This window comes from Sphaerodactylus townsendi, linkage group LG17, assembly GCF_021028975.2.
Source record: "Sphaerodactylus townsendi isolate TG3544 linkage group LG17, MPM_Stown_v2.3, whole genome shotgun sequence".
Taxonomy (NCBI): Eukaryota; Metazoa; Chordata; class Lepidosauria; order Squamata; family Sphaerodactylidae; genus Sphaerodactylus; species Sphaerodactylus townsendi.
Window position 1 is genome coordinate 1,384,581 of NC_059441.1, and position 61,067 is coordinate 1,445,647.

The window sequence follows — 61,067 nt, forward strand, 5'->3', positions numbered from 1 at the left end:
CCACCCCCCCCCCCCCCCACCCCCCCCCCCCCCCACCCCCCCCCCCCCCCACCCCCCCCCCCCCCCACCCCCCCCCCCCCCCACCCCCCCCCCCCCCCACCCCCCCCCCCCCCCACCCCCCCCCCCCCCCACCCCCCCCCCCCCCCACCCCCCCCCCCCCCCACCCCCCCCCCCCCCCACCCCCCCCCCCCCCCACCCCCCCCCCCCCCCACCCCCCCCCCCCCCCACCCCCCCCCCCCCCCACCCCCCCCCCCCCCCACCCCCCCCCCCCCCCACCCCCCCCCCCCCCCACCCCCCCCCCCCCCCACCCCCCCCCCCCCCCACCCCCCCCCCCCCCCACCCCCCCCCCCCCCCACCCCCCCCCCCCCCCACCCCCCCCCCCCCCCACCCCCCCCCCCCCCCACCCCCCCCCCCCCCCACCCCCCCCCCCCCCCACCCCCCCCCCCCCCCACCCCCCCCCCCCCCCACCCCCCCCCCCCCCCACCCCCCCCCCCCCCCACCCCCCCCCCCCCCCACCCCCCCCCCCCCCCACCCCCCCCCCCCCCCACCCCCCCCCCCCCCCACCCCCCCCCCCCCCCACCCCCCCCCCCCCCCACCCCCCCCCCCCCCCACCCCCCCCCCCCCCCACCCCCCCCCCCCCCCACCCCCCCCCCCCCCCACCCCCCCCCCCCCCCACCCCCCCCCCCCCCCACCCCCCCCCCCCCCCACCCCCCCCCCCCCCCACCCCCCCCCCCCCCCACCCCCCCCCCCCCCCACCCCCCCCCCCCCCCACCCCCCCCCCCCCCCACCCCCCCCCCCCCCCACCCCCCCCCCCCCCCACCCCCCCCCCCCCCCACCCCCCCCCCCCCCCACCCCCCCCCCCCCCCACCCCCCCCCCCCCCCACCCCCCCCCCCCCCCACCCCCCCCCCCCCCCACCCCCCCCCCCCCCCACCCCCCCCCCCCCCCACCCCCCCCCCCCCCCACCCCCCCCCCCCCCCACCCCCCCCCCCCCCCACCCCCCCCCCCCCCCACCCCCCCCCCCCCCCACCCCCCCCCCCCCCCACCCCCCCCCCCCCCCACCCCCCCCCCCCCCCACCCCCCCCCCCCCCCACCCCCCCCCCCCCCCACCCCCCCCCCCCCCCACCCCCCCCCCCCCCCACCCCCCCCCCCCCCCACCCCCCCCCCCCCCCACCCCCCCCCCCCCCCACCCCCCCCCCCCCCCACCCCCCCCCCCCCCCACCCCCCCCCCCCCCCACCCCCCCCCCCCCCCACCCCCCCCCCCCCCCACCCCCCCCCCCCCCCACCCCCCCCCCCCCCCACCCCCCCCCCCCCCCACCCCCCCCCCCCCCCACCCCCCCCCCCCCCCACCCCCCCCCCCCCCCACCCCCCCCCCCCCCCACCCCCCCCCCCCCCCACCCCCCCCCCCCCCCACCCCCCCCCCCCCCCACCCCCCCCCCCCCCCACCCCCCCCCCCCCCCACCCCCCCCCCCCCCCACCCCCCCCCCCCCCCACCCCCCCCCCCCCCCACCCCCCCCCCCCCCCACCCCCCCCCCCCCCCACCCCCCCCCCCCCCCACCCCCCCCCCCCCCCACCCCCCCCCCCCCCCACCCCCCCCCCCCCCCACCCCCCCCCCCCCCCACCCCCCCCCCCCCCCACCCCCCCCCCCCCCCACCCCCCCCCCCCCCCACCCCCCCCCCCCCCCACCCCCCCCCCCCCCCACCCCCCCCCCCCCCCACCCCCCCCCCCCCCCACCCCCCCCCCCCCCCACCCCCCCCCCCCCCCACCCCCCCCCCCCCCCACCCCCCCCCCCCCCCACCCCCCCCCCCCCCCACCCCCCCCCCCCCCCACCCCCCCCCCCCCCCACCCCCCCCCCCCCCCACCCCCCCCCCCCCCCACCCCCCCCCCCCCCCACCCCCCCCCCCCCCCACCCCCCCCCCCCCCCACCCCCCCCCCCCCCCACCCCCCCCCCCCCCCACCCCCCCCCCCCCCCACCCCCCCCCCCCCCCACCCCCCCCCCCCCCCACCCCCCCCCCCCCCCACCCCCCCCCCCCCCCACCCCCCCCCCCCCCCACCCCCCCCCCCCCCCACCCCCCCCCCCCCCCACCCCCCCCCCCCCCCACCCCCCCCCCCCCCCACCCCCCCCCCCCCCCACCCCCCCCCCCCCCCACCCCCCCCCCCCCCCACCCCCCCCCCCCCCCACCCCCCCCCCCCCCCACCCCCCCCCCCCCCCACCCCCCCCCCCCCCCACCCCCCCCCCCCCCCACCCCCCCCCCCCCCCACCCCCCCCCCCCCCCACCCCCCCCCCCCCCCACCCCCCCCCCCCCCCACCCCCCCCCCCCCCCACCCCCCCCCCCCCCCACCCCCCCCCCCCCCCACCCCCCCCCCCCCCCACCCCCCCCCCCCCCCACCCCCCCCCCCCCCCACCCCCCCCCCCCCCCACCCCCCCCCCCCCCCACCCCCCCCCCCCCCCACCCCCCCCCCCCCCCACCCCCCCCCCCCCCCACCCCCCCCCCCCCCCACCCCCCCCCCCCCCCACCCCCCCCCCCCCCCACCCCCCCCCCCCCCCACCCCCCCCCCCCCCCACCCCCCCCCCCCCCCACCCCCCCCCCCCCCCACCCCCCCCCCCCCCCACCCCCCCCCCCCCCCACCCCCCCCCCCCCCCACCCCCCCCCCCCCCCACCCCCCCCCCCCCCCACCCCCCCCCCCCCCCACCCCCCCCCCCCCCCACCCCCCCCCCCCCCCACCCCCCCCCCCCCCCACCCCCCCCCCCCCCCACCCCCCCCCCCCCCCACCCCCCCCCCCCCCCACCCCCCCCCCCCCCCACCCCCCCCCCCCCCCACCCCCCCCCCCCCCCACCCCCCCCCCCCCCCACCCCCCCCCCCCCCCACCCCCCCCCCCCCCCACCCCCCCCCCCCCCCACCCCCCCCCCCCCCCACCCCCCCCCCCCCCCACCCCCCCCCCCCCCCACCCCCCCCCCCCCCCACCCCCCCCCCCCCCCACCCCCCCCCCCCCCCACCCCCCCCCCCCCCCACCCCCCCCCCCCCCCACCCCCCCCCCCCCCCACCCCCCCCCCCCCCCACCCCCCCCCCCCCCCACCCCCCCCCCCCCCCACCCCCCCCCCCCCCCACCCCCCCCCCCCCCCACCCCCCCCCCCCCCCACCCCCCCCCCCCCCCACCCCCCCCCCCCCCCACCCCCCCCCCCCCCCACCCCCCCCCCCCCCCACCCCCCCCCCCCCCCACCCCCCCCCCCCCCCACCCCCCCCCCCCCCCACCCCCCCCCCCCCCCACCCCCCCCCCCCCCCACCCCCCCCCCCCCCCACCCCCCCCCCCCCCCACCCCCCCCCCCCCCCACCCCCCCCCCCCCCCACCCCCCCCCCCCCCCACCCCCCCCCCCCCCCACCCCCCCCCCCCCCCACCCCCCCCCCCCCCCACCCCCCCCCCCCCCCACCCCCCCCCCCCCCCACCCCCCCCCCCCCCCACCCCCCCCCCCCCCCACCCCCCCCCCCCCCCACCCCCCCCCCCCCCCACCCCCCCCCCCCCCCACCCCCCCCCCCCCCCACCCCCCCCCCCCCCCACCCCCCCCCCCCCCCACCCCCCCCCCCCCCCACCCCCCCCCCCCCCCACCCCCCCCCCCCCCCACCCCCCCCCCCCCCCACCCCCCCCCCCCCCCACCCCCCCCCCCCCCCACCCCCCCCCCCCCCCACCCCCCCCCCCCCCCACCCCCCCCCCCCCCCACCCCCCCCCCCCCCCACCCCCCCCCCCCCCCACCCCCCCCCCCCCCCACCCCCCCCCCCCCCCACCCCCCCCCCCCCCCACCCCCCCCCCCCCCCACCCCCCCCCCCCCCCACCCCCCCCCCCCCCCACCCCCCCCCCCCCCCACCCCCCCCCCCCCCCACCCCCCCCCCCCCCCACCCCCCCCCCCCCCCACCCCCCCCCCCCCCCACCCCCCCCCCCCCCCACCCCCCCCCCCCCCCACCCCCCCCCCCCCCCACCCCCCCCCCCCCCCACCCCCCCCCCCCCCCACCCCCCCCCCCCCCCACCCCCCCCCCCCCCCACCCCCCCCCCCCCCCACCCCCCCCCCCCCCCACCCCCCCCCCCCCCCACCCCCCCCCCCCCCCACCCCCCCCCCCCCCCACCCCCCCCCCCCCCCACCCCCCCCCCCCCCCACCCCCCCCCCCCCCCACCCCCCCCCCCCCCCACCCCCCCCCCCCCCCACCCCCCCCCCCCCCCACCCCCCCCCCCCCCCACCCCCCCCCCCCCCCACCCCCCCCCCCCCCCACCCCCCCCCCCCCCCACCCCCCCCCCCCCCCACCCCCCCCCCCCCCCACCCCCCCCCCCCCCCACCCCCCCCCCCCCCCACCCCCCCCCCCCCCCACCCCCCCCCCCCCCCACCCCCCCCCCCCCCCACCCCCCCCCCCCCCCACCCCCCCCCCCCCCCACCCCCCCCCCCCCCCACCCCCCCCCCCCCCCACCCCCCCCCCCCCCCACCCCCCCCCCCCCCCACCCCCCCCCCCCCCCACCCCCCCCCCCCCCCACCCCCCCCCCCCCCCACCCCCCCCCCCCCCCACCCCCCCCCCCCCCCACCCCCCCCCCCCCCCACCCCCCCCCCCCCCCACCCCCCCCCCCCCCCACCCCCCCCCCCCCCCACCCCCCCCCCCCCCCACCCCCCCCCCCCCCCACCCCCCCCCCCCCCCACCCCCCCCCCCCCCCACCCCCCCCCCCCCCCACCCCCCCCCCCCCCCACCCCCCCCCCCCCCCACCCCCCCCCCCCCCCACCCCCCCCCCCCCCCACCCCCCCCCCCCCCCACCCCCCCCCCCCCCCACCCCCCCCCCCCCCCACCCCCCCCCCCCCCCACCCCCCCCCCCCCCCACCCCCCCCCCCCCCCACCCCCCCCCCCCCCCACCCCCCCCCCCCCCCACCCCCCCCCCCCCCCACCCCCCCCCCCCCCCACCCCCCCCCCCCCCCACCCCCCCCCCCCCCCACCCCCCCCCCCCCCCACCCCCCCCCCCCCCCACCCCCCCCCCCCCCCACCCCCCCCCCCCCCCACCCCCCCCCCCCCCCACCCCCCCCCCCCCCCACCCCCCCCCCCCCCCACCCCCCCCCCCCCCCACCCCCCCCCCCCCCCACCCCCCCCCCCCCCCACCCCCCCCCCCCCCCACCCCCCCCCCCCCCCACCCCCCCCCCCCCCCACCCCCCCCCCCCCCCACCCCCCCCCCCCCCCACCCCCCCCCCCCCCCACCCCCCCCCCCCCCCACCCCCCCCCCCCCCCACCCCCCCCCCCCCCCACCCCCCCCCCCCCCCACCCCCCCCCCCCCCCACCCCCCCCCCCCCCCACCCCCCCCCCCCCCCACCCCCCCCCCCCCCCACCCCCCCCCCCCCCCACCCCCCCCCCCCCCCACCCCCCCCCCCCCCCACCCCCCCCCCCCCCCACCCCCCCCCCCCCCCACCCCCCCCCCCCCCCACCCCCCCCCCCCCCCACCCCCCCCCCCCCCCACCCCCCCCCCCCCCCACCCCCCCCCCCCCCCACCCCCCCCCCCCCCCACCCCCCCCCCCCCCCACCCCCCCCCCCCCCCACCCCCCCCCCCCCCCACCCCCCCCCCCCCCCACCCCCCCCCCCCCCCACCCCCCCCCCCCCCCACCCCCCCCCCCCCCCACCCCCCCCCCCCCCCACCCCCCCCCCCCCCCACCCCCCCCCCCCCCCACCCCCCCCCCCCCCCACCCCCCCCCCCCCCCACCCCCCCCCCCCCCCACCCCCCCCCCCCCCCACCCCCCCCCCCCCCCACCCCCCCCCCCCCCCACCCCCCCCCCCCCCCACCCCCCCCCCCCCCCACCCCCCCCCCCCCCCACCCCCCCCCCCCCCCACCCCCCCCCCCCCCCACCCCCCCCCCCCCCCACCCCCCCCCCCCCCCACCCCCCCCCCCCCCCACCCCCCCCCCCCCCCACCCCCCCCCCCCCCCACCCCCCCCCCCCCCCACCCCCCCCCCCCCCCACCCCCCCCCCCCCCCACCCCCCCCCCCCCCCACCCCCCCCCCCCCCCACCCCCCCCCCCCCCCACCCCCCCCCCCCCCCACCCCCCCCCCCCCCCACCCCCCCCCCCCCCCACCCCCCCCCCCCCCCACCCCCCCCCCCCCCCACCCCCCCCCCCCCCCACCCCCCCCCCCCCCCACCCCCCCCCCCCCCCACCCCCCCCCCCCCCCACCCCCCCCCCCCCCCACCCCCCCCCCCCCCCACCCCCCCCCCCCCCCACCCCCCCCCCCCCCCACCCCCCCCCCCCCCCACCCCCCCCCCCCCCCACCCCCCCCCCCCCCCACCCCCCCCCCCCCCCACCCCCCCCCCCCCCCACCCCCCCCCCCCCCCACCCCCCCCCCCCCCCACCCCCCCCCCCCCCCACCCCCCCCCCCCCCCACCCCCCCCCCCCCCCACCCCCCCCCCCCCCCACCCCCCCCCCCCCCCACCCCCCCCCCCCCCCACCCCCCCCCCCCCCCACCCCCCCCCCCCCCCACCCCCCCCCCCCCCCACCCCCCCCCCCCCCCACCCCCCCCCCCCCCCACCCCCCCCCCCCCCCACCCCCCCCCCCCCCCACCCCCCCCCCCCCCCACCCCCCCCCCCCCCCACCCCCCCCCCCCCCCACCCCCCCCCCCCCCCACCCCCCCCCCCCCCCACCCCCCCCCCCCCCCACCCCCCCCCCCCCCCACCCCCCCCCCCCCCCACCCCCCCCCCCCCCCACCCCCCCCCCCCCCCACCCCCCCCCCCCCCCACCCCCCCCCCCCCCCACCCCCCCCCCCCCCCACCCCCCCCCCCCCCCACCCCCCCCCCCCCCCACCCCCCCCCCCCCCCACCCCCCCCCCCCCCCACCCCCCCCCCCCCCCACCCCCCCCCCCCCCCACCCCCCCCCCCCCCCACCCCCCCCCCCCCCCACCCCCCCCCCCCCCCACCCCCCCCCCCCCCCACCCCCCCCCCCCCCCACCCCCCCCCCCCCCCACCCCCCCCCCCCCCCACCCCCCCCCCCCCCCACCCCCCCCCCCCCCCACCCCCCCCCCCCCCCACCCCCCCCCCCCCCCACCCCCCCCCCCCCCCACCCCCCCCCCCCCCCACCCCCCCCCCCCCCCACCCCCCCCCCCCCCCACCCCCCCCCCCCCCCACCCCCCCCCCCCCCCACCCCCCCCCCCCCCCACCCCCCCCCCCCCCCACCCCCCCCCCCCCCCACCCCCCCCCCCCCCCACCCCCCCCCCCCCCCACCCCCCCCCCCCCCCACCCCCCCCCCCCCCCACCCCCCCCCCCCCCCACCCCCCCCCCCCCCCACCCCCCCCCCCCCCCACCCCCCCCCCCCCCCACCCCCCCCCCCCCCCACCCCCCCCCCCCCCCACCCCCCCCCCCCCCCACCCCCCCCCCCCCCCACCCCCCCCCCCCCCCACCCCCCCCCCCCCCCACCCCCCCCCCCCCCCACCCCCCCCCCCCCCCACCCCCCCCCCCCCCCACCCCCCCCCCCCCCCACCCCCCCCCCCCCCCACCCCCCCCCCCCCCCACCCCCCCCCCCCCCCACCCCCCCCCCCCCCCACCCCCCCCCCCCCCCACCCCCCCCCCCCCCCACCCCCCCCCCCCCCCACCCCCCCCCCCCCCCACCCCCCCCCCCCCCCACCCCCCCCCCCCCCCACCCCCCCCCCCCCCCACCCCCCCCCCCCCCCACCCCCCCCCCCCCCCACCCCCCCCCCCCCCCACCCCCCCCCCCCCCCACCCCCCCCCCCCCCCACCCCCCCCCCCCCCCACCCCCCCCCCCCCCCACCCCCCCCCCCCCCCACCCCCCCCCCCCCCCACCCCCCCCCCCCCCCACCCCCCCCCCCCCCCACCCCCCCCCCCCCCCACCCCCCCCCCCCCCCACCCCCCCCCCCCCCCACCCCCCCCCCCCCCCACCCCCCCCCCCCCCCACCCCCCCCCCCCCCCACCCCCCCCCCCCCCCACCCCCCCCCCCCCCCACCCCCCCCCCCCCCCACCCCCCCCCCCCCCCACCCCCCCCCCCCCCCACCCCCCCCCCCCCCCACCCCCCCCCCCCCCCACCCCCCCCCCCCCCCACCCCCCCCCCCCCCCACCCCCCCCCCCCCCCACCCCCCCCCCCCCCCACCCCCCCCCCCCCCCACCCCCCCCCCCCCCCACCCCCCCCCCCCCCCACCCCCCCCCCCCCCCACCCCCCCCCCCCCCCACCCCCCCCCCCCCCCACCCCCCCCCCCCCCCACCCCCCCCCCCCCCCACCCCCCCCCCCCCCCACCCCCCCCCCCCCCCACCCCCCCCCCCCCCCACCCCCCCCCCCCCCCACCCCCCCCCCCCCCCACCCCCCCCCCCCCCCACCCCCCCCCCCCCCCACCCCCCCCCCCCCCCACCCCCCCCCCCCCCCACCCCCCCCCCCCCCCACCCCCCCCCCCCCCCACCCCCCCCCCCCCCCACCCCCCCCCCCCCCCACCCCCCCCCCCCCCCACCCCCCCCCCCCCCCACCCCCCCCCCCCCCCACCCCCCCCCCCCCCCACCCCCCCCCCCCCCCACCCCCCCCCCCCCCCACCCCCCCCCCCCCCCACCCCCCCCCCCCCCCACCCCCCCCCCCCCCCACCCCCCCCCCCCCCCACCCCCCCCCCCCCCCACCCCCCCCCCCCCCCACCCCCCCCCCCCCCCACCCCCCCCCCCCCCCACCCCCCCCCCCCCCCACCCCCCCCCCCCCCCACCCCCCCCCCCCCCCACCCCCCCCCCCCCCCACCCCCCCCCCCCCCCACCCCCCCCCCCCCCCACCCCCCCCCCCCCCCACCCCCCCCCCCCCCCACCCCCCCCCCCCCCCACCCCCCCCCCCCCCCACCCCCCCCCCCCCCCACCCCCCCCCCCCCCCACCCCCCCCCCCCCCCACCCCCCCCCCCCCCCACCCCCCCCCCCCCCCACCCCCCCCCCCCCCCACCCCCCCCCCCCCCCACCCCCCCCCCCCCCCACCCCCCCCCCCCCCCACCCCCCCCCCCCCCCACCCCCCCCCCCCCCCACCCCCCCCCCCCCCCACCCCCCCCCCCCCCCACCCCCCCCCCCCCCCACCCCCCCCCCCCCCCACCCCCCCCCCCCCCCACCCCCCCCCCCCCCCACCCCCCCCCCCCCCCACCCCCCCCCCCCCCCACCCCCCCCCCCCCCCACCCCCCCCCCCCCCCACCCCCCCCCCCCCCCACCCCCCCCCCCCCCCACCCCCCCCCCCCCCCACCCCCCCCCCCCCCCACCCCCCCCCCCCCCCACCCCCCCCCCCCCCCACCCCCCCCCCCCCCCACCCCCCCCCCCCCCCACCCCCCCCCCCCCCCACCCCCCCCCCCCCCCACCCCCCCCCCCCCCCACCCCCCCCCCCCCCCACCCCCCCCCCCCCCCACCCCCCCCCCCCCCCACCCCCCCCCCCCCCCACCCCCCCCCCCCCCCACCCCCCCCCCCCCCCACCCCCCCCCCCCCCCACCCCCCCCCCCCCCCACCCCCCCCCCCCCCCACCCCCCCCCCCCCCCACCCCCCCCCCCCCCCACCCCCCCCCCCCCCCACCCCCCCCCCCCCCCACCCCCCCCCCCCCCCACCCCCCCCCCCCCCCACCCCCCCCCCCCCCCACCCCCCCCCCCCCCCACCCCCCCCCCCCCCCACCCCCCCCCCCCCCCACCCCCCCCCCCCCCCACCCCCCCCCCCCCCCACCCCCCCCCCCCCCCACCCCCCCCCCCCCCCACCCCCCCCCCCCCCCACCCCCCCCCCCCCCCACCCCCCCCCCCCCCCACCCCCCCCCCCCCCCACCCCCCCCCCCCCCCACCCCCCCCCCCCCCCACCCCCCCCCCCCCCCACCCCCCCCCCCCCCCACCCCCCCCCCCCCCCACCCCCCCCCCCCCCCACCCCCCCCCCCCCCCACCCCCCCCCCCCCCCACCCCCCCCCCCCCCCACCCCCCCCCCCCCCCACCCCCCCCCCCCCCCACCCCCCCCCCCCCCCACCCCCCCCCCCCCCCACCCCCCCCCCCCCCCACCCCCCCCCCCCCCCACCCCCCCCCCCCCCCACCCCCCCCCCCCCCCACCCCCCCCCCCCCCCACCCCCCCCCCCCCCCACCCCCCCCCCCCCCCACCCCCCCCCCCCCCCACCCCCCCCCCCCCCCACCCCCCCCCCCCCCCACCCCCCCCCCCCCCCACCCCCCCCCCCCCCCACCCCCCCCCCCCCCCACCCCCCCCCCCCCCCACCCCCCCCCCCCCCCACCCCCCCCCCCCCCCACCCCCCCCCCCCCCCACCCCCCCCCCCCCCCACCCCCCCCCCCCCCCACCCCCCCCCCCCCCCACCCCCCCCCCCCCCCACCCCCCCCCCCCCCCACCCCCCCCCCCCCCCACCCCCCCCCCCCCCCACCCCCCCCCCCCCCCACCCCCCCCCCCCCCCACCCCCCCCCCCCCCCACCCCCCCCCCCCCCCACCCCCCCCCCCCCCCACCCCCCCCCCCCCCCACCCCCCCCCCCCCCCACCCCCCCCCCCCCCCACCCCCCCCCCCCCCCACCCCCCCCCCCCCCCACCCCCCCCCCCCCCCACCCCCCCCCCCCCCCACCCCCCCCCCCCCCCACCCCCCCCCCCCCCCACCCCCCCCCCCCCCCACCCCCCCCCCCCCCCACCCCCCCCCCCCCCCACCCCCCCCCCCCCCCACCCCCCCCCCCCCCCACCCCCCCCCCCCCCCACCCCCCCCCCCCCCCACCCCCCCCCCCCCCCACCCCCCCCCCCCCCCACCCCCCCCCCCCCCCACCCCCCCCCCCCCCCACCCCCCCCCCCCCCCACCCCCCCCCCCCCCCACCCCCCCCCCCCCCCACCCCCCCCCCCCCCCACCCCCCCCCCCCCCCACCCCCCCCCCCCCCCACCCCCCCCCCCCCCCACCCCCCCCCCCCCCCACCCCCCCCCCCCCCCACCCCCCCCCCCCCCCACCCCCCCCCCCCCCCACCCCCCCCCCCCCCCACCCCCCCCCCCCCCCACCCCCCCCCCCCCCCACCCCCCCCCCCCCCCACCCCCCCCCCCCCCCACCCCCCCCCCCCCCCACCCCCCCCCCCCCCCACCCCCCCCCCCCCCCACCCCCCCCCCCCCCCACCCCCCCCCCCCCCCACCCCCCCCCCCCCCCACCCCCCCCCCCCCCCACCCCCCCCCCCCCCCACCCCCCCCCCCCCCCACCCCCCCCCCCCCCCACCCCCCCCCCCCCCCACCCCCCCCCCCCCCCACCCCCCCCCCCCCCCACCCCCCCCCCCCCCCACCCCCCCCCCCCCCCACCCCCCCCCCCCCCCACCCCCCCCCCCCCCCACCCCCCCCCCCCCCCACCCCCCCCCCCCCCCACCCCCCCCCCCCCCCACCCCCCCCCCCCCCCACCCCCCCCCCCCCCCACCCCCCCCCCCCCCCACCCCCCCCCCCCCCCACCCCCCCCCCCCCCCACCCCCCCCCCCCCCCACCCCCCCCCCCCCCCACCCCCCCCCCCCCCCACCCCCCCCCCCCCCCACCCCCCCCCCCCCCCACCCCCCCCCCCCCCCACCCCCCCCCCCCCCCACCCCCCCCCCCCCCCACCCCCCCCCCCCCCCACCCCCCCCCCCCCCCACCCCCCCCCCCCCCCACCCCCCCCCCCCCCCACCCCCCCCCCCCCCCACCCCCCCCCCCCCCCACCCCCCCCCCCCCCCACCCCCCCCCCCCCCCACCCCCCCCCCCCCCCACCCCCCCCCCCCCCCACCCCCCCCCCCCCCCACCCCCCCCCCCCCCCACCCCCCCCCCCCCCCACCCCCCCCCCCCCCCACCCCCCCCCCCCCCCACCCCCCCCCCCCCCCACCCCCCCCCCCCCCCACCCCCCCCCCCCCCCACCCCCCCCCCCCCCCACCCCCCCCCCCCCCCACCCCCCCCCCCCCCCACCCCCCCCCCCCCCCACCCCCCCCCCCCCCCACCCCCCCCCCCCCCCACCCCCCCCCCCCCCCACCCCCCCCCCCCCCCACCCCCCCCCCCCCCCACCCCCCCCCCCCCCCACCCCCCCCCCCCCCCACCCCCCCCCCCCCCCACCCCCCCCCCCCCCCACCCCCCCCCCCCCCCACCCCCCCCCCCCCCCACCCCCCCCCCCCCCCACCCCCCCCCCCCCCCACCCCCCCCCCCCCCCACCCCCCCCCCCCCCCACCCCCCCCCCCCCCCACCCCCCCCCCCCCCCACCCCCCCCCCCCCCCACCCCCCCCCCCCCCCACCCCCCCCCCCCCCCACCCCCCCCCCCCCCCACCCCCCCCCCCCCCCACCCCCCCCCCCCCCCACCCCCCCCCCCCCCCACCCCCCCCCCCCCCCACCCCCCCCCCCCCCCACCCCCCCCCCCCCCCACCCCCCCCCCCCCCCACCCCCCCCCCCCCCCACCCCCCCCCCCCCCCACCCCCCCCCCCCCCCACCCCCCCCCCCCCCCACCCCCCCCCCCCCCCACCCCCCCCCCCCCCCACCCCCCCCCCCCCCCACCCCCCCCCCCCCCCACCCCCCCCCCCCCCCACCCCCCCCCCCCCCCACCCCCCCCCCCCCCCACCCCCCCCCCCCCCCACCCCCCCCCCCCCCCACCCCCCCCCCCCCCCACCCCCCCCCCCCCCCACCCCCCCCCCCCCCCACCCCCCCCCCCCCCCACCCCCCCCCCCCCCCACCCCCCCCCCCCCCCACCCCCCCCCCCCCCCACCCCCCCCCCCCCCCACCCCCCCCCCCCCCCACCCCCCCCCCCCCCCACCCCCCCCCCCCCCCACCCCCCCCCCCCCCCACCCCCCCCCCCCCCCACCCCCCCCCCCCCCCACCCCCCCCCCCCCCCACCCCCCCCCCCCCCCACCCCCCCCCCCCCCCACCCCCCCCCCCCCCCACCCCCCCCCCCCCCCACCCCCCCCCCCCCCCACCCCCCCCCCCCCCCACCCCCCCCCCCCCCCACCCCCCCCCCCCCCCACCCCCCCCCCCCCCCACCCCCCCCCCCCCCCACCCCCCCCCCCCCCCACCCCCCCCCCCCCCCACCCCCCCCCCCCCCCACCCCCCCCCCCCCCCACCCCCCCCCCCCCCCACCCCCCCCCCCCCCCACCCCCCCCCCCCCCCACCCCCCCCCCCCCCCACCCCCCCCCCCCCCCACCCCCCCCCCCCCCCACCCCCCCCCCCCCCCACCCCCCCCCCCCCCCACCCCCCCCCCCCCCCACCCCCCCCCCCCCCCACCCCCCCCCCCCCCCACCCCCCCCCCCCCCCACCCCCCCCCCCCCCCACCCCCCCCCCCCCCCACCCCCCCCCCCCCCCACCCCCCCCCCCCCCCACCCCCCCCCCCCCCCACCCCCCCCCCCCCCCACCCCCCCCCCCCCCCACCCCCCCCCCCCCCCACCCCCCCCCCCCCCCACCCCCCCCCCCCCCCACCCCCCCCCCCCCCCACCCCCCCCCCCCCCCACCCCCCCCCCCCCCCACCCCCCCCCCCCCCCACCCCCCCCCCCCCCCACCCCCCCCCCCCCCCACCCCCCCCCCCCCCCACCCCCCCCCCCCCCCACCCCCCCCCCCCCCCACCCCCCCCCCCCCCCACCCCCCCCCCCCCCCACCCCCCCCCCCCCCCACCCCCCCCCCCCCCCACCCCCCCCCCCCCCCACCCCCCCCCCCCCCCACCCCCCCCCCCCCCCACCCCCCCCCCCCCCCACCCCCCCCCCCCCCCACCCCCCCCCCCCCCCACCCCCCCCCCCCCCCACCCCCCCCCCCCCCCACCCCCCCCCCCCCCCACCCCCCCCCCCCCCCACCCCCCCCCCCCCCCACCCCCCCCCCCCCCCACCCCCCCCCCCCCCCACCCCCCCCCCCCCCCACCCCCCCCCCCCCCCACCCCCCCCCCCCCCCACCCCCCCCCCCCCCCACCCCCCCCCCCCCCCACCCCCCCCCCCCCCCACCCCCCCCCCCCCCCACCCCCCCCCCCCCCCACCCCCCCCCCCCCCCACCCCCCCCCCCCCCCACCCCCCCCCCCCCCCACCCCCCCCCCCCCCCACCCCCCCCCCCCCCCACCCCCCCCCCCCCCCACCCCCCCCCCCCCCCACCCCCCCCCCCCCCCACCCCCCCCCCCCCCCACCCCCCCCCCCCCCCACCCCCCCCCCCCCCCACCCCCCCCCCCCCCCACCCCCCCCCCCCCCCACCCCCCCCCCCCCCCACCCCCCCCCCCCCCCACCCCCCCCCCCCCCCACCCCCCCCCCCCCCCACCCCCCCCCCCCCCCACCCCCCCCCCCCCCCACCCCCCCCCCCCCCCACCCCCCCCCCCCCCCACCCCCCCCCCCCCCCACCCCCCCCCCCCCCCACCCCCCCCCCCCCCCACCCCCCCCCCCCCCCACCCCCCCCCCCCCCCACCCCCCCCCCCCCCCACCCCCCCCCCCCCCCACCCCCCCCCCCCCCCACCCCCCCCCCCCCCCACCCCCCCCCCCCCCCACCCCCCCCCCCCCCCACCCCCCCCCCCCCCCACCCCCCCCCCCCCCCACCCCCCCCCCCCCCCACCCCCCCCCCCCCCCACCCCCCCCCCCCCCCACCCCCCCCCCCCCCCACCCCCCCCCCCCCCCACCCCCCCCCCCCCCCACCCCCCCCCCCCCCCACCCCCCCCCCCCCCCACCCCCCCCCCCCCCCACCCCCCCCCCCCCCCACCCCCCCCCCCCCCCACCCCCCCCCCCCCCCACCCCCCCCCCCCCCCACCCCCCCCCCCCCCCACCCCCCCCCCCCCCCACCCCCCCCCCCCCCCACCCCCCCCCCCCCCCACCCCCCCCCCCCCCCACCCCCCCCCCCCCCCACCCCCCCCCCCCCCCACCCCCCCCCCCCCCCACCCCCCCCCCCCCCCACCCCCCCCCCCCCCCACCCCCCCCCCCCCCCACCCCCCCCCCCCCCCACCCCCCCCCCCCCCCACCCCCCCCCCCCCCCACCCCCCCCCCCCCCCACCCCCCCCCCCCCCCACCCCCCCCCCCCCCCACCCCCCCCCCCCCCCACCCCCCCCCCCCCCCACCCCCCCCCCCCCCCACCCCCCCCCCCCCCCACCCCCCCCCCCCCCCACCCCCCCCCCCCCCCACCCCCCCCCCCCCCCACCCCCCCCCCCCCCCACCCCCCCCCCCCCCCACCCCCCCCCCCCCCCACCCCCCCCCCCCCCCACCCCCCCCCCCCCCCACCCCCCCCCCCCCCCACCCCCCCCCCCCCCCACCCCCCCCCCCCCCCACCCCCCCCCCCCCCCACCCCCCCCCCCCCCCACCCCCCCCCCCCCCCACCCCCCCCCCCCCCCACCCCCCCCCCCCCCCACCCCCCCCCCCCCCCACCCCCCCCCCCCCCCACCCCCCCCCCCCCCCACCCCCCCCCCCCCCCACCCCCCCCCCCCCCCACCCCCCCCCCCCCCCACCCCCCCCCCCCCCCACCCCCCCCCCCCCCCACCCCCCCCCCCCCCCACCCCCCCCCCCCCCCACCCCCCCCCCCCCCCACCCCCCCCCCCCCCCACCCCCCCCCCCCCCCACCCCCCCCCCCCCCCACCCCCCCCCCCCCCCACCCCCCCCCCCCCCCACCCCCCCCCCCCCCCACCCCCCCCCCCCCCCACCCCCCCCCCCCCCCACCCCCCCCCCCCCCCACCCCCCCCCCCCCCCACCCCCCCCCCCCCCCACCCCCCCCCCCCCCCACCCCCCCCCCCCCCCACCCCCCCCCCCCCCCACCCCCCCCCCCCCCCACCCCCCCCCCCCCCCACCCCCCCCCCCCCCCACCCCCCCCCCCCCCCACCCCCCCCCCCCCCCACCCCCCCCCCCCCCCACCCCCCCCCCCCCCCACCCCCCCCCCCCCCCACCCCCCCCCCCCCCCACCCCCCCCCCCCCCCACCCCCCCCCCCCCCCACCCCCCCCCCCCCCCACCCCCCCCCCCCCCCACCCCCCCCCCCCCCCACCCCCCCCCCCCCCCACCCCCCCCCCCCCCCACCCCCCCCCCCCCCCACCCCCCCCCCCCCCCACCCCCCCCCCCCCCCACCCCCCCCCCCCCCCACCCCCCCCCCCCCCCACCCCCCCCCCCCCCCACCCCCCCCCCCCCCCACCCCCCCCCCCCCCCACCCCCCCCCCCCCCCACCCCCCCCCCCCCCCACCCCCCCCCCCCCCCACCCCCCCCCCCCCCCACCCCCCCCCCCCCCCACCCCCCCCCCCCCCCACCCCCCCCCCCCCCCACCCCCCCCCCCCCCCACCCCCCCCCCCCCCCACCCCCCCCCCCCCCCACCCCCCCCCCCCCCCACCCCCCCCCCCCCCCACCCCCCCCCCCCCCCACCCCCCCCCCCCCCCACCCCCCCCCCCCCCCACCCCCCCCCCCCCCCACCCCCCCCCCCCCCCACCCCCCCCCCCCCCCACCCCCCCCCCCCCCCACCCCCCCCCCCCCCCACCCCCCCCCCCCCCCACCCCCCCCCCCCCCCACCCCCCCCCCCCCCCACCCCCCCCCCCCCCCACCCCCCCCCCCCCCCACCCCCCCCCCCCCCCACCCCCCCCCCCCCCCACCCCCCCCCCCCCCCACCCCCCCCCCCCCCCACCCCCCCCCCCCCCCACCCCCCCCCCCCCCCACCCCCCCCCCCCCCCACCCCCCCCCCCCCCCACCCCCCCCCCCCCCCACCCCCCCCCCCCCCCACCCCCCCCCCCCCCCACCCCCCCCCCCCCCCACCCCCCCCCCCCCCCACCCCCCCCCCCCCCCACCCCCCCCCCCCCCCACCCCCCCCCCCCCCCACCCCCCCCCCCCCCCACCCCCCCCCCCCCCCACCCCCCCCCCCCCCCACCCCCCCCCCCCCCCACCCCCCCCCCCCCCCACCCCCCCCCCCCCCCACCCCCCCCCCCCCCCACCCCCCCCCCCCCCCACCCCCCCCCCCCCCCACCCCCCCCCCCCCCCACCCCCCCCCCCCCCCACCCCCCCCCCCCCCCACCCCCCCCCCCCCCCACCCCCCCCCCCCCCCACCCCCCCCCCCCCCCACCCCCCCCCCCCCCCACCCCCCCCCCCCCCCACCCCCCCCCCCCCCCACCCCCCCCCCCCCCCACCCCCCCCCCCCCCCACCCCCCCCCCCCCCCACCCCCCCCCCCCCCCACCCCCCCCCCCCCCCACCCCCCCCCCCCCCCACCCCCCCCCCCCCCCACCCCCCCCCCCCCCCACCCCCCCCCCCCCCCACCCCCCCCCCCCCCCACCCCCCCCCCCCCCCACCCCCCCCCCCCCCCACCCCCCCCCCCCCCCACCCCCCCCCCCCCCCACCCCCCCCCCCCCCCACCCCCCCCCCCCCCCACCCCCCCCCCCCCCCACCCCCCCCCCCCCCCACCCCCCCCCCCCCCCACCCCCCCCCCCCCCCACCCCCCCCCCCCCCCACCCCCCCCCCCCCCCACCCCCCCCCCCCCCCACCCCCCCCCCCCCCCACCCCCCCCCCCCCCCACCCCCCCCCCCCCCCACCCCCCCCCCCCCCCACCCCCCCCCCCCCCCACCCCCCCCCCCCCCCACCCCCCCCCCCCCCCACCCCCCCCCCCCCCCACCCCCCCCCCCCCCCACCCCCCCCCCCCCCCACCCCCCCCCCCCCCCACCCCCCCCCCCCCCCACCCCCCCCCCCCCCCACCCCCCCCCCCCCCCACCCCCCCCCCCCCCCACCCCCCCCCCCCCCCACCCCCCCCCCCCCCCACCCCCCCCCCCCCCCACCCCCCCCCCCCCCCACCCCCCCCCCCCCCCACCCCCCCCCCCCCCCACCCCCCCCCCCCCCCACCCCCCCCCCCCCCCACCCCCCCCCCCCCCCACCCCCCCCCCCCCCCACCCCCCCCCCCCCCCACCCCCCCCCCCCCCCACCCCCCCCCCCCCCCACCCCCCCCCCCCCCCACCCCCCCCCCCCCCCACCCCCCCCCCCCCCCACCCCCCCCCCCCCCCACCCCCCCCCCCCCCCACCCCCCCCCCCCCCCACCCCCCCCCCCCCCCACCCCCCCCCCCCCCCACCCCCCCCCCCCCCCACCCCCCCCCCCCCCCACCCCCCCCCCCCCCCACCCCCCCCCCCCCCCACCCCCCCCCCCCCCCACCCCCCCCCCCCCCCACCCCCCCCCCCCCCCACCCCCCCCCCCCCCCACCCCCCCCCCCCCCCACCCCCCCCCCCCCCCACCCCCCCCCCCCCCCACCCCCCCCCCCCCCCACCCCCCCCCCCCCCCACCCCCCCCCCCCCCCACCCCCCCCCCCCCCCACCCCCCCCCCCCCCCACCCCCCCCCCCCCCCACCCCCCCCCCCCCCCACCCCCCCCCCCCCCCACCCCCCCCCCCCCCCACCCCCCCCCCCCCCCACCCCCCCCCCCCCCCACCCCCCCCCCCCCCCACCCCCCCCCCCCCCCACCCCCCCCCCCCCCCACCCCCCCCCCCCCCCACCCCCCCCCCCCCCCACCCCCCCCCCCCCCCACCCCCCCCCCCCCCCACCCCCCCCCCCCCCCACCCCCCCCCCCCCCCACCCCCCCCCCCCCCCACCCCCCCCCCCCCCCACCCCCCCCCCCCCCCACCCCCCCCCCCCCCCACCCCCCCCCCCCCCCACCCCCCCCCCCCCCCACCCCCCCCCCCCCCCACCCCCCCCCCCCCCCACCCCCCCCCCCCCCCACCCCCCCCCCCCCCCACCCCCCCCCCCCCCCACCCCCCCCCCCCCCCACCCCCCCCCCCCCCCACCCCCCCCCCCCCCCACCCCCCCCCCCCCCCACCCCCCCCCCCCCCCACCCCCCCCCCCCCCCACCCCCCCCCCCCCCCACCCCCCCCCCCCCCCACCCCCCCCCCCCCCCACCCCCCCCCCCCCCCACCCCCCCCCCCCCCCACCCCCCCCCCCCCCCACCCCCCCCCCCCCCCACCCCCCCCCCCCCCCACCCCCCCCCCCCCCCACCCCCCCCCCCCCCCACCCCCCCCCCCCCCCACCCCCCCCCCCCCCCACCCCCCCCCCCCCCCACCCCCCCCCCCCCCCACCCCCCCCCCCCCCCACCCCCCCCCCCCCCCACCCCCCCCCCCCCCCACCCCCCCCCCCCCCCACCCCCCCCCCCCCCCACCCCCCCCCCCCCCCACCCCCCCCCCCCCCCACCCCCCCCCCCCCCCACCCCCCCCCCCCCCCACCCCCCCCCCCCCCCACCCCCCCCCCCCCCCACCCCCCCCCCCCCCCACCCCCCCCCCCCCCCACCCCCCCCCCCCCCCACCCCCCCCCCCCCCCACCCCCCCCCCCCCCCACCCCCCCCCCCCCCCACCCCCCCCCCCCCCCACCCCCCCCCCCCCCCACCCCCCCCCCCCCCCACCCCCCCCCCCCCCCACCCCCCCCCCCCCCCACCCCCCCCCCCCCCCACCCCCCCCCCCCCCCACCCCCCCCCCCCCCCACCCCCCCCCCCCCCCACCCCCCCCCCCCCCCACCCCCCCCCCCCCCCACCCCCCCCCCCCCCCACCCCCCCCCCCCCCCACCCCCCCCCCCCCCCACCCCCCCCCCCCCCCACCCCCCCCCCCCCCCACCCCCCCCCCCCCCCACCCCCCCCCCCCCCCACCCCCCCCCCCCCCCACCCCCCCCCCCCCCCACCCCCCCCCCCCCCCACCCCCCCCCCCCCCCACCCCCCCCCCCCCCCACCCCCCCCCCCCCCCACCCCCCCCCCCCCCCACCCCCCCCCCCCCCCACCCCCCCCCCCCCCCACCCCCCCCCCCCCCCACCCCCCCCCCCCCCCACCCCCCCCCCCCCCCACCCCCCCCCCCCCCCACCCCCCCCCCCCCCCACCCCCCCCCCCCCCCACCCCCCCCCCCCCCCACCCCCCCCCCCCCCCACCCCCCCCCCCCCCCACCCCCCCCCCCCCCCACCCCCCCCCCCCCCCACCCCCCCCCCCCCCCACCCCCCCCCCCCCCCACCCCCCCCCCCCCCCACCCCCCCCCCCCCCCACCCCCCCCCCCCCCCACCCCCCCCCCCCCCCACCCCCCCCCCCCCCCACCCCCCCCCCCCCCCACCCCCCCCCCCCCCCACCCCCCCCCCCCCCCACCCCCCCCCCCCCCCACCCCCCCCCCCCCCCACCCCCCCCCCCCCCCACCCCCCCCCCCCCCCACCCCCCCCCCCCCCCACCCCCCCCCCCCCCCACCCCCCCCCCCCCCCACCCCCCCCCCCCCCCACCCCCCCCCCCCCCCACCCCCCCCCCCCCCCACCCCCCCCCCCCCCCACCCCCCCCCCCCCCCACCCCCCCCCCCCCCCACCCCCCCCCCCCCCCACCCCCCCCCCCCCCCACCCCCCCCCCCCCCCACCCCCCCCCCCCCCCACCCCCCCCCCCCCCCACCCCCCCCCCCCCCCACCCCCCCCCCCCCCCACCCCCCCCCCCCCCCACCCCCCCCCCCCCCCACCCCCCCCCCCCCCCACCCCCCCCCCCCCCCACCCCCCCCCCCCCCCACCCCCCCCCCCCCCCACCCCCCCCCCCCCCCACCCCCCCCCCCCCCCACCCCCCCCCCCCCCCACCCCCCCCCCCCCCCACCCCCCCCCCCCCCCACCCCCCCCCCCCCCCACCCCCCCCCCCCCCCACCCCCCCCCCCCCCCACCCCCCCCCCCCCCCACCCCCCCCCCCCCCCACCCCCCCCCCCCCCCACCCCCCCCCCCCCCCACCCCCCCCCCCCCCCACCCCCCCCCCCCCCCACCCCCCCCCCCCCCCACCCCCCCCCCCCCCCACCCCCCCCCCCCCCCACCCCCCCCCCCCCCCACCCCCCCCCCCCCCCACCCCCCCCCCCCCCCACCCCCCCCCCCCCCCACCCCCCCCCCCCCCCACCCCCCCCCCCCCCCACCCCCCCCCCCCCCCACCCCCCCCCCCCCCCACCCCCCCCCCCCCCCACCCCCCCCCCCCCCCACCCCCCCCCCCCCCCACCCCCCCCCCCCCCCACCCCCCCCCCCCCCCACCCCCCCCCCCCCCCACCCCCCCCCCCCCCCACCCCCCCCCCCCCCCACCCCCCCCCCCCCCCACCCCCCCCCCCCCCCACCCCCCCCCCCCCCCACCCCCCCCCCCCCCCACCCCCCCCCCCCCCCACCCCCCCCCCCCCCCACCCCCCCCCCCCCCCACCCCCCCCCCCCCCCACCCCCCCCCCCCCCCACCCCCCCCCCCCCCCACCCCCCCCCCCCCCCACCCCCCCCCCCCCCCACCCCCCCCCCCCCCCACCCCCCCCCCCCCCCACCCCCCCCCCCCCCCACCCCCCCCCCCCCCCACCCCCCCCCCCCCCCACCCCCCCCCCCCCCCACCCCCCCCCCCCCCCACCCCCCCCCCCCCCCACCCCCCCCCCCCCCCACCCCCCCCCCCCCCCACCCCCCCCCCCCCCCACCCCCCCCCCCCCCCACCCCCCCCCCCCCCCACCCCCCCCCCCCCCCACCCCCCCCCCCCCCCACCCCCCCCCCCCCCCACCCCCCCCCCCCCCCACCCCCCCCCCCCCCCACCCCCCCCCCCCCCCACCCCCCCCCCCCCCCACCCCCCCCCCCCCCCACCCCCCCCCCCCCCCACCCCCCCCCCCCCCCACCCCCCCCCCCCCCCACCCCCCCCCCCCCCCACCCCCCCCCCCCCCCACCCCCCCCCCCCCCCACCCCCCCCCCCCCCCACCCCCCCCCCCCCCCACCCCCCCCCCCCCCCACCCCCCCCCCCCCCCACCCCCCCCCCCCCCCACCCCCCCCCCCCCCCACCCCCCCCCCCCCCCACCCCCCCCCCCCCCCACCCCCCCCCCCCCCCACCCCCCCCCCCCCCCACCCCCCCCCCCCCCCACCCCCCCCCCCCCCCACCCCCCCCCCCCCCCACCCCCCCCCCCCCCCACCCCCCCCCCCCCCCACCCCCCCCCCCCCCCACCCCCCCCCCCCCCCACCCCCCCCCCCCCCCACCCCCCCCCCCCCCCACCCCCCCCCCCCCCCACCCCCCCCCCCCCCCACCCCCCCCCCCCCCCACCCCCCCCCCCCCCCACCCCCCCCCCCCCCCACCCCCCCCCCCCCCCACCCCCCCCCCCCCCCACCCCCCCCCCCCCCCACCCCCCCCCCCCCCCACCCCCCCCCCCCCCCACCCCCCCCCCCCCCCACCCCCCCCCCCCCCCACCCCCCCCCCCCCCCACCCCCCCCCCCCCCCACCCCCCCCCCCCCCCACCCCCCCCCCCCCCCACCCCCCCCCCCCCCCACCCCCCCCCCCCCCCACCCCCCCCCCCCCCCACCCCCCCCCCCCCCCACCCCCCCCCCCCCCCACCCCCCCCCCCCCCCACCCCCCCCCCCCCCCACCCCCCCCCCCCCCCACCCCCCCCCCCCCCCACCCCCCCCCCCCCCCACCCCCCCCCCCCCCCACCCCCCCCCCCCCCCACCCCCCCCCCCCCCCACCCCCCCCCCCCCCCACCCCCCCCCCCCCCCACCCCCCCCCCCCCCCACCCCCCCCCCCCCCCACCCCCCCCCCCCCCCACCCCCCCCCCCCCCCACCCCCCCCCCCCCCCACCCCCCCCCCCCCCCACCCCCCCCCCCCCCCACCCCCCCCCCCCCCCACCCCCCCCCCCCCCCACCCCCCCCCCCCCCCACCCCCCCCCCCCCCCACCCCCCCCCCCCCCCACCCCCCCCCCCCCCCACCCCCCCCCCCCCCCACCCCCCCCCCCCCCCACCCCCCCCCCCCCCCACCCCCCCCCCCCCCCACCCCCCCCCCCCCCCACCCCCCCCCCCCCCCACCCCCCCCCCCCCCCACCCCCCCCCCCCCCCACCCCCCCCCCCCCCCACCCCCCCCCCCCCCCACCCCCCCCCCCCCCCACCCCCCCCCCCCCCCACCCCCCCCCCCCCCCACCCCCCCCCCCCCCCACCCCCCCCCCCCCCCACCCCCCCCCCCCCCCACCCCCCCCCCCCCCCACCCCCCCCCCCCCCCACCCCCCCCCCCCCCCACCCCCCCCCCCCCCCACCCCCCCCCCCCCCCACCCCCCCCCCCCCCCACCCCCCCCCCCCCCCACCCCCCCCCCCCCCCACCCCCCCCCCCCCCCACCCCCCCCCCCCCCCACCCCCCCCCCCCCCCACCCCCCCCCCCCCCCACCCCCCCCCCCCCCCACCCCCCCCCCCCCCCACCCCCCCCCCCCCCCACCCCCCCCCCCCCCCACCCCCCCCCCCCCCCACCCCCCCCCCCCCCCACCCCCCCCCCCCCCCACCCCCCCCCCCCCCCACCCCCCCCCCCCCCCACCCCCCCCCCCCCCCACCCCCCCCCCCCCCCACCCCCCCCCCCCCCCACCCCCCCCCCCCCCCACCCCCCCCCCCCCCCACCCCCCCCCCCCCCCACCCCCCCCCCCCCCCACCCCCCCCCCCCCCCACCCCCCCCCCCCCCCACCCCCCCCCCCCCCCACCCCCCCCCCCCCCCACCCCCCCCCCCCCCCACCCCCCCCCCCCCCCACCCCCCCCCCCCCCCACCCCCCCCCCCCCCCACCCCCCCCCCCCCCCACCCCCCCCCCCCCCCACCCCCCCCCCCCCCCACCCCCCCCCCCCCCCACCCCCCCCCCCCCCCACCCCCCCCCCCCCCCACCCCCCCCCCCCCCCACCCCCCCCCCCCCCCACCCCCCCCCCCCCCCACCCCCCCCCCCCCCCACCCCCCCCCCCCCCCACCCCCCCCCCCCCCCACCCCCCCCCCCCCCCACCCCCCCCCCCCCCCACCCCCCCCCCCCCCCACCCCCCCCCCCCCCCACCCCCCCCCCCCCCCACCCCCCCCCCCCCCCACCCCCCCCCCCCCCCACCCCCCCCCCCCCCCACCCCCCCCCCCCCCCACCCCCCCCCCCCCCCACCCCCCCCCCCCCCCACCCCCCCCCCCCCCCACCCCCCCCCCCCCCCACCCCCCCCCCCCCCCACCCCCCCCCCCCCCCACCCCCCCCCCCCCCCACCCCCCCCCCCCCCCACCCCCCCCCCCCCCCACCCCCCCCCCCCCCCACCCCCCCCCCCCCCCACCCCCCCCCCCCCCCACCCCCCCCCCCCCCCACCCCCCCCCCCCCCCACCCCCCCCCCCCCCCACCCCCCCCCCCCCCCACCCCCCCCCCCCCCCACCCCCCCCCCCCCCCACCCCCCCCCCCCCCCACCCCCCCCCCCCCCCACCCCCCCCCCCCCCCACCCCCCCCCCCCCCCACCCCCCCCCCCCCCCACCCCCCCCCCCCCCCACCCCCCCCCCCCCCCACCCCCCCCCCCCCCCACCCCCCCCCCCCCCCACCCCCCCCCCCCCCCACCCCCCCCCCCCCCCACCCCCCCCCCCCCCCACCCCCCCCCCCCCCCACCCCCCCCCCCCTCCACCCCCCCCCCCCAGCTCTCCAGATGTTCAGGAACTACAATTCCCATCAGCCTCTGTCAGCATGGCCAATTGGCCATGCTGGTAGGGGCTGATGGGAATTGTAGTTCCTGAACATCTGGAGAGCCGCAGGTTCCCTACCCCTGAGCTAGATTCAAGTCCATCAGCACCTTCAAGAGCAAGATTTCCAGGGGATAAGTTTTCAAGAATCAAAACTCCTTTCATCAGATTCAAGACTTGAGTCTTGAAAGCTCAAACCACAAAAATCTTGCTGCAACTGGACTCAAATCTAGCGCACCTACTAGGTACTAGTTTTACACATGGCTGGTAGGCACAGCAAATGGATTAATCCTCGTTCCTCATGCTCCGCCAGTCTGGTGTAGTGGTTAAGAGCTGGTGGATTCTAATCTGGAGAACCGGGTTTGATTCCCCACTCCTCCACCTGAGTGGCGGAGGCTTATCTGGTGAACCAGAGGTGTTTCCGCACTCCTACGTCCCTGCCGGGTGACCTTGGGCCGGTCACAGTTCTCGGAGAACTCTCTCAGCCCCACCTACCTCCCAAGGTGCCTGTTGTGGGGAGAGGAAGGGAAAGGAGCTTGTCAGCCACCTTGAGTCTCCTTACAGGAGAGAAAGGTGCGGTATGAATCGAAACTCTTCTTCTTGTTCTTCTCTTTGGCCAGTTGTAGAGCATCTTTGCCTGGAGAAACTACAGGCATGGGAGCTTCTGAGACTGTGCAATAGAAAGACTAGGTGACATTTTGCGTGGAGATGCTCCACCTGAGAAAAAGGAGCTCGCAAGCCAAATTGGTACCTACGCAACTGAGGAAAGGGCTCTGCCTCCCTCTGTTGCATCTCTCCCTAGTGGAGGCACACGGCCTAGATCAGTGGTGGCGAACCTATGGCACGGGTGCCAGAGATGGCACTCAGAGCCCTCTCTGTGGGCATGAGCAGAGTCGACCCCCCCCCCCCACACACACACACACATCTTTATTGACCAGCCACTGGGCTACTCAACTATTAGCATTAAACCTAAGTTCTAGTTTTGGGGAAGCAGTGTAGGTAACCCTGTTAAGCGCTGTTAAACCCCATTGATTTTCATGCAAAGAACTAAAGCATGATCCTTTGCCTGGGATTAAGCTCCGTTGCTGGCAATGGGGCTTGCTTCTGAGTAAACCCTCCTAGGGTCGTGATTCACCCTTTGGAAGAGTTGCACGGTTGCATCACAGCAAAGCCACCGACTACCACCAAGCTTACTCCCGAGTAATGCACGCCTCGGAGCCAACCGTTTTTTCTAAACTAAAACCTCAGTATTCAGGTTAAATTGCCATGTTGGCACTTTGTGATAAATAAGTGGGTATTGGGTTGCCATTTCGGCACTCGGCCTCGAAAAGGTTCGCCATCACTGGCCTAGATCACCCTCTCTCTATCTCTTTTTCTCTGTCCATCCAGTGCTGTCAGGATTTATCTCCAAAGAAGAAATAGAAGGTAAAGTGTACCCGGGAGACAGCGTGGTGAGTCTGTGCCCTGCCAGGTAACGTGCCCCCTCATCCCTCTCGTGAACCCCACTTCTCCTCCTCCTGCCTGGCTGAGGTCTGATGTAAGATTTAGCAACAAAAGGGCCAGGGGAGGCTGCAAAGACAAACTTCCTTTTCACGCCGATGCCAGAGATTACGGAGGAAATGCTTTGCTACCTTCTCCTTGCGGACACCTTTTCTGCACTCTGTCCATTTCCTGCCGCCAGGTGGCCTCCTTTCGCCACTCCTTCCTGCTCTGAATAGGATCCCCTTGTCCCAGACATCTTAGAATCATAGAGTTGGAAGACACCCCAAGGGCCATCAAGTCCAACCCCCTGCAATGCAGGAAGACACAATCCAAGCAATCCAAGCATTACATATGTTCATCCAGCCTCTGTTTGAAAACCTCCAAAGAAGGAGACTCCACAACTCTCCCGAGGCAGTGAATTCCACTGTTGAACAGCCCTAACGGTCAGGAAGTTCTTCCTCATGTTGGGGCCACCATGCCTAGGCCTACCTTACCGGGGTGTCGGTATCCTCTCTTTCCATCACTCTCCATCCTTTCCCTCCTGAGTTTTGATTGTGTGAGCGCAGACATCTTTGTTGGCTTCCCAATGCCCACTACGAGTTCATTTGCCTTTCTCTTGGGAAAGGAGAATTGTGTTGCTTTTCTAAACCACTCTGAAGCTGAGTGTGATGGCCACAAGCCCTGCTCCCGTTTACCAGGCTCTGAGCTGTACAAGAGGCAAGGCACTGTGCTTCCTCGACAAGCAGCAGTGGCGTAGCGGTTAAGAGCAGGTGCGCTCTAATCTGGAGAACCGGGTTTGATTCCCTGCTTTGCCACTTGAGCTGTGGAGGCTTATCTGGGGAACTAGATTACTCTGTGCACTCCAACACTTGGCAGCTGGGTAACCTCGGCCTAGTCACTGCTCCTCGGAGCTCTTTCAGCCCTACCCACCTCACAGGGTGTTTGTTGTGGGGGGCAGGGAGAGATTGTAAGCCCTTTTGAGTCTCCTTACAGGAGAGAAAGGGGGGATATAAATAAAAACTCTTCCTTGGGAAGGAGGAAGGCTAGAACTCTGTGGCCAGCCTGAATTTTGACTAGTGGCTGAAGGTTTGTCATCAGTCCACCTCTCTTGTCTGGGACCCCATGAGCCTTCTGCCGCCATCTTTGTTTGCTTCCCCATATAATCGGGCCTCTGTCCTTTCTATTAGTTTGCCGGGAAAGTGCTTTATCCGATCTGTTATCATGGAAAACCATGGACCCCTGAGTGGGCCTGCCAGGTTGGTGGCCTTCCCCCCTTCTGCGTTTTCTCAGCCCCACCCACCGTGTGTTTTTCCCTCTCGTGCAGCTGGTGAGGAGATTGAGATGACGCCCATGGTGTTTGCCAAAGGCCTGGCCGACTCCGGCTTCTGGGGGGACAAGCTCTTCGGTCGGATCATGGTGGAGGACCTGGAGGTGGGCCAAGGCTTCCAGAGGAAGGCATGCCGGGCCCGGGCCATTTACGGCCTCGAGCCAGTCTTTGAGTCCGGGCGCACCGGCGTCATCAAAATCCGTAACCTCATTGCCTTCGGGGGGCGCAGCGAGAACACGCTGATGGAGAGGAACTACGACATCACCATCCAGGTAGGGACAGAGACGCGTGTGGCGTTTGGCCAATTGGCTTTGGGTTGGTTTGTAGGAGGCTGTGGCAGTTAAGAGCAGGTGGACTCTAATCTGGAGAACTGGGTTCAATTTTCCCCACTAGGGTGGTGGACTCTTACCTGGTGACAGTGGTGGGATCCAAAAATTTTAGTAACAGGTTCCCATGGTGGTGGGATTCAAACTGTGGCGTAATGCCAATGTAGCTGGGCGGGGCACGATGGGGCGTGGCCGGGCATTCCGGGGGCGGGGCATTCCTGGGCGGGGCTGTGGCAAGGATGCAGCCACTGTGCCCGGTCCTTGGGCGGGAAATGAATGCACGCAGGCGCAGGCTGCCACGCACGCCGGTGCACCTCCTGCTAGACTGCTTCAAGTTCTGCGTGCTACTGCTGAGAGGAGGGGCATAACTAAGGCAAAAATCACATGGCAAAATCACCAATGAGTGACCCCCTCTTGGCACACACAAATAATTAGTAACCTACTCTCGGGAACCTGTGAGAACCTGCTGGATCCCACCTCTGCCTGGTGAACTGGATTTGTTTCCCTGCTCCTCCACATGATGCCTGCTGGGCAGTGGCGTAGCGCCAACAGGCTGGGGGGCGCAGCACCCTGGGCGGCACTGTGGCAGGGGTATGGCCGGGCCGGGGGGCGTTCCAGGGCAGGGGTAGGTGCGCTGCAGCAGGGCACGCGTATTTCCTGGGCACAGTTCCCCCTCACTCCGCCCCTGCTGCTGGGTGACCTCTCTCAGCCCCACATACCTCAGAAGGCATCTGATGTGGGAAGGGAAGGAGTTTGTAAACTGGTTTGAGTCTCCTTCCAGGAGGGAAAAGCAGAGTATAAATCCAAAATTCTTCTTCTTTTCCTCCTCCTCTCAGAACCTTCTCAGCCTCACCCACCTCACAAAGTGTCTTGTTGTGGGGAGGGGAACTAGAAGGAGTTTGTAAGCCACCTTGAGTCTCCTTACAGGAGAGAAAGGGGGAGTACAACTCCAAACTCCCCCTCTTCTTCTCATTTGAGTGGCATCTCCTGCCTGTATAGCTGTTCACGAGTCGCAAGGGGGCGAGGGGTGTCAGTCTGTGCTTCCTGAATAATAACTTCCCAACCTTTCGTCTTGCGTACCGGAGCTCCACCCTTCCTCCCTTGGCTTTTATGGAGCCTTGTGTAAAATGACCTTGCTTGCACAGGAGCCCCGCTCATCAGGCTTTGTGCCTGCCCGGTTGGCCCCGCCCCTTGTGCTCCTGCGCACGATGTCCTGTATAGCTGTTCACGAGTCGCAAGGGGGCGAGGGGTGTCAGTCTGTGCTTCCTGAATAATAACTTCCCAACCTTTCGTCTTGCGTACCGGAGCTCCACCCTTCCTCCCTTGGCTTTTATGGAGCCTTGTGTAAAATGACCTTGCTTGCACAGGAGCCCCGCTCATCAGGCTTTGTGCCTGCCCGGTTGGCCCCGCCCCTTGTGCTCCTGCGCACGATGTCCGCCCTCTCCTTCTCCCCAAGGACGACAGCCCTTCTGTCTTGTCTTCTTCTGCAGGAATGCAAGATCCAGAATTCGAGCCGGGAGTACTGCAAAATCTTTGCGGCAGAGGCCCGAGCCATCCCTGCCTTTGGGCCTGTGCCCGAGTAAGTGGTACCCCTGAGATCCATGAAGTTTGGGCAGTAAATATAGTGGGGGGCACATTTATTTATTTTATATGGAAAATTTTAATGCCACCTTTTCACTTGCAGAAAGCCAGTTCTGCCAGACCCCAGAAACACAGTTGCCTTTATTCCCACAAAGTTCCCGCCGTAAATACCCCCTCCCTGATTCCCATGGAATGTGAGAAGAACACAAGGGAAAGAGAGATACTTGGGAGTTGAGCATCTCAAGGCCAGCGCAGCGCTCGTACTCTGCCACGTGCCGCCACCTCCCTCTGGGAAGATGCCAGGGCCGCCCCTAGTTAGCTACAGTTACAGGCCCATTAACATATCAGAAGATGAAGACCGGCTACCCCCTTCTGACAGCTAGGTGTGAGTCCTAACACCCAAGCCCATCCCTTTGATGGCGGGAGATCACGCATCCTGACACTGCCAGCTGTAGCATTCCAACATGTAAACCCGTATAGGTGCATGACTGTTGCTCAAGTTTGCCTTACGCATAAGAACATAAGAACATACGAATAATCCAGCTGGATCAGACCAGAGTCCATCTAGTCCAGCACTCTGCTACTCGCAGTGGCCCACCAGGTGCCTTTGGGAGCTCACCTACAGGATGTGAAAGCAATGGCCTTCTGCGGCTGTTGCTCCCGAGCACCTGGTCTGCTAAGGCATTTGCAATCTCAGATCAAGGAGGATCAAGATTGGGAGCCAGAGATCGACTTCTCCTCCATCAATCTGTCCAAGCCCCTTTTAAAGCTATCCAGGTTAGTGGCCATCACCACCTCCTATGGCAGCATATTCCAAACACCAATCACACGTTGCGTGAAGAAGTGTTTCCTTTTATTAGTCCTTGGTAATTCTTCCCCCCCAGCATTTTCAAATGGCTGCCCCTGGTTCTAAGTATTGACAGGAGAAAGAGAGAAAAATTTCTCTCTGTCAACATTTTCTACCCCATGCATAATTTTATAGACTTCAATCATATCCCCCCTCAGACGTCTCCTCTCCAAACTAAAGAGTCCCAAACGCTGCAGCCTCTCCTCATAAGGAAGGTGCTCCAGTCCCTCAATCATCCTCGTTGCCCTTCTCTGCACTTTTTCTATCTCTTCAATATCCTTTTTGAGATGTGGCGACCAGAACTGGACACAGTACTCCCGGCGCGGTCAGCATCTTCACTCTAAGCGCTTTATATAAGGGCGTGACAATCCTTGCAGTTTTATTCTCAATTCCTTTCCTAATGATCCCCAGCATAGAGTTTGCCTTTTTTCACAGCTGCCATGCATTGAGTTGACATTCCCATGGAACTATCAACTAAGACGCCCAAATCCCTTTCTTGGTCTGTGACTGATAGCACTGACCCACTGACGCATGTATTGGGAAAAAGTCACGTTCGAAATATGTAGAGGCTCTGCCGTAACTGAGGTGGGACTCTGTTCTCTCGCGCAGAATAATCCCTGTTTACCTGATCTACCGCCCGGCGAACAATGTCCCCTACGCAACCATGGAGGAGGACCTGCCCGGCCAGTTTGAGCGCTTCTGTGGGCGAGAGCGAGACGGCAGCCTGGCTCCAGCCAGCGCCTCCGAGGTCGGGCACAAGTGCACCGCCTTCCAGCACTGGCTATACCAGTGGACGAACGGCAACCTGCTGGTGACGGACTTGGAAGGTGAGGGTTGTTGCTTTAGCTCTGTAGCTTGTAGGGAACGATCTCAAGGAGGGAGTGGCTGAGATAGAAAAGTCAAGGAACTATGACATTTTGCCCTCTTGGAAAACTCAGATGCCACAGTTCAGGCCTGGAATTGGGGACTCTGTGCATATCTCTGCAAACCTTTGTGCCAGCGTGGTGTAGTGGTGCATTCTAATCTGGAGAACCGGATTTGAGTCCCTGCTCTGCCACTTGAGATGTGGAGGCTTATCTGGGGAACTAGATTAGCTTGTGCATCCCAACACAGGCCAGCTGGGTGACCTTGAGCTAGTCCCAGTTCTTCGGAACTCTCTGAGCCCCACCTGCCTCACAAGGTGTCTGTTGTGGGGAGAGGAGTTTGTAAACCCCTTTGAGTCTCCTTACAGGAGAGAAAGGGGGGATATAAATCCAAACTCTTCTTCTTTTTCTTCTTCATATCTCTTCTTTCTTTAGTCAACATCAATGCCTAGAGTACATCTGTATGATGTAGTGGTTAGAGGGTTGTATTAGGATCTGGGAGGGCCGGAGTTTGAATTCCCAATCTTCCATGGAAGCTTGCTGGGTGTCCTCAAACCACTGTCACATTCTCAGCCTAAACTACCTCTGATGGAGTAAAATAAAATAAATAGAAGAGAGCCAAGGTTGGAACTGGACCTTGGTTTGACTTTAATATTTTGGCTCCCCAAAGTGCCCCAAAACACAAGTCTTAACACAAGCAGCAGTGGCGTAGGAGGTTAAGAGCTCGTGTATCTAATCTGGAGGAACCGGGTTTGATTCCCAGCTCTGCCGCCTGAGCTGTGGAGGCTTATCTGGGGAATTCAGATTAGCCTGTGCACTCCCACACACATGCCAGCTGGGGTGACCTTTTGGGCTAGTCACAGCTTCTCGAGAGCTCTCAGCCCCACCACCACCTTCACAGGGGAGTTTGTTGTGAGGGGGGAAGGGGCAAAGGAGATTGTAAGCCCTTTGAGTCTCCCTGCAGGAGAGAAAGGGGGGATATAAATCCAAACTCCTCCTCCTCCCTCCCTCCCTCCTCCTCCCTCCCCTTCTTCTTCCTTCTTCTCTTCTCTCTTCTTCTTCTCTCTTCTTCTTCTTCTTCTTCTTCTTCTTCTTCTTCTTCTTCTTCTTCTTCTTCTTCTTCTTCTTCTTCTTCTTCTTCTTCTTCTTCTTCTTCTTCTTCTTCTTCTTCTTCATTATTGCTCTTTTTAACATCAGGGGTTTTCTATAGGGTGAGGGCAAACGCTGTTGCCTCTTGGGAACCTGCTAGCTGTGGTAACCCACATTGGTTGGGTAGCAGGCCTAGAATGGCCACGGTGTGCTGGTGTTACGGGTGCTAGCCAATCAACACCTTCCCCAGGCAGCTTCTCCCCCTTCGGGCTGATCCTGGTGGGAATGGGCAGAACATGCGTTTGCGGTGGTCGGGACCAATGGGCGTGTTTAGTCAACAAAGCCTCTGCCACTCTGCTTTGTGACCCAAGGTGGGTTTCCTTCTGTTGCAGGTGTTGGCTGGAAGGTCACCAACGTGAGGATTGTTACCAGAACCAAAGGGTAAGCAGCATTTGAGTGCCGGTGTTTGAATTCTTAGGTGGACTGTAGATCCATTAGTGGTGATGGCCACTAAGCTGGATAGCTTTCAAAGGGGCTTGGATAGATTTATGGAGGAGAAGTCGATCTCTGGCTACCAATCTTGATCCTCTTTGATCTGAGATTGCAAATGCCTTAGCAGTCCAGGTGCCCGGGAGCAACAGCCGCAGAAGGCCATTGCTTTCACATCCTGCATGTGAGCTCCCAAAGGCACCTGGTGGGCCACTGCGAGTAGCAGAGTGTTGGACTAGATGGACTCTGGTCTGATCCAGCAGGCTCCTTCTTATGTTCTTATCCAGGAGGCATTGGCTCAGATTGGATCAGGTCGCAAAGCATGTTGCTCCATTCTCCGCTTCCTCCCTTCTTTGAGACCGTGCCGTTGTCAATCAAACTCTGGGCCGTGGACTTTCATTTGTGACGGCTCAGGATTTCATTTTTCTCCTCTCCTGGATTTCTCAGGAGCAAATGTCCCTTCCCTTTTAAGGATGGACTATGTGGTCCCATTGGGTCATGGGGTTGGGGAGGTGTCACCCACTCCTTCCAGGAGCCTGAGAATCCCAGGGAAAACCTGAAACAAACCCCTTTCATCTTTCTGCCCTGGTGCCCTATCCCCGTCTTGTCATGCTGCTTTCCCTTTTGGTATGCTGCGCCCTCTCTTTCACCAGGTACCAGGGCCTGAAGGACAGCTGCTGCCCTGCCTTGCTGGAACACTTTGCCGCCTCCCACCGGTGCAACCGTTACTGTGAGCTTCTGGCCCTGAAGAGCCTCGAAACCCCGCAGCCTCCCGCCAAAGCCAAAGGCTCCCGCAGCCCCATCTCCAACAGGAAGGCCCCGTCAGCCCAGGCGAGCCCTCAGCTCCAGAAGAAAGGCTTGGCTAGCCCTCAGCCCCTGCGGAAAGGTTCTGTGAGCCCTAAAAGCGCCCGCAGGTGCCCCGAGGTAACAGAATCCCAGCCACCGGCAAGGCCCAAAGCCGGGGACAACGGCAAGGCCAGCCGGACGCAGTGAAGACACGGTGACCTTCACGGACGCCTGTTGCATGTGCCGGGGAAGGGGACACGGTGGCCAGTGCCACGCCCTTCCATGGCCCCTTCCTTCCAGTGTGTGAGGCCTGTGTGCGGTGTTTGAGGGAGGGGGCCACGCTGTGTCTTGGAGAGGGCCGTGTCCGGGCACTTGCTGTCCGGGCGGCGTTTGAAGGGCTCAGAAACGATGGACGGTGAACCCAGCCATTTTGGACCCTGCGAGCCTCAGGGATTTCCTTGCCCGTGGCACCCCCACGTGGCTCCTCCTCGGTCCGTGGCAGACGTCAAGAGTTGTCTTCCTGCCACAGGCTGTTCTTACGACTCTTGATCGGAGGAATTCACAGGCAGAACGGTTGTACATGAATCTCTCACAGGAACGGCAGTGGAGCCTGTGATCCGTCCGTTTCCCCTCACTCCACTCCCCACTCCCCTCTGATTTGTGTGGGTCGTGACCCACGGGGGAAGCCCTTTGACCCCTTCCTTTCTTTGCCCCCTCCCACGCTTCACCTCACAAAGACCCCAGAAAACAGGAGGGAAGATGGGTTTTCTTAGCTGGGGTGGGGGGGCGGGGGATGTCTCGATAAGGGCTACGTTAGTGGTGGACGTGGCTGTTGCCTGTCTCTACCAGCACTTTCAGGAGATTAAATGTCTTGCGGTTTTTTGTGGCTGATGAGTTCAGAGGACTATTGGGAAGGGAGGGGCCCGGGTGGGGTCGGTCATCGCTTGTCTGATGACATGGGAGTGTCACAGTCTCGTCTTCCCCTCTTTTTTTGCCCGCCCCCTCCCTCGAACAGCGCGACTCCTGTTAAAGACCTCAAACGGCATTGACCTACCATGGTAAAGACTGTCTGTGGGATAGATCGGTCTCTTCCTTAAGATGGCACCTGATTTCTGTTAGCCTTCTTCCCCTGCCTGCCACCCAATATCCCCTTCATGTTTTGTGCCTGTTCCAGACTTGCTTTCCTGTCACACCGCAGATTCCCCTGTAGCACTGCCTCAGTTCACCAGCAGCCCTAATGGGTAGATCAAAATCCGACTGCCTATAACTTTCCCTTCTATTGCTATGCAATTTCTCCCGGACTAGCTTTTAGTCTAGTACATTGGGACTCTGAAGGACGTGGCAAACTAGGAAGGACACCTTGGAGCAGGGAATATGAAACACGGCTTGGGATGGAGATGCCGCAGGTGGTCTCTGGCCAGCCTTTCTCTGTAGACCGTTGTGAGCCAGGGGTGTACCACCCAGGGGGACATAGAGGGTCAAATGTTTCCGGGCTGCGGCCATTTAGTCATGGGGGGGAGGCATTTTTCTTAGACACACTCTGTCATGAGCTGATATCTGATGGGTCTGGGTGACTGCCCAGCTCCTGATGTATTCAAACAGCCACCATCCTATCAAAACCATCCTAGGTAGAGAGTTGTTTAGGAGCAAGGAGGAAATCTGACATGGGAAGAGTTAGCAAAGGCCTGAAATTTGGGTCCCGTTCTTAGAATTTTTGGATGGAAAGCCCTCTGGTAGCAGATGTTGGAAAAGACCTTTCTCTGCTTGGAGAGGCACAGCCAGTCAGAATAGAGAAATACTGAATTAGATGAACGAACGACCTGACTCCGTATAAGGCAGCCTCACTTCCTTCCAGCAGTAGGGTTTCCTTTGCTCTGTGCAGCGCTGGAGTTTTGCAACCTCTTTGGTAGGCAACATCGTGCTCCTTTGGAAGCGCAGGCGGATTGGCCGTGGGACTTGCAGAGGCAGTTCCTGGTGGAGTTCTGGCAGTCAAGAGCAAGAATAGCCAAGCCCTGCCAGGATCTCTCAGTGCAGACCTGGGCAGCAACGTCCCTTCAGGCCTCGCTGTTAGCCCTTCCCCTCATGTGGATCCTTGCCCTTGAAAAAAATCCCTTGTGGATCCCCACCACCACCCTTGAAAAAAGCCCTTGTGGATCCCCACCACCACCCTTGAAAAAGCCCTTGAAACGCCCAGCGGCTTCGTTTGGCAAAGAAGGAAACCATCTTGTGAAAATGGCTACCAAACTAAACATCATGTTTTGTTCTGCTTGAAGTAACTGATGGAAGAGTGAAGTAATGGATGGAGATCAAAACAGAGTCACCATGCTTTCTGTTGGCCCATCAGCATCCCCGAGATTTGGGGACACAACATCTGCTAGACACAACATTTAATTGTGGGCCAGTCCAGGTTCCCAAAGTCCCGTCTCTCAGCAAGCTCACCCCGTTTTTTTTACTTTTTGCCCTGTTCGTCCCAGTGTTCAGAGGTGGCATTTTCTTCACCTTGCAGTTGGCATGCAAGATGTTTTCCAGTCTATAAACAAACTTAATTGTTTGGGCTGCTCCGTCTTTTATCATGACAGAGCGCCAACCAGCGAGACACCCACTCTGTGTGGTCCTGCCCTGATTTCTTGGCAGTTAGGGCTTGGTGCAGACCGTGACGTTGTAGTGACTGCAGCACTGTTGGAGATACATCCTTGTAATGAGGATATCTTGGTGTCCCCATGCACCAGTGAAAGGCCCATTCATGCCCGTTGTGCTGTGACAAAAAGAGAGCGATCGTGTGAGCACAACCCGACATTCGTTACTGTTAGGAACAGTCAACAGGACTAGCTGGATTTGAGTCCAGTCGCACCGTAGAGACCAGCAAGATTTTCAGGATGTAAACTTTCGAGAGTCAAACCTCCCTTTGTCAGATATTTTGACTCTGGGATAGCTCATACCCTGAAAACCATGTTGGGTCTCTAAGGTCCTACTAGACTCAAATATCACTGATCCACTGCAGACCAGCAGAGCTACCCTCTGAAATCGTCAACCTAAGTTGCGGGATCACTCTCCTTCAAGAAGTTACAAAGATCACGATCGCAGACTTGACTTTTCAACTGGGATATTTATCGGGGACCATTTTTGAAAGACACCTCCTAAGCTCCCAGTATGCTTACAAAGCAGAACCTACTGACCTTAGCTCAGAAACTAGTTGATGGTCTAGGGCAGACCTGGGCATTATACGGCCTGCGGGCCACATTCGGCCCGCCGGATGACCCTGACTAGCCCCCCTGCCGTGCTGGGGAGCGAGGCGTTTTTGAAAGCCCCGCAGAAGCCGATTGCCTTGGCTGCTGGCTTCTGCGGGGCTTTCAAAAGCGCCTCGCCCCCCCTGCCTTTTGGCCCGGCCCTCCACAATACTTTCTGTTTCTTCTGCGGCCCCATGGAAAAAATAATTGCCCACCCCTGGTCTAGAGCAGTGATAGTGAACCTTTTCGAGACCAAGTGGCCAAACTGCAACCCAAAACCCACTTATTTATTGCAAAATGCCAACACAGCAATTTCACCTGAATTCTGAGGTTTTCGTTTAAAAAAACGGTTGGCTCCGAGGCGTGCATTACTTGGAAGTAAGCTTGGTGGTAGTCGGTGGCTTTGCTTTGACGCAACCGTGCAACTCTTCCAACGGGTGAATCACAATCCTAGGAGGGTTTGCTCAGAAGCAAGCCCCATTGCCAGCAACTGAGCTTACTCCCAGGTAAAGGATCGCACTTTAGTTCTTTGCATGAAAATTAGTGGGGTTTAACAGTGCTTAACAGCGTTACCTACACTGCTTCCCCAAAACCAGGTCTTAGGTTTAATGCTAATAATCGAGCCCAGCAACCCAGACCAGCCTAGATGTGTGGGTGGGGTGTGTGTGTGCCCACAGAGAGGGCTCTGAGTGCCACCTCTGGCACCCGTGGCATAGGTTCGCCACCACTGGTCTAGAGGGCACTGCCAGTGAATGGAACATTTATGTTATCTTCTCAATCTGGGCCAGGCATTGTCCTTCTTCCATACCCTTGGACCTCTTCAGTATTAGGCTTTCCCAAAAATTTCACATTCTTCCATTAGAATAAACCATGCACTTCCTAGAGAGCCAGTGTGGTGTAGTGGTTAAGAGCAGGTGCACTCCAATCTGGAGAACCGGGTTTGACTCCCTGCTCTGCCACTTGAGCTGCGGAGGCTTATCTGGTGAACTAGATTAGCTTGTGCACTCCCAACACATGCCAGCTGGGTGACCTTGGGCTAGTCACAGTTCTTTGGAGCTCTCACCTACCTCACAGGGTGTTTGTTGCGAGGGGGGAAAGACCCCTTTGAGTCTCCTTACAGGAGAGAAAGGGGGGATATAAATCCAACTCTTTCTTCTTCTTCTTCTTCTTGAGTTTATTTTGAATGCAGAGTTTGTGTTTTCATGATCACAAGATTTCATTGGGAATTTTCTTATCAAGTGAAGCCCAATGCCTCAGCATGTGTACTCCACAGAGGCCTGCCAAACTCTCTTGCTTGGCACGCAAGGATGGATCTTTCCCCAAGAATCAAGGCAAGCCTCTGGGGAGCTAGCAGTGTGTGGTCAAGTACAGCTCGTCTTCCAGCATGGTATAGCGGTTAAGCGTGGTGTAGTGGTTAAGAGCGGGCGGATTCTAAACTGGAGAACCGGGCTTGATTCCCCACTCCTCCACCTGAGTGGCAGAGGCTTATCTGGTGAACCAGATGTGTTTCCGCACTCCTACATTCCTCCTGGGTGACCTTGGGCTAGTGGCCACAGTTCTTTGGAGCTCTCTCAGCCCCACCTGCCTCACAAGCCGCCAGCCGCTCACTCACCTGCCGAAGAGGTCTGTGCAGCAAACGTAGACAGGATAGCTGGTAGAGCTGAGGTCTGTTGCATTGAAGAAACTCAAGCAATCGGTCACTTCTCCTCTGGGTACATACAGGATACCTGTGAGGCACAGAAACCACAGAGGAAGGCTGACAGGTTCTGGACAGCTGGAATACTGTTATGTAGAATAAGGTGGATTCTCCACAAACAACTGCCCAGTAGGGTTTGCACACAGTCCGATCCTTAAGTGAATTATCCAAAATCAGCCACAGTCCTTTCCCCCTTCCCCCTCTGCCCCAGCTTCTCCATCACCCTTGGTCTCAAACCCAGTGCTCTCAATTTTCTACATATCCCCAGGTCTGTCGCCATCCCCCCAACGTCCGTACCTGCAATGCACGCGTTCATCAGGGAGACGCAGGCTCCGGTGAGCAGAGCCCTTACAACGATGCTAGAAAACTCACTCTTGCGCTGCGGTGCCAGGGATGCTTGATTCAAAGAGGAAAACAGAGCAAAAGGAACTGAGTCAAAGGCTTTTGCTCTGACGAGCCAAAGTCGCCGTCCCAGCCCCCACCCCACCCCCCAAAAAGTTGCAGTGCCTGAGGTGGAAACAGCCACAACTAGACAGGGCTGCACAGGTTTTGCAAGGGCCTTTGAGGTCCTGGCATATGGCACAGAGATCTACCCAGAGCTCCGCCCTCATCCCAGCTTCAGAAACTGCACGTTCTGTTTCCGGTCCGCTAACTCACACAATCCGCCCAGCATGATCCCAATGGAGCTCAGGTTGGCAAATCCGCACAGGGCGAAGGTGGTGATGGTTTCAGCTCTCACCTGAGTAAGCGAGAGAGACAGAGAGAATGAGAACGCAATCAGCGTCATGGCAGAAGGAAAAACGCCCCACCCATTCGCCCTGCCCCCGTCGTACTGAACACCTGCTTCTCCGCTTGCACTGACGGTTGCCAAAGAAGTAGGAAATAAGCATCCGAGTGTGACTCAATACGGCACAGCCGTGTCCCTTATCAATAAGCCAGGCTCTCTGGGGTACGGGCTTGCTTCCTGGCGTGACCCCACACTAGCGAACCAAAGAGAGTACTTGTCTTCTTTTCTGAGAAGCTGTGCTAGATGCGATCGGGAGTGTGGGCTCCCCCGCACCTTAGGGAACGGTCCTTCTCCATCTCGATTTTTCCAGTCATCTGCCTGGATGCTACTGGAATATCTCATTTGTTTAACTGGCAGCACAAACTGGCAAATGCTGACCTTCACAGTAGGTTGCCCTACCTCCTAGCGTGCAATTGCCCAGGTCCCTTCTTAAAATAGGGGGCTGATAAGCTCTCATATATGACTCAAGGAAGGCCCGGCCCCTGCAGTTTCCCAAGGGAGTAGTAAGGCTCGTGGTCGTGCTGCTGGAAATCCAAGAGCTAGGTGTGCATCAGCTCCGGTCCTTGCCGTTCTTTTGCGCTGTAGGCGGATCATCCCAGGGAAGATTACGAGGCAAGGAATCCTTAAATATCTGGCAAACGGGGAGCGTTTGGTGTCCTTCAAACTAGTTGCCAGTTCTGAAAATCCTGGCAAAGTGCTACCGTGGAAACTGCCCTTTACGAACTTCTGTTTTTGTTTTTATTTCTGTATAGCCCTTCACATTTCTTTCCAACCTCACCCCTCTGTACTACTTCATTACTTTCCTGAATAAATGTCCTGCTTGTTTTACTATACGTTGCGTTCGGAGTCGTGTGTGGAGAGACGGCGTGGAGAGCGGTGGTAAGTTTTCCGAATGTATTCTGGTGGTCCCATTTATTAGCTCTCGTGCCTTGCTTGTGAATGTGCATTGGAGAGCAGGGTTTTTCTTCCATGGTGCTGCCCTACACACCATTCCAACCCACCCCCCTGCCTCTGGCCTGGGGCCAGTGGTGGGATTCAAATAATTTAACAACTGATTGTTTACAAGCACCATTTTGACAACTGGTTCTGCCGAAGTGGTGCAAACCGGCTGAATCACACCACTGCTTGGGGCCCTGGATCACCTCTTTGCAGTCTTGCCTTTGAAACCCTGCAAACTGACTTTGCTCTTCCGCACCTCAAATCCCACACTAGATTGTTCTGACTATCAGCCGCATTTCCTCGTCACCTCCTCCTCCTCCCTTCCCCTCCCTGTCCAGACGTCCCATCGCAGCTGCACTTACGGAGATCCACTGCTTGTTCGCCCCGTCCCACTCGGGACGTCCGTCCATCCGTCGCTGTTTGTACGTCGACAGCTGCTGGTAGGCCACGAACTCGTTCAAGAAGAACTTGACTCCCAGCATTTCGGCCACGAGGCCTGCATCCTCCCAGCTGGCCCCTAACAAGAATGCCAGGGGCATCAGCACGTAGGAGCAGATCAACTGGAAAGTGAAAACAGGGCTCGTGCAGAGATTCAGCGGCCAAATGACGCGCCCCCCTTCAGCCGCCCCGTTCCTCCTTTTATTTATTTTTTATTTATTTTCAGATTTGTATGCCACCCATCCCCGAAGGGCTCAGCGCGGCGCACAGCACCACATTAAAACAATCCATAGGAATAACAATCCATAGGAATAACATTCCACAATAGTGGAAACATGAAAACTCTAAAAAACACAGCCATAAAACCAGAGGTGGGATCCAGCAGGTTCTCACCAGTTCCCGAGAGTGGGTGACTAATTATTTGTGTGTGCCGAGAGGGGGTTACTAATTGGGTCTGCTTTTCCATTAGAAATTCCATTAGGTCCAAAAATCACAAAGTCTTGTTATTTCCTATGTGGCTGGTTCGCCAAGGTAGAAAACGGGATCATTCTCCCTGTTGGGCTGTTTTAAAAAACATGTTTTAGAAATATGGTAAAGTTCCTTGTTTAAGGAAAGTATCCTTCTTTTGATTTCTAGAAACAAAATTGAGTATTTGAAAGTATTAATGGAGTAGTATTTGACAGGCAGTCAATTAGAGGAGAAGTAGTTGTTTCTGTTGGCAGTAGACGATAGGACTTGCTATAATGAGTTTAAATTATGGACAGAAAGATACCAGCTGGAAATTAGGAACTTTTTTTTTTTACAGTAAGAGTTTTTTACAGTAAGAGAAATTATTAATGCCCCACCCCCGGAATGCCCGGCCACGCCCTCGTTGTGCCCCGCCCAGCCCCATTGGCGCTACGCCACTGTTTGAATCCCACCACCATGGGAATCTGTTACTAAAATTGTTGGATCCCACCACTGCATAAAACCCTAAAAGACACAGATAGCGACTTCCGTGCTGTCCCGCAGGAGGCCAACAATAGGGAGAGGTCAGCCCGGCTGGCCTGGCGGAAATGCCTGGCGGAACAACTCCGTCTTACAGGCCCTGCGGAATTGACTCAGATCCCGCAGGGCCCTGCTCTCATTGGGGAGCTTATTCCACCAGGTTGGGGGCAGCACAGAAAAAGCCCTGGCCCTCCTTAGGGCTTTCCCTTTCACCTCTTTGGGTTTCCAAATCACCCACAATCACCCAAATTCATTTGCTAACCATATATGCCGTTCCTTCCCCAAGTGTGGTAAGGATCTAATGTCGGACCTCCATAGCATAAGGTAAAGTAAGCTGCTAAGATACGGCCCACTCATAGCGACCCAGTGAAGTTCTACCTCCTGGGGTTTTCAAGGCAAGGAAAGAGCACAGGTGGTTTGCTGTTGCCTTCCTCTGCACAGAAGTCTTCCTTGATTGTCTCCACTCCTCCAAGGACTAACTCTATGTAGCTTCCAAGCCCTGGTAGGACTGGGCTAGTCTGGGCTAACAGGGCTGCTAATCTGGATATGGGGCAGGGGCTGTTGGGAGCAGCAGTGGCGTAGGAGGTTAAGAGCTTGTGTATCTAATCTGGAGGAACCGGGTTTGATTCCCAGCTCTGCCGCCTGAGTTGTGGAGGCTTATCTGGGGAATTCAGATTAGCCTGTACACTCCCACGCACGCCAGCTGGGTGACCTTGGGCTAGTCACAGCTTCTTGGAGCTCTCTCAGCCCCACCCACCTCACAGGGTGTTTGTTGTGAGGGGGGAAGGGCAAGGAGATTGTAAGCCCCTTTGAGTCTCCTGCAGGAGAGAAAGGGGGGATGTAAATCCAAATCCAAACTCTCTCTCTCTACAGAAGGTACATCCTTGACACAGTGTGTTGCTTCTGGCGGTCCTCCAATTGCCCAGGTGTGCTCGCAATCAGGGCGGTGGTCTCGTAGCTAGTACCTGGAAGGAGAGTCCTGTGATGTTGACCAGGTTCCCCAGCCAAGCGAGCGTGGCGTTGATGAACTCCAGCACGGCCAGGAAGGCAATGAGATTGACAGCAATGTTCGCCACCAGGCCCACGGAAACGGCAGCACCGTTGCTGATGGCTTCCAGAATATTCTGCTCTTCTCTGCAAGAACACACCAAGAACATATCAAACTATTAATCAAGCTGCCTGATGCAGGAGACCGATCCGCACCTCAGATTTGGGCTGCCCCCTAATTCTGCATCTAGCATAGGAGTCACTAGTTATGTCTTTTGCGTGTCCTTAACCCCCTTTGCTGCCTACCCGATCCTGTGTCATTCTAAAGGTCTATTTTAACTCACCCACAGGCAATTTTCACACCCTCCCGGCTGCGGAACTTGGACTCTTCCACTTCGGGGTAGATGAGTTTAGCCATTGCCAAAGCACAGGGTGCAGCCATCACTGATGCCGCAATCAAGGACGAGGCGTCAATCTGCAGCAGAAAGCGAAAGGTGGTGAACGGGAAGCAAATCTTTTTATCTCCCAAGTGTCACGGCTTTTAGGACTTTGTGTATCTACAGCAGTATCTACAGCAGGAGCAGCAGTGGCGTAGGAGGTTAAGAGCTCGTGTATCTAATCTGGAGGAACCGGGTTTGATTCCCAGCTCTGCCGCCTGAGTTGTGGAGGCTTATCTGGGGAATTCAGATTAGCCTGTGCACTCCCACACACGCCAGCTGGGTGACCTTGGGCTAGTCACAGCTTCTCGGAGCTCTCTCAGTCCCCCCCCACCTCACAGGGAGTTTTTGTGAGGGGGGGAAGGGCAAGGAGATTGTAAGCCCCTTTGAGTCTCCTGCAGGAGAGAAAGGGGGGATATAAATCCAAACTCCTCTTCCCCTTCCCCTTCCCCTTCCTCTTCCCCTTCCCCTTCCCCTTCCCCTTCTTCTTCTTCCCCTTCCCCTTCTTCTTCTTCTTCTTCTTCTGCTTCTTCTTCTTCTTCTTCTTCTTCTTCTTCTTCTTCTTCTTCTTCTGCTTCTGCTTCTTCTGCTTCTGCTTCTTCTGCTTCTTCTGCTTCTGCTTCTTCTGCTTCTGCTTCTTCTTCTTCTTCTTCTTCTGCTTCTTCTTCTTCTTCTTCTGCTTCTGCTTCTTCTACCTATCAGTCGATTGATCCACCAATCAATCATGAGCTGGCTGAAAATGAGACATATCACTTTCAGCTAGTTCATAATTCTGTTACGTCCTCTCTTTCTTTCTGGGTTGTTTCACACAAGCATAATGCCTGCCCTCTCTTTCTCTTGGAGAAAGGTCACCTGCTCCAAATTGTCCGTCAAGACAAGGGCTATCTTCAGCTCTCACCGAGGAAATGTCGTGAAATAAGAATCAAACAGTTATGGTGAAGACCCTGATAAAAGTGTCACTTCAGGCCAAACCGGAGTGATAAATTCACACAGCAAATAAGATTACAGTTTTTGTGAACTGTTTTCCTACACCTGGCATATATGCTATGCAGGGTTCACTTAAGTTGATGGCAAATGTCATCAAATTATGGGCCTTTGTTTATTACACTCCTGGTTGCTTTTGGGGCAGACGAAAGAGCAATTTTCCATAATTTTTTCTGTTAAATTTTCAAAGCAGCAGTGACGTAGGAGGTTAAGAGCTCGTGTATCTAATCTGGAGGAACCGGGTTTGATTCCCAGCTCTGCCGCCTGAGCTGTGGAAGCTTATCTGGGGAATTCAGATTAGCCTGTACACTCCCACACACGCCAGCTGGGTGACCTTGGGCTAGTCCCAGTTCTTCGGAGCTCTCTCAGCCCCACCTACCTCACAGGGTGTTTGTTGTAAGGGGGGGAAGGGCAAGGAGATTGTAAGCCCCTTTGAGTCTCCTACAGGAGAGAAAGGGGGGATATAAATCCAAACTCTTCTTCTTCTTCTTCTTCAAATAATTCCAAAACCTCATCTGAGCGTTCAGGCTGTAAGATTTCATTTATCTGGTCCGTGAAGTTCTGGGGATGCTGAATCTTTATGTGCAATTAAATCCGATCATCCCAATTTAATTAGGAAACGATTACAGCCATAAGCTGTGAAGAGAGGACCAGTGATGTCATGATCAAGAGTGACGACCAAAAGCAGATGATCGCTCAAGGAGCTCTATGTGAAAGTCTAAAATCCTGCCAATATGCCCATCTGACACCATGATATGGTCAAGAACGCTGCACCGTCTCCGTGACACAAATGCAAATTCTCCTGAGCATGCAAATCTTTACCATCCACTAAGTGGGGCCAGGTTAAAATCAAGACAAAGGTTAAGCAGCAGTGGTGTAGTGGTTAAGAGCAGGTGCACTCTAATCTGGAGGAGCCGGGTTTGATTCTCCGCCCTGCACCTGAGCTGTGGAGGCTTATCTGGGGAAATCAGATTAGCCTGTGCACTCCAACACATGCCGGCTGGGTGACCTTGGGCTAGTCACAATTCTTCGTAGCTCTCTCAGCCCCCCCTACCTCACAAGGTGTTTGTTGTGAGGTGGGAGTTTGTGAGCCCTTTTGAGTCTGCTATAGGAGAGAAAGGGGGGATATAACTCCAACTCTTCTTCTCTTCTAAAAAGAGTAACTGTTCACTGGTTGCCTCTATGTTTGAACAGAGCCACTGGTGCAGTGCTAGATTCTGGAAGAGTTTTCTGTTTGATCCTCCATTGGATCCTTAAATTGAATGGTTTCAGAAGGAAATCTGGAGAGAAGACATCTGAGGGGGGATATGATTGAAGTCTATAAAATTATGCACGGGATAGAAAATGTTAACAGAGAGAAATTTTTCTCTCTTTCTCATAATACTAGAACCAGGGGGCATACATTGAAAATGCTGGGGGGGGGGGGGGAGAATTAGGCCTAATAAAAGGAAACATTTCTTCACGCAATGCGTGATCGGTGTTTGGAAGATGCTGCCACAGGAGGTGGTGATGGCCACTAATCTGGATAGTTTTAAAAAGGGCTTGGACAGATTTATGGAGGAGAAGTCGATCTATGGCTACCAATTTTGATCCTCTTTGATCTGAGATTGCAAATGCCTTAGCAGACCAGATGCTCAGGAGCAGCAGCAGCAGAAGGCCATTGCTTTCACCTCCTGCAGGTGAGCTCCCAAAGGCACCTGGTGGGCCATTGCGAGTAGCAGAGTGCTGGACTAGATGGACTCTGGTCTGATCCAGCAGGCTCTTTCTTATGTTCTTATGAAGCTGTGTTGGGTTGCAATGGAACAGCTAAATTTGAGCCCAGCAGCTCCTTAGAGGCCAAGAAGGTTTTTGGAATATGAGCTTTTGAGACGAGCTTGAAAGGGAACTTTGACTCTCTAAATCTCATACCCTCAAAATCTGGTTGGTCTTCAAAGGGGCTACAGGACTCAAATCTAGTTTTCCAATGGCCTGTACTCACCCCAAATGAAATGTAGGCTCCCAACACACTGCCAGCGATAGTGGCAAAACCCCCGGTCATCACAGCGTGAACTTCCGACTTGGTCATGTCCAACAGGTAGGGGCGGATCAGCAGCGGTGCCTCCGTCTGCAAGGCGGAAAGTGTACATTGAACGCTTTTGCCTGCGAGTTCGTGCAAGAGAAGGGGTTTTCTGCCTGGCAAATGCAATCCAATTAAGGGAGAGACAGAGCTCCGGAGGAAATAGAGTGTGCCCTGATCTGTCTTTATTCGGGAGAGTTGGAAGTACTCAGAATGCACAAAGGTCTCAGATTGCAAATGCCTTAGCAGACCAGGTGCTCAGGAGCAGCCGCAGCAGCAGAAGGCCATTGCTTTCACATCCTGCATGTGAGCTCCCAAAGGCACCTGGTGGGCCACTGCGAGTAGCAGAGTGCTGGACTAAATGGACTCTGGTCTGATCCAGCAGGCTCGTTCTTATGTTCTTAAAGGTGCGATTCAGAGAGGGCTTGGCTTGCCTTGAAATCGCACGATTTTTCACTTTGGTTCTCAGGCTTTAATTCACGCTATGTATTGGAAGAGGCATTCCCTCCTCGGCATGTGGGAGAAAGGGAGACCACCTCTTCTGAGAGGGCACCAAAAGAGGCATTCCCATACCATGTATATGAAATAGGGATTGGAACTGGAAGAGGCATTTAGATACACTCAGAAATTTTCATTTCGGTTTGTTGTATGCCTTGCATACCCGCCGCATCACACCAACTACCGCGTTATTATATTTCTTGCTTTTGATGGGGGCTCACTGTACCAGCCTGGGTGAAAGGGGCCTTCCTTCGTGAACTACCATTCCACCCACGAAGCAGAAGGAAGTCTACTTACCATCCCAACAAATACATTCCCCACCACGCTCAGCGACTCTGTGGCTGCTGTACCCATGGTGATTTGCAGGATCCAAGACAGCTGCAGGAAGAAGAGGAAGAGGAAGAGGAGGAGGAGGAGGAGGAGTTTGGATTTATACTCTCCCTTTCTCTCCTGCAAGGAGACTTAAAGGGGCTTACAATCTCCTTTCCCTCCCCCACCCCCAACAAACACCCTGTGAGGTGGGTGGGGCTGAGAGAGCTCCGAAGAACTGTGACTAGCCCCAGGTCACCCAGCTGGCATGTGTTGGAGTGCACAAGCTAATCTGGTTCACCAGATAGGCCTCCACAGCTCAAGTGGCAAAGCGGGGAATCAAACCCGGTTCTCTAGATTAGAATGCACCTGCCTTTTAACCGCTATACCACGCTGGAGCCACAGACAGTCAGGCAAGAGGATGTCCTTGCCCATTCAGACAACCTTTATGGCCCAGCAAAAGGGCTCTTAAAGTGCTGTTTCCCCCCACACACCCCACATGCACCTTTTCACCTGTCCAACAGCTCAACCATGCCCCTCCTGTGTGCCGCCATACCAAAGGAGTGGTATTGGGGGTGTTATCCTCGTTGTTGGTGCTGAGGATGCTGACAAACCAGGTTTTCTCCCCTCGTCTTGTAAACGAAGCAATGCGTTGTACAAGACATAGTTTAAACAAATCCTTATTTTTTTTTTCACGACACTGGAATACAACTGCAGCAGGGCTCAGAAGCCATTGGTTCCCCTGCCAAGAGCCTCCTGCCCAGAATTACCTTCAGGATTATCCACTGCATGACTCCCAGGTAGTAGAGGACGGACATCACCGAGCTGAAGAAGACGATGATGGGTAAAGCCTGGAACAGAGAAAAGCCCGGCATGCTTCAGCCTTTGGCTCTCCCGTGCCGGACTCGGTGCTCCAACAGAGCATCTATGGCAGTGGTGGCGAATCTATGGCACGTGTGCCAGAGGTGGCACTCAGAGCCCTCTTTGTGGGCACATGCGCTGTCTCCCCAGTTTGGGCACTCTGCAGTGACATAGCACCAAGGGGGCGAGGGGTGTGCGACGCGCTGGACATGCGCCCCTGTAGGGGCGTGGCAAGGGCGTTCCGGGGGCGTGGTCGGGGTGTTTCATGGCAGCGTTCCAGGGCAGGGGTGTGGCAGGGGCACAGTTTCCCCTTGCTCCACCCCTGGCACTCGGTCTCTAAAAGGTTCGCCATCACTGATCTATGGCTACTCCGGCCAGAAGGGCAGGTTGGGGTCCCAGAGGCAAATTAGGGGCAATAATGACCAGGTGCCACAAATTGACCCGGTAACCTGGACTGGTGAAGTGAGGCATATTTAGACCTTTGACGACAGCCAGGGGTTCCTTGCTGCAGTTCAAGCAAGTTGCGTGCCACCCCTGGCTTTTGAAAAGGCATTTCGTTTTAAGGCCTCCGCTCCACCAGGGACCGAGAGGAACTCCTTCCTGAATCTGACCTGAAAGGCGAACACGTTTTGGATCAGTTGGTCTCCGAAGACAAATCGGGAACCGGCCGTGGTGTAGTTCAGGAAAATCTGCAAGGGAAGACAGAGAAAAATGGCTGAGTTTGGGGCAGCCTTGGCTTGAGTGACTTGGGACGGGGTAGATACTGTGTGCTTTTGAACACATGTGCTTATGGAATGTGAGGCCGCTGTTGTTGTAGACAGCTGACCCAGGTTTCCCCGCTCCAAATCCAGTCCTCCCTCTGCAAGATCCCAAGTGTATGCCATGTGGCAGGATGGCCATCCTGGCAGGGGCTGATGGGAATTGTAGTCCATGGACATCCGGAGAGCCGGAGGTCGCAGACCCCTGCCATATGGAGTTGCTCTGTCTGGCAGGTAATGCTGCTCCCTACCTGGACCTGTTCTCCAAGCCACTGGAAAGCCTGAAATCCAGGATCGGTCCGGACGATGAAGACCCCAAGGAGGAACTGCAGGCCGAGCCCCCAGAAGACAGCCCTCCAAGATACCTGCAATCCCAGCACAGGCGGAGGAATGAGCGCAGGAAGTCAGGGAACGTCCCGTGAAAGGGTCAGCGGCAGACCCAGGCTGCAGAGCTGGGACCCTCATGGTGAACTCAATATAGCAATAGCTGGAATTCACTGCCGAGGAAGGCAGCTCTGCAAATGGGTCTGCTAATACTTAGTGAGCCACTTCTGATTCTCTCCTGACATAGAATCATAGAGACCCCAAAGGACAATCAGGTCCAGCCCCCTGCGATGCAGGAACACACAATCAAAGCACTCCTGACAGATGGCCACCCAGCCTTTCTTTGAAAACCTCCAAAGAAGGAGACACCACTACACTCCGAGGCAGTGCATTCCACTGTCCAACAGCTCTTACTGTCATGTTTAGGTGGAATCTCTTTTCCCCTTCCCCTTGAACCCATGACTCCTGGTCCCAGTCTCTGGAGCTGCAGAAAACAAGCTTGCTCCCTCACCAACATGACATCCCTTCAACTATCTCAGCAATGGCGAACCTTTTCGAGACCGAGTGCCCACATTGCAACCCAAAACCCACTTATTTATCTCAAAGTGCATTCATAGCAATTTAACCTGAATACTGAGGTTTTCGTTTAGAAAAAACGGTTGGCTCTGAGACGTGCGTTACTCAGGAATAAACTTGACAGTAATTGGTGGTTTTGCTTTGAAGCAACTCTTCCAACAGGTGAATCATGACCCTAGGAGGGTTTACTCAGAAGCAAGCCCCATTGCCAGCGGCCGAGCTTACTCCCAGATCACGCTTTAGTTCTTTGCGTGAAAATCAGTGGGGTTTAACAGTGCTTAACAGGGTTACCTACACTTCTTCCCCAAAACTAGGTCTTAGGTTTAATGCTAATAATCGAGCCCAGCAGCCCAGGCCAACCTAGATGTGGGGGGGAGGGCCACTCTGTTTGCGCGTGCCCACAGAGAGGGCTCTGAGTGCCACCTCTGGCACCCGTGCCATAGGTTCGCCACCACCGAACTATCTAAACATGGCTATCGTGTCACCTCTTAACCTTCTCTTCACCAAACTAAACATCCCCAGCTCCCTCAGTCTCTCCTCATAGGGCACGGATTCCAGACCTTTGACCATTTTGGTTGCCCTCCTCTGGACCCATTCCAGCTTGTCAATGTCCTTCTTGAATTGTGATGCCCAGAACTGAATACAATATTCCAGGTGTACACAATATTTTGTCCCCCGTCTGAGTCCAGTTTCATGACAAACCATGATCAGTAGCTATTAATTAATCCATCCATCCATTTGTGGTCTGTCTTTCTCAGTGGCACTCCAGCCAGACTACAAAACTAGAAAACAATGCAACAGAAACAGTACAAAACCTACCATAAACCACGCAAAATTGAAGTACAAGAACTAGAAGACCATGGTGGGATCCAGCAGGTTCTCACCAGTTCCCGAGAGTGGGTTACTAATTATTTGTGTGTGCCGAGAGGGGGTTGCTAATTGGGTCCGCTTTCCCATCTCCACGCCCTCGCCTCCCCGAGAGGCATCCTGCCTTAGAACATGAAGGTTCCATATAGCCATTGCGACTAATAATGTAACTCCCTGAACTGGGTGAATCCCTTTCAGGTACCGCAATTCATGGATTCTCAGCCTTTCGTACCTTTTATCTCACCAGTCTCTATCAAAGAACCTGCGTGTTTCACCATTGCTGTTTTCAGATTTGTGAGTTGGGGCATTTTCTATAATGTGATGAAGATTTAGAAATGACCTGGTGCAAAAAAATTTTTTGGGGTTGTGGTGGGATGTCTGCCCATGGGGGGGCATCCAACTCAGGTTTTGCCCAGGGCTCAGGTTTGCCTAGGTACGCCTCTGCCCCCTTTGCTGAGGGGGGGCTGGCGAGTGAACCTGTTACTAAAATTTTTGGATCCCACCACTGCATCCACTATAATAAATCCAATAACTAATATTGCAAACCACAACCCTAGCCCTGTTATAAATCACCGTCTTGAACAATTGCATATAACACACCCACGTTCATTTTATAAAAACGCCCCTACTGAATAATTTACTATTGGCTTGTAATTATTCTCCAGACCAGAATTGGAAACTTTAATGTGATTATTTCTGGTTATTTATAAAAAAAACTGCATATGCTATCTTTCCCACAATGTCTCAAGGCAGCTTTGGTTGAAAAACAAAATTTTATGGTCATCTCTATTTCCAGCTTGGAGAACCCTGATCGTCCAGTCGGTCTCCAGAACCACAATCGTAAAAAGAAAAAGAAGAAGAAGAGTTTGGATTTATATCCCCCCTTTCTCTCCTGCAGGAGACTCAAAGGGGCTTACAATCTCCTTGCCCTTCCCCCCTCACAACAAACACCCTGTGAGGTAGGTGGGGCTGAGAGAGCTCTGAGAAGCTGTGACTAGCCCAAGGTCACCCAGCTGGCGTGTGTGGGAGTGTACAGGCTAATCTGAATTCCCCAGATAAGCCTCCACAGCTCAGGCGGCAGAGCTGGGAATCAAACCTGGTTCCTCCAGATTAGATACACGAGCTCTTAACCTCCTACGCCACTGCTGCTCCAATGTCTTTGTCAAGTTAATTTTAATTGGGTGGAATCTACAGAATGTGAGAGTCAAGCGAGCAAATCGTGTTAAATTTATGCCAGTGCCGACAATTATCTTGCTGAGTGGTGCAGATTTTTATACACATCCCTACAGAGAGTCAAGGTTTTGTGTGGGCTTTGCGAGAAGAGATGGGTAGCGTCGCGAAAGAAGAAGAGTTTGGATTTATACTTCCCTTTCTCTCCTGTAAGGAGACTCAAAGGGGTTTACAATCTCCTTTCCCTCCCCCCCCACAACAAACACCCTGTGGGGTGGGTGGGGCTGAGAGACCTCCGAAGAACTGTGCCTAGCCCAAGGTCACCCAGCTGGCATGTGTTGGAGTTCACAAACTAATCTAAGGTCACCAGATAAGTCTCCACAGCTCAAGTGGCAAAGCGGGGAATCAAACCCGGTTCTCCAGATTGGAGTGCACGTGCCCTTAACCACTACGCCGCTGCTGCTCCTGGGGGATTATTTATTATGTTGCATTCTTCGTGCATCTCAAAGGCCCAAACCAAAAGAAAGCGCATCTACTTACAGCCCTGTGGTGCTTCGAGCAGACGAAGAGCATCAGAGCCAAGGTGCAGAAACCCGCCAAGGAGACCAGCTGCTCCCGCCTCTGGGAAATGTCAAGGACCAGCCACGTGATCAGACCGATCAAAATGACGACGCACAGCACCCTGGGGGAAAAACCGAGAACTCCGTTGCAGAGAGATACCTTGGTACAACCATGGCCATAGCTACAGTTTGACTTTAGCAGCCCAGCGTAGATCAGGGGTGTCAAACTTGCGGCCCTCCAGATGTTCATGAACTACAATTCCCATCAGTCCCTCCCAACATGAGCATTGGCTAAACTGGCAAGGGCTGATGGGAATTGTAGTTCATGAACATCTGGAGGGCCGCGAGTTTGACACCTGTGGCGTAGATTCTCGTGTTGTGTTGGCAGCCAAAGCAACGTTTTAAAGAATCTGCACAGCCACTCAAATCTCCAGAGCTCATTCCGCACATGCAGAATAATGCACTTTAAAAAAGGCTTTCAGTGCTCTTTGAAGCTGTGCGAAATGGCAAAATCCACTTGCAAACAGTTGTGAACGTGGTTTGAAAACGCATTATATTGCGTGTGTGGAAAGGGCCCAGGAGTAGAACCACTGCGAGTAGCAGAGTGCTGGACTAGATGGAGTCTGGTCTGATCCAGCAGGCTGGATCACCTGGTGGGCCACTGCGAGTAGCAGAGTGCTGGACTAGATGGAGTCTGGTCTGATCCAGCAGGCTTTCTTACATTCTTATGTTCTTAACATGCACTTGAGACCCCCACCCATGTATCCACCAGTAGCCCAACTCACCATTTCAGCCAAAACCAGGAAGCCTTGCTGAGCAAAAAACCCTATCTGGTCCTGGCGACTTCCTAAAAACACTTGGCAGGTAGAAGAAAAGGTGTAGGTGACCGCTATGGCGGCCACAAGCACCAGACGGAGGACCTTTATTATTAAATCCCCAAGACTGAAAGTGGATGGATCCCTTGCATTGGTGTCAAACTCACGCCCCTCCAGATGTGATGGACTACAGTTCCCATCACCCCTGCCAGCGGGATGATGGGAACTGTAGTCCATCACATCTGGAGGGTCACGAGTTTGACACCTGTGCTTAAGGAATGAAGATAACACTAAGGAAATCCCATAGTAAGAATACGCAAAAACGTATTGATGTTGTGCATCCAAAAGTACATCATTGGAGGATCTTGGGAGCTTCGCACTCCAGGGTCTAATTCAGACTGTTGATATTGGAATACTGCCCAAGGAAATGCTATCAGCAAGGAATCGTTATGAGGATGCTGGGCTAGGCAGAGAGGGTCCACAGCAGGAACTAAGACGCCCAAATCCCTTTCCTGGTCTGCTATCAGTCACAGTCCAGGAAAGGGATTTGGGCGTCTTAGTTGATAGTTCCATGGGAATGTCAACTCAATGCATGGCAGCTGTGAAAAAGGCAAACTCTATGCTGGGGATCATTAGGAAAGGAATTGATAATAAAACTGCAAAGATTGTCATGCCCTTATATAAAGCCGTGGTGCGACCGCACTTGGAGTACTGTGTTCAGTTCTGGTCGCCACATCTCAAAAAGGATATTGAAGAGATAGAAAAAGTGCAGAGAAGGGCAACAAGGATGATTGGGACTGCAGCACCCTCCTTGTGAGGAGAGGCTGCAGCGTTTGGGACTCTTTAGATTGGAGAGGAGACGTCTGAGGGGGGATATGATTGAAGTCTATAAAATTATGCATGGGGTAGAAAATGTTGACGGAAATTTTTCTCTCTCTCTCACAATACCAGGGGGCATACATTGAAAATGCTGGGGGGAAGAATTAGGACTAATAAAAGGAAACACTTCTTCACACAACGTGTGATTGGTGTTTGGAATATGCTGCCACAGGAGGTGGTGATGGCCACTAACCTGGATAGCTTTAAAAAGAGCTTGGACGGATTGATGGAGGAGAAGTCGATCTATGGCTACCAATCTTGATCCTCCTTGATCTGAGATTGCAAATGCCTTAGCAGACCAGGTGCTCAGGAGCAGCAGCAGCAGAAGGCCATTGCTTTCACATCCTGCATGTGAGCTCCCAAAGGCACCTGGTGGGCCACTGCGAGTAGCAGAGTGCTGGACTAGATGGACTCTGGTCTGATCCTTTCTTACATTCTTATGTTCTTAACATGCACTAGAGACCCCCACCCGTGTATCCACCAGTAGCCCAACTCACCATTTCAGCCAAAACCAGGATTTCTGGAAGCATTTTCCAACAGGGCTTAGCGCACGGGCAATAGTTGCCCCGCACAGCTTTTTTACCAGGGTGTAGAGCCCGAGGAAGACCGCCAGGCATGTTAAAACGACCAAAGCCAAGGCTCGCTGGAAGTCCAGCACGCAGGCTGCGATGAAGTAGGCCAGGTAAGCTGGAACAAGGAAGAACATGAGCCGTGGGCAGTGGATCAGTTCAGTAATGAACAGGTTAGGGCTGGCCTTCCTTTCTCCCACTATTAGGAGACTCTCTGAGACTCTTTAGATGCTGCAAGGAGGGAAGAAGAAGAGTTTGGATTTATATCCCCCCTTTCTCTCTTGTAAGGAGGCTTGTAATCTCCTTTCCCTTCCCCCCTCCCACACCAAACACCCTGTGAGGTGGGTGGGGCTGAGAGAGCTCCAAAGAACTGTGACTAGCCCAAGGTCACCCAGCTGGCACGTGTCGGAGTGTGGAAACACACCTGATTCCCCAGATAAGCCTCCACAGCTCAAGTGGCAGACCAGGGGATCAAACCCGGTTCCTCCAGATTAGAGTGCCCCTGCTCTTAACCACTACGCCACGCCGGCTCTCTAGGCGGGAGGGAGAAGGCAGAAGGGGCATTGTGCAATGTGCCTTAGAACTCATGCATATGAAGTGATGTAGATCTGCACTTTGATCGAGATTAGTTCATAAGATCTGGAGACCTTTGGGACTCCTGATTCTAGCTACGTCACAGCGCTTTGTCCCTTTCAGGTCAGCTATGGCCTCGCCATCTCCCTGAATGCCTCCTCTGGGCCGTCCCCTAATGTTGACACTTTGCTTTTTCCAGGCACTCCGGGAGCTCCTTGGAGGCCCCGCCTTCCCATCAGAATGGCCAGTTTTTAAGACTGATCTAGTTCACCAGATAAGTCTCCACAGCTCAAGTGGCAAAGCGGGGAATCAAACCCGGTTCTCCAGATTGGCTTGGGAAACTGAGCACTGTTCTGGGCCAGGACCTCTGGTCTAGCTGTGTCAGCATCTGGTGGGCCGTAGGAGTTACAGTAGGACGGGGGCCCCAACCTTTTTGAGCTTGTAGGCACTTTTGGAATCCTGACACAGGGCAGCGGTCCAATCACAAAACGGTTGCAGCAAGAGGTGAAGCCAAGTGGAAAATATCAGGGATACGTGACCCTGAAAGTAACTCTTCAAACAACTCAACAATTTAGGCAGAAGCTCTGTTTAACAGTATAGTCAGTTTATACACACAGCCGGTAAGAAACCCTGCTGAGCAAAAACCCCATCCGCTTTCTGAAAGCATTTCACAGGAAAGGCATGGGTGGGCACTACGTTGTCCATTGGCACCAAGTTGGGGCCCCCTGTGGTACAGCTTCTCCCTGCTTTAGCTCTGTAGCTCAAACATATTCCCCCACCCCCAAAATCCAGCTTTGGTGATTTGCAGAGAGAGCGTAAAAATCCACATTCTTTGGAATCTCCACCTCTCTGTCCACAAAGGTCCTGACGGGGTCTTCATGTCTTAAAGACTCACCTGCACCCAAGACGCCCAAGAAGATCTTGTGGAGTACGCTGGCATGGCTCTTGTAAAACCGCCTTGTTTTGGAAAACGGCTCAGCTGCCTTCTTCCACCTCGGGAGAGTCGCACAAAAATAATTACAGGGAGGGAGCTGAGATGCTGTCCTGGAAGAAGGCTTTCAAGAGATTGGGGGGGTTCATGGTGTCCTCCGCCCCGGAACGCCCATCCCACCCCAGAACGTTCTCACCACGCCCCCACAGGGGCACCCCCCAGTGTGTTGCGCACCCCCTTCCTCTTGGAGCTATGCCTCTGACCCTGATTCATTCTTAATTGTGGACTGGGGTATGGGGGTGAGCCTTTTGTGCAGAAACCCTAAAGGTCTATGCATGGACGGAGCAGGCTGTGGTTGGAACTGCATCTCTCAAACTCCTTGGCTGGACTCACCTCTTAACCTAGTTCTGCTTTTTGAGAGCCACTTACAAAGGCCCCTTCCACACAGGCAAAATAATGCATTTTCAAGCCACTTTCACAACTGTTTGCAAGTGGATTTTGCTATTCCGCACAGCTTCAAAGAGCACTGAAAGCAGTTTGAAAGTGCATTATTCTGCATGTGCGGAATGAACCAAAGTAACTTCATGCTTCTTTCCCCCTCTGAGAGGAAGCGCAAGAATCTCCAATGGCTGTTCCAGTATTGTACAGTTGGGCTGTTATATAGTGAGCCACCCAGTAGTGTTTCATAGACATTCTCTTTCTCCTGCTCTTGGCCTTGGGACCCCCCCACTCCTTGAATCATGGCCCACTTTTGGATACCCATTCACAATTTGAGAGTGACTGGCTGAAAGCACAGAGAGAAAAGCTAGGAGGCTTTAATGACACCGGCAGTCGAGAAAGGAAGTAAATAAATATAGGCAAAGTACTTCTGGAAAGGAGCGTGTTGCGCATGTTTTTCTTCCTGGATCACGGTCGTCTCCGGATTTCCCTCACATTCCTGCCGAAGCCACAAGGAGAGTTATTGATTTGTGAGAATGTTCAAAGGACAGAGCTTGTGAAAAAGTGAGAAAGTGCAAAAGGGCAGAGCTAAATTACCGCCAGCTCTAAGGCCGGGTTCTCGTGGCCGCTGTCACGTTCTTCGAGCGACATCCTGACTTCTCCCATCTCCGTAGTGTGTGTTAGCTACCGCATGAGCCCTATAGTGAACCAAAAGTCAACAGAGCACACGGTCATTCTACAAAGGGATGGAGCAATCCTCCCAAGTCTCGGAGGATCCACAACTGTTTGCCCAGTTTCACTCTCCTGTTCTGCATTCATGCTTTCTTTGCTTTCAAGTTCAGCGCAGTGAGACAGAGGAAGTAGCCAGGGAGCGTGGAAATAACACATGAACGTTGAAACGCCTGGAGCAGGTTAGACAAGAGTAAACAGGCAAGAGGCCATTCTTCCATGGCTCTTGATGTTCTCAAACACCACCCTTGCAGAACAGAGATTCTCTAGATTTAGAACAGAACAGAGATTCTCCAGATTTCAGCACAGAACAGAGATTCTCTGGATTTCATCACAGAACAGAGATTCTCTAGATTTCAGCACAAAACAGGGATTATCTAGATTTAGAACAGAACAGAGATTCTTTAGATTTAGAACAGAGATTCTTTGGATTTCAGCACAGAACAGAGATTCTCTAGATTTAGAACAGAGATTCTCTAGATTTAGAACAGAGATTCTCTAGATTTCAGCACACAACAGGGATTATCTAAATTTCAGCACACAACAGAGATTCTCTAGATTTAGAACAGAAATTCTCTAGATTTCAGCACAGAACAGAGATTCTCTGGATTTCATCACAGAACAGAGATTCTCTAGATTTCAGCACAGAACAGAGATTCTCTAGATTTCAGCACAAAACAGGGATTATCTAGATTTAGAACAGAACAGAGATTCTCTAGATTTCAGCACACAACAGGGATTATCTAAATTTCAGCACACAATAGAGATTCTCTGGATTTAGAACAGAAATTCTCTAGATTTCAGCACAGAACAGAGATTCTCCAGATTTCAGCACAAAACAGGGATTATCTAGATTTAGAACAGAACAGAGATTCTTTAGATTTAGAACAGAGATTCTTTGGATTTCAGCACAGAACAGCCAGATTCCTCTAGACTCTAGAACATTGGTAGCCAGAGATTCCTTCTAGATTCTTAGGAAATTGAGAGATTCTCTAGGATTCTCATCACAAGTAGGCTTAATTTGACCGAGCATGGATTGCACTTCCATGTCCTTGGTGGGTTCAATTCCCTCCAAGATCTCTCTAATGAGAAGGATCCTGTGGGTGTTGGGTTAAGGTCATTCATCCAAGACCATGGAGAATTGTGCCCAATTAGGATTAGACATTTCTGACCATAGGTCTACCTTGGTACAAGGCGACTTCAGATGCTTATCCTCGTTGCAATTTAGTCTACTAGTCCAGGCATCCCATACCCTCCCCTTGGCCCCTCAGCTTCCATCAGGGGCTCCAGGGGCTTTCCTACCAAATGCCGCCCATCAGTCAACTTCTAATACCCAACCCCAAGAAACTGGCAGGCGAACAACTCACGGTGAAAAAAATCAAGCTGTTTCTCTGGTGTCACGTAGATTTCCTTCTTGCATTTGCTCACTCTCCCGGGTAGGCGATGGATCAGTTATCGATTAACAGGACAGTCCAAAGAACTGACGGCAGCGCTTCCATCCTGGCAAAGTTCTGCCCCTCCCTTTACATGCACCTGGCTTCATGCTCATTCAGACAGATGCCTCGAAATGAGGGGCCAGCAACGCCCAGAGAAAGGGCTCTTTTATAAGCACAGTGGAAAAACTCTGAGTAGTGAAAGAGGACACAAACTCCACGGCACAACTGACATAAATTAAGTGGTCTAGTGTGATGAAAGGATAGGGCAAACTGAAAGGAAAACAGTGGCGGAGCTACAAGGGGACAGGGGGTGCGCTGTGCACCAGGCACAGGCCTGGGGCTGGAAAATCACCCCCAGGCCCCTCCCCCTTCCCTCCGCAGTGCCCCCCACTCCCCTTCCCACACTTACCTTAGTTCCTTTCCTTTTCCTAGAACTTTTCTGGGAGTGGGGAGTTCCTCTTCACAATACAGGCTAAAAACGGCCTGAGGAACTACAGTTCCCAGGAGACCTTGGGGCTCACAAGGTCTCCTGGGAAGTATTGTTCCCATCAGGCCATTTTTAGCCTGTACTGTGAAAAGGAACTCCCCACTCCCAGAAAAGTCCTAGGAAAAGGAAAGGAGCTAAGGTAAGTATGGGAAGGGGGGCGGGGTACCACTGGGGGGGGCATGGGGGGCGGGAAATGTAGACTGCTCACCGGGCGTAGTTTGGCCCAGCTACGCCTCTGAAGGAAAATGAAAAACGAAGTGCAGGCATGTTGGAGAGATGAGCCAAACATACAGCAACTAAACTGAAACTCCAATCAGAAGATCGAAAGGAGCAGGGGAGAAATAAAGGCAGACGCCCATGGGGGAACCCAGTTAAGTTGAAGCCACAGTGTTCTAGTTTTTAGCCTCTTTGCAAACATCCTCCTGCCTATTCTATTCTAATTTAAATCCAAATCCCCCAAACGATTCTAAAGCTATATAGCTTTAGAATACCTTCAAAGCGTCTTCACTCCAAGCGATTGAACCAGCTTGACTGAACTGGCCCTCTGCCTTTTACTCATTTCTCTTGATCAAGAAGGAACGAGGCGAACACTAAACCCTGTAGCCCTAACTTAAACTAGGGGAGACCTACTAGGAAGTCCAAGAAGAAGAAACCCCTGCAAAGCACTCGACGTTGCCCAAGTTCCAGTCTCAGCAGATCTTGGAAGCTAAGTGGGATCGGCCCTCATCATATTTGGACAGGAGGTCACCAAGGAATACCAGGGTCACTATGCAGAGGCAGGTAGCGGCAAAACACCCTGAATGTCTCTTGCTCTGAAAACCCCTGCAGGGTCGCTATATGTTGGCTGCAGTAGCGTAGTGCCAAGGGGGCCAGATGCACCAGGCACGCACTGGTGCGGGGTGGGGGTGGCATGGGCGTGGCGTGGGCGTAGCTCCCCCTCACTCTGGCTCTGGTTGGCTGCGACTCGACAGCCCTTTCCGTCCCAACCAAGACTTTGGGCGTCGTAAGCGAATGGCACTTCTCCACCCAGGCTCCCATGCTGTCTTGTGCCAGGATTCAACTCTGTAATGAACGGCCACCAGCCCAGTTCTCCTTCCCAGTGGCCCAACACAAACAATAAGAACATAAGAACATAAGAATCCGTAGCACAGTCGAGTGACGCCCACTGTTTTCAGACCACTCCGGCCATTGGAAAAGCTGCTTCGTCTGCTGAAAAGCGCGCGACGTGACGACGACTCCCATTATTATCAGAAGCATAAAAAAAGGAACCTTTGACCTTTCTGACGTTTACCTAGAAAAAGAGCCTTATGCTAAAGTCCCCTCGGAGAGCTTTGTCCCCATTGGCGGTGGTAGAAATTGCTTTGACGCTCTTGGAAGGGGACGGTCGCAGCTATCAGCTTACTTAGTCATACAGTTTGGCATGGTCCTGTTTTCATGCTGAGTATGTTTCTAGCGTGAAACGTTAAGGAACGGAAAAGAAACAGCCCTGCAGGAAACCACGCAGAGAATAATCTTAAATCTACTGAGGTGTGCCTCATTCACAACAGCACTCCATCTTTCTTCTTCTGGCTGAATCTCTCCCCGCAAAACAGGGCCAAACACAGAGTTTATTACACTCGAAACAAGAAGCCCAAATCCAAACGTTGGTTCTGAAATTATGCACAGAACATGCTCTCTTTCCTCCGTCTGTGACTCAAAGTTGGGGGGTGGGGGGAGCCACTGGGAGTATCTTGCACTTTGATATTCTCCAGAGTTTTCTGTGGATGGTCTGAATACACACTGGGACTATGAATTTAGCCTTTGGATATGTTGCTGGAGTTTCACAGCAATGTGGTGAAGAAGGAGGAGTAGGAGTTTGGATTTATACCCCACCTTTCTGTCCTGTAAGGAGATGCAAGGTGGCTTACAAGCTACTTTCCCTTCCTCACACCAGAAAACTTGTGAGGCAGGTGAGGGTGAGAGAGCTCCAAAAAACTGTGACTAGTCCAAGGTCACCCAGCAGGAATGTAGGAGTGTGGAAACAGATCTGGTTCACTAGATAAGCCTCTGCCACTCAGGTGGAGGAGTGGGGAATCAAACCCAGTTCTCCAGAGTAGAATCCATCTGCTCTTAACCACTACATCATGCTGTCTCACCTGCAGAGAAGAGTTTGGATTTATACTCCACTTTCCTCTCCTGTAAGGAGACTCAAAGCAGCTTACAAACATCCTCTCCCCACAACAGACACCTTGAGAGGTTGGCGGGGCTGAGAGAGCTCCGAAGAACTGTGACTAGCCCCAGGTAACCCAGCAGGAACGTAGGAGTGCGGAAACAGATCTGGTTCACCAGATAAGCTTCTGCCACTCAGGTGGAGGAGTGGGGAATCAAACCCGGTCCTCCAGATTAGAATCCACCTGCTCTTAACCACTACATCACTCTGGTTCCACTTTATACTCCACTTTCCTCTCCTGTAAGGAGACTCAAAGCAGCTTACAAACATCCTCTCCCCACAACAGACACCTTGAGAGGTTGGCGGGGCTGAGAGAGCTCCGAAGAACTGTGACTAGCCCCAGGTAACCCAGCAGGAACGTAGGAGTACGGAAACAGATCTGGTTCACCAGATAAGCTTCTGCCACTCAGGTGGAGGAGTGGGGAATCAAACCCGGTCCTCCAGATTAGAATCCACCTGCTCTTAACCACTACATCACTCTGG

General features: G+C 67.6%; 2 protein-coding genes across 2 annotated transcripts; one reads left to right on the forward strand and one right to left on the reverse strand.

The window, feature by feature from the left end:
• The first annotated feature begins 25,660 nt into the window (after positions 1–25,660).
• ALPK3 (alpha kinase 3) lies at positions 25,661–36,344 on the forward strand. The gene is made up of 6 exons (XM_048482193.1): positions 25,661–25,692; positions 27,074–27,348; positions 28,893–28,981; positions 30,440–30,657; positions 32,175–32,223; positions 32,925–36,344. The coding sequence occupies exons 2-6, from the start codon at positions 27,091–27,093 to the stop codon at positions 33,262–33,264; spliced, it is 954 nt and encodes a 317-aa protein (XP_048338150.1). The 5' UTR covers positions 25,661–25,692; positions 27,074–27,090; the 3' UTR covers positions 33,265–36,344.
• LOC125424642 (sodium/nucleoside cotransporter 2-like) lies at positions 35,692–56,374 on the reverse strand. Its single transcript, XM_048482046.1, has 17 exons — positions 56,321–56,374; positions 56,152–56,222; positions 55,250–55,347; positions 53,710–53,899; positions 51,499–51,640; positions 48,273–48,386; positions 47,875–47,952; positions 47,173–47,253; positions 46,391–46,471; positions 45,518–45,643; positions 42,463–42,593; positions 42,097–42,265; positions 40,069–40,266; positions 38,638–38,719; positions 38,278–38,376; positions 37,897–38,011; positions 35,692–35,812 (listed from the first exon to the last, which is right to left on the reverse strand). Exons 1-17 carry the CDS (start codon positions 56,372–56,374, stop codon positions 35,692–35,694), a joined length of 1,950 nt encoding a protein of 649 aa, XP_048338003.1.
• Positions 56,375–61,067: the final 4,693 nt, after the last annotated feature.

What these genes read in the sequence shown, in the direction of transcription:
- ALPK3 (XM_048482193.1), top strand. Translation starts at nt 27,091, where the DNA reads ATGACGCCCATGGTGTTTGCCAAAGGCCTGGCCGACTCCGGCTTCTGG. An exon ending in GCCTTTGGGCCTGTGCCCGA is followed by an intron (nt 28,982 to 30,439) that starts GTAAGTGGTACC and finishes TCTCTCGCGCAG; the next exon opens with AATAATCCCTGTTTACCTGA. An exon ending in ATTGTTACCAGAACCAAAGG is followed by an intron (nt 32,224 to 32,924) that starts GTAAGCAGCATT and finishes CTCTTTCACCAG; the next exon opens with GTACCAGGGCCTGAAGGACA.
- LOC125424642 (XM_048482046.1), bottom strand. Translation starts at nt 56,374, where the DNA reads ATGTCGCTCGAAGAACGTGACAGCGGCCACGAGAACCCGGCCTTAGAG. An exon ending in GGCTTGGAGAACAGGTCCAG is followed by an intron (nt 47,953 to 48,272) that starts GTAGGGAGCAGC and finishes CTTCCCTTGCAG; the next exon opens with ATTTTCCTGAACTACACCAC. An exon ending in GGAATGTATTTGTTGGGATG is followed by an intron (nt 45,644 to 46,390) that starts GTAAGTAGACTT and finishes TCCGCCTTGCAG; the next exon opens with ACGGAGGCACCGCTGCTGAT.